We start from the raw sequence: 72,089 nt of genomic DNA on the forward strand, positions 1-72,089 counted from the left end.
CCATGAGATTTGCTATTCACAGTGAAACAAAGATTATCAAAATGTACAAAACCAAAACATCTCAATATAGTACAAAAACATCAGACATACAGCGTACTAAGTGAGGTGTATCAAATCAAAATTTACCTACTGTCCCGGTTTGCAAGTCACAGAGACTCATAGAACATCGAAATGTACAAAACTGAAATACCAAATGTTACCAAATACAAGCAGAGCAATATGAGGGAACATACCTCACATAACATGAAACACTACCTAACAGTTATGTAGAATGTGAGAAAAAATACGTAAAATAGCGAAATATAAGTGAATCATCAATGTCACACAATACTAAGTGTTACAAAATGGAAACATAGAAATATAAGGCAAAATACCTCAAAAAATATCAAAGTTTACCTAATAGTTACATCATTTAAACTTGAATGTTACCACATAGACGTATAGAAATATGAGGGAAAAATACCTCAAATCATATGCAAATTTACCTGATAGTTATATAGAATATGAGAAAAAATACATAAAATATGCAAAAAGATACTTTAATTAACAGTAGGCTTAACTATTACATTTTTGTCACGTTACGTGACAGCATAAACTGACCTTAAGTTAGCATTATTATCTTGGAGTAAACCTCAGATACATGTCGACTGTCTTTGATAATAGGGAATAAACAGCCTCGGGAGATTAGACACCCTGAGCCCTAAATTAGGTGAATTGTACAGGACAGGTCACATCAGGTGAGTGACCACACTGACTTATTATTGAGCTGCAGTGCAAGAAAATAGAAATATGTGGCCTCAGGCGATGGGACACACTGAGCAACCGATTAGGTCCATGTACACAGCATGTCACGTCAGGTGATGTAACACACTGATCCCAATAGTGAGCTGTAGTACAAGAAATGAGGATTCAGGTGATGGGACACACTGTACCGCCAATGATGTCTATGTACACATCACGTCACGTCAGGTGATGGAACACACTGACCCAAATAGTGAGCTGTAGTACAAGAAGTGCGAAGAATAAAAGGCATCAGGTGATGAGACACACTGAGCAACCGATTTCCTGCTAAATCAGGGGATAACTCGCCCTGTAACAGAGGTCTCAGGTGATTACAAACCCTGAGCCATGGTAGTATCGAGTGTGAATTATATGTCTAGTCAGATGACATTTGACATTCACTTACAATTATCAGTCATAGAAGGCATGTTTTGTCAGGTGGCAGTCCACACTGACGTACTCTTAACGTCGTTAATTTCAATTACTTATAGTAGACATTTGACATGAACAGGTAGCCCACACTGGCTTTTGTCACATTCTCTTAAACTTACATCTAGTACTCTTTCAGGTGACAATTCAGTCTCTGATATACTATTAAAAGCAATATACAATAGGCAGTCGACATTTACTGCAAACTGTGTTATTTATGTTTAAGTTAACAAGAAATTAATATTTAAAGTAATATATAGAAGAACTGTATGCAGTGGACATTTGCTGCATTAAGAATGTGTTATATATCTTTAAGGTAACAAGAAATTAATATTTAAAGTAACTTACAATAATTGACTGCAGTGCATTTACTGCATAAAAATGTGTTACATATCTATAAGATAACACTAATGTTACCAACTCTCTATCAAGAGTAGTCTTGAGTTGAATAAAATCTATGAACAAAAAAATTCCTTTAAAAGGTAGTAAAACATGCTTGCATACTATTTTTCGATAAAGTGCAGTAAAGTGATCCTGCACAAATATAGTGGGAATAAATTGTACGTAATCTTGTTACATACAGTGTCAATTGAAGTGCAAGAAAGTCACGCTGCTCAATTGCAGCAATGATTAACAAATCACAAACAATCTCCTTACATACTAGTTATGTCAAATTTAGAAAAGTCATGCTGCTCAACTGCAGCAGCAATCAATGTTCATGAAGAAATTCCTTACAAGATTCAACATTACAAGTTTAGGTAAAGTCCTACTCAGTAATTTGACTTCATAGTCACATCAGATAAATTAAACCTTCCATTTACATCATACAATATCAGCCTCTCGTTATGAAACAGTAAGATCAATTCTATCCCAAAAATTTGTATTCAAAAGCTTCCTTTGTTTTTACCATAAACGTACTTTATTAAATAGTCTTCACATAGATATTTCAATAAAATATTCACAGTGCAAACACTCCCAAACGTGTCACATTAGGAAACACCAATTTGATCCTACAAATTAGTATTGAAAAGCTTTCTTTCCTTTTTAACATAAACGTAATTCTCGAAGCCTTGCATATTAAATCCTTAGTACCATGAAATGGGGCATTACAAATAGTCCCCCTTTTTTTTGTTCATATAGTTGGTCCTCTAAGTCGTGCATTTTAAATCCTAAGTACAATGAAATGGGGCATTACAAACAGTGATTTTACTTAACAGGGAACTGGTACACAGATATCTGACAAAAACAACAGAAATAAATATTTAGAACAGAAAGAAGAGTAGACTGAGAACTCAGAAAGGAAGAATGAGTTCTACAGAGCTCAAGGATACGTGACACCAACGCCACATATTGTGTCAGTTAAAGAACAACCGACCCTCTACCCCATTTAGTCCTGTTGTGTAGAACAAATGCGTAATGCATTATCATGTGTTAATGTTAAAATCATGTCAATCATGGAAATCATGTATGAGAAATAAAGCAAAGTTAGTTATATAAATAAAACACAGAGACGATAAAGAGCTTACTAATTACTGTAGTTGAAAATAATGGTAGTTATTGTGCACCAAAAGACATTAGTATCATGAAAATCAAAACACAGTAATCTTATATTGATATAGCATGAAAATAACACACTTAGGGAACAGGCATTAGGAATGGACAACACACTAAGCTCAGTCAAGGAGAGGTACTGTCATGTGCAAGCAAGTAGCAGTGTGACAAAACAGAAGTGTGCATAAATAGAAGCATATATTCATAGTATGTGGCCACATAATCAACATCACAAAGTACAAAGGCAAAGGTATTGATTAAAAGATCCATAAGCAGTCTAGCACAAATACAAGTAATAATTATGTAAACAAAGTATGAAAATAGCTGTAATGAAATGCAAGAAGTTAATGTCAGATAATAAAGCAAATTAGCATGGAAACACAGAACAAAATTTCAGCAGAGAGCATATTGCAGATAATAAAGCAAAAATATCAGGCCAACACAGAACAAAATTGCAGCAGAAAGTATAAGGCAAAATTAGCAGGCCAACACATAACAAGATTTCAGCAGAAAGCATAAGACATAACATTACTCTAATCCTGAAATAGTTAATCTTTCAAAAAAATAAAAGTGTAGAAGCACAGAAAGTAACACATAACACATGTGATAAGCAATGAGATAGAAACAGCTGTTCATATCTTGGCATGCAAAACACATGATAAGAGAAGAAGCAACATATAAGGTAGTGCAGAGACTTCATAAAAGGCAATAAGTGTAATACTTTTGGTGCTGTAGGTATAAAAAACGGATTAATTAAAAAAATGCTGTAGCGCTGCATGACTTAAGTCCTCAGTAGATCCTCAATGACGAGTATAATAACAATTCCAATTGGCCTCTACTAATCCCAAGTTATCACATTATTGCATTAATGGCATCTGAAAAATAGTTGAGCATTAATAAGCAGTTTAAAATTGGAGACAGAAAATGTTAAGTTTTCAGAAACGCGAATGGTCTTATTCTCAAAGACAAGGGTTAAAATAAAAGTTACTGCCGTAAAGAGAAACTGGATAATATCATAAACCAAGTGTGAACATATTACTCATATTGTACTCATCATGAAAATACCTGAATATTCGATTGCCCATGGCAACGAGAATATTAATACACCAACAGTACTGGCAACGTAAAATGAAATTATTCTGACAGAGGTAAATCCTGGTAAACTTGGTACATCATAAAATCGTTGATACTTGTTCATAAAAGCTGTGAAAGAAATTAACTGTTAAATAGTATGAAAGTGAAACCTGAAACTCCACATATAACCATTTTTGACACTCCTAGTAAATGCAAAACCACATCGCTCACACTTCATATTTCTGTCGTCGTAACTTCAGCACACAGTATTTGCTAATCATCACTAGTAGCATCCAAGATCCGAAAGTCTCAAAAAAAAAATTGCAACTACAATCTAACAATACCTCATTCTCAACATAAATTTCCAATATCATCTTAAAAACTCTTATAAACCCTCATTTTCTTTAAATACATAAAATTCATCGAGAAAATTAGTCTCATCTTCATATCGTCATAGTCAATACTCATATTCAAGATACGTAATACAACCATAAGCACTAAGACCCTACGTAAACTTCATGAAGATTTTTACCACTAGCTCAACATCAACATACAAAGTAGCCTTCAAGACGACAAAATCTTCTTACAAACAGTATCATTATGTAATTATTCCATGTAATCATCGCAAAGTAACAGTGGTGAGCGACCAACAAAAAAAAAAAAAAATAATAATAAGAGCAAAATTATCACTTAGTAAGTTGTTGTTGTTGTTGTTGTGGTCTTCAGTCCTGAGACTGGTTTGATGCAGCTCTCCATGCTACTCTATCCTGTGTAATCTTCTTCATCTCCCAGTACCTACTGCAACCTACATCCTTCTGAATCTGCTTAGTGTATTTATCTCTTGGTCTCCCCCTATGATTTTTACCGTCCACGCTGCCCTCCAATACTAAATTGGTGATCCCTTGATGCCTCAGAACATGTCCTACCAACCGATCCCTTCTTCTGGTCAAGTTGTGCCACAAACTTCTCTTCTCCCCAATCCTATTCAATACTTCATCATTAGTTATGTGATCTACCCATCTAATCTTCAGCATTCTTCTGTAGCACCACATTTCAAAAGCTTCTATTCTCTTCTTGTCCAAACTATTTACCGTCAATGTTTCACTTCCATACATGGCTACACTCCATACAAATACTTTCAGAAATAACTTCCTGACACTTAAATCTATACTCGATGTTAAGAAATTTCTCTTCTTCAGAAACTCTTTCCTTGCCATTGCCAGTCTACATTTTATATCCTCTCTACTTCGTCCATCATCAGTTATTTTGCTCCCCAAATAGCAAAACTCCTTTACTACTTTAAGTGTCTCATTTCCTAATCTAATACCCTCAGCATCACCCGACTTAACTCGACTACATTCCATTATCCTCGTTTTGCTTTTGTTGATGTTCATCTTATATCCTCCCTTCAAGACACCATCCATTCCGTTCAACTGCTCTTCCAAGGCCTTTGCTGTCTCTGACAGAATTACAATGTCATCGGCGAACCTCAAAGTTTTTATTTCTTCTCCATGGATTTTAATACCTACTCCAAGTTTTTCTTTTGTTTCCTTTACTGCTTGCTCAATATAGAGATTGAATAACATCGGGGAGAGGCTACAACCCTGTCTTACTCCCTTCCCAACCACTGCTTCCCTTTCATGTCCCTCAACTCTTATAACTGCCATCTGGTTTCTGTACAAGTTGTAAATAGCCTTTCGCTCCCCGTATTTTACCCCTGCCACCTTTAGAATTTGAAAGAGAGTATTCCAGTCAACATTGTCAAAAGCTTTCTCTAAGTCTACAAATGCTAGAAACGTAGGTTTGCCTTTCCTTAATCTTTCTTCTAAGATAAGTCGTAAGGTCAGTATTGCCACACGTGTTCCAGTATTTCTGCGGAATCCAAACTGATCTACCCCGAGGTCAGCTTCTACTAGTTTTTCCATTCGTCTGTAAAGAATTCGTGTTAGTACTTTGCAGCTGTATCAACATCAAATTGATGATTGATGACCAAAATACTCCTCTGTAACATCAACTTCGAACGCCAGCATGAAATGAGTCCCACAGGAAACAATAATGTAGTTTATTAGTAATGTATAGAAAAAATCTCAGTTTATTACAATATGTAAGATATCTGTAAATCTCAGGGAAGAAAACAGGTAACATTAAAAAAGGTGTCTCCAGAAGAAGATGTCTCCGAACTCTTGTCTTCATCATATTGCCAGAACAAAACAGAGGTGGTGTTATTTGAAGTTTGTATACGGTCAGAATGTTCGCGTTCTGTAAAAGAAAAGCGCACAACGCAGGCCGATGGACGTGAGAAAGAAATAAGTTCTACACTCCTGAGGTAGTTGACTGAGGCTCCAGAAAAAAACCTAAGTGGCCGACCACCTGTCGCTAATGTGGTTCCCAGGCAACGGTTGCAGCGACGTGCTCGCTAACTGTTCTCGGGCCAGGGAGAAACAATGTGAACAAACTAGCTTGACATATATAGCTGGGACTACAGAAGTAAATGTAAGAAATAAGGTTTAAAAAGTTCCCAAAGGAAGCAGTACTGTGTATTCAATAAAATGTTTGCAGTTTGTGATATGATGTACACCACGTGATTTCTTTGTACGTAGGGTTTGTTTTTCAATTGCATTAGGATGTGCCAGTCCGCAGCTCGTGGTCGTGCGGTAGCGTTCTCGCTTCCCGCGCCCGGTTTCCCGGGTTCGATTCCCGGTGGGGTCAGGGATTTTCTCTGCCTAGTGATGACTGGGTGTTGTGTGATGTCTTTAGGTTAGTTAGGTTTAAGTAGTTCTAAGTTCTAGGGGACTGATGACCATAGATGTTAAGTCCCATAGTGCTCAGAGCCGTTTCAACCATATTTAGGATGTGCTATACGGACGACACGATATGGACCCTTATATAACAGAAACAATTTCTGACTGAGATTGCGGGCTTTATTGGATAGCATGTGGGAGCGGACCAGAACTTTATCTTCTTCTTGAAAAGAAACATTTCTCTTTGTTGACTTCAATTGGCACAGCCGTTGGTCAGCAGCTCGTTTAATATTCTGCAACGCTATTTGATTAACATCGTGATAACTTAGGCAGCAAGACTGTGGGAAATATATGAGTTCTGTAATCTTGTCAGGTGGATGTTGGTTCTTTAAAACCAGATGTGGGGACAATTTGGTAACGAATTTATTACATCTTGAAACAAGTGGTGGTATTTACCCCAGTCACTGTGTTTTGCATGACAAAAGATCTTAAATAATTTCACCATCTCCTTCATTAACCTTTCTGCTGGGTTGGAAGATGAGTGGTACCTGGATATGAAAATGGGGGAAATTTTGTGATTCTGAAGAGTATGTCGCCAAATGCGCGAATGGAACTGCGGCCCATTGTTGGATATTACGGATGTTACATGACCCACTTCTTTCAGGAAATGTTTCGTAAAAGCACGTGAAACAGTGCAGGCCGTAGCTTTACGTAATGGGGTGAAAGTGACGAATTTAGAAGTTAATTCCACACAGACAAAAACATAGGCGTAACCTCTATTTTTAGTAGGAATCGGGCCCAATAAATCAACGGCCGCCAGCTGACGAAGACGTAAAGTTATGATGGGGTATGTCTGAGCAGCAAAAGATACTGTAGGTGGTTTAGCTTTTTGACAAAGTCTGCACTTTGCAAGGACTTGGCGAGTACAATTTTCCATATTGAAAAAGTAAGGTGTAGGTTTAAGCAGCTGATAACATCTGCGCGGTCCATAATGCGCATAGCTAAGGTGGACCTACCAAATCAGTTTGTTAATTAAGTCTTCAGGGATACAAACTAGCCACTTTGTAGTATCTGGTTTGATACGGTGGAACATAATATTGTTGTGTATAAGGTAATACTGACGTAGAGCGGTATTATTAACATCGCGCCATTGGTGTTTCACGTCTTTCCAGATGGAATCTTTATCTTGTTCTGACGCAATATTGTGTAGGGCTTCGGAAACAAAATTCTCAAATGCGACCTGGCGCATATACAGTACACTGAAATTGTTATGGCAGAAGGTGTTGGCTGTACCGTTCTTGTCGGTTTCTAAAGTGCATGACAAAGCTTCAGCAACGACGTTATGAGGTCCTGGTACATACACAATTGAAAAGGAGGATTCTTGTAGCAAGAGAGCCCATCTCGCTAAACGACCATGGGATAGTTCAGCTGACATCAAAAGTTATAGTGTTCTATGATCTGTATATACTGTGGTGTGTCTACCGAAAAGAAAAGGTCTGAACTTGGAAAATGCCCATACAACAGCCAAAGCTTCTAATTCGGGTGATGGAATAGTTTCTTTCGGAAGAAGTTAATACTCGACTGGCAACGGCGATGTTTCTTTGTACTTCAGTATCACCTTCCATAAACTGTTGGAAGAGATGAACTCCAAGGGCTGTGTTTGAAGAATCTGTTGAAATGCAAAAGTCAGTTGTAAGATCAGGGAGAGATAACAAGGGTGCATCTACAAGCGACTGTTTTAATGTCTCAAATTCCTTCTGAGCAGAATTATCCCAAAGCCATATAGAATATTTTCCAGTTAATTTGCACAAGGTAGGCGTATCTAACGCTTTGCTGTCAATGAACCTGCGGAAAAAGTTTATCATTCCAAGAAAGCTGCGAAGTTGTTTCTTCGTATGGGGAACCTGTATGTCATGAATTGCTTTCAGCTTATCAGGGTCCGGTTGAATTCCGGATGATGAAATGAGATGGCCTAAAAATTTGATTTCAGCTTGTCCAAAGTGAGATTTTTCCAATTTTACTGTAACACCAAAGCTAGAGAACGAGTGAAGAAGTTGGGATAATATTTCATTATGCTCTTGCCAGGAAGAAATGGCAATAGTAATATCATCCACGTAGGTGGTAATCCTGTCTTTCAAAGGAGCTGGCAACACAGTATTTAATCCACGGATAAAGGCTGCAGATGACATTGTTTACCCGAAGGGCAGTTTGCGAAATTGGTAGCATGTACAGAAGCAAAGAAAAGCTGTGTATTTACGACAATTGGGGTGTAGTTCGATTTGCCAAAAACTATTTCGGAGGTCCAGCGAGGAAAAAATAGATACACCATGAAACTGTTGTAAGATATCATCCAATTTTAATGGCCTATTCGTTTCTGGTATGATGATCGTATTGATTTGCCTTGAATCCAAAACAATACGAATAGAACCATCCCGATTAGGCACAACATGTATTGGAGAACTGTATGGACTAGTAGCAGGTTCAATAATATTGTGAGCTAACATAGATGGATTTCCAGTTTGACTTGGTCACGGTGAACTAACGGTATCGAATAAGGTGGAACAGCAAAAGGGGTGTGTCGTTTTACTCCAAATTCATATAGCAAATGTTTGATTGTGCCTGGAGCTGTGACGAAAACATGGGAAAATTCAGTTAAGATGGCATGTAAACTTTCCTTTTCCTGAACTGAGGCTGAATTGACGACCTTGATTTTATCCTCGATAGTGTCGCTAATCTATGGAGTCGTTTCATTATTATTCAAATGTGGGTAAGGAACAAAGAAGGACGTCAGTCATACGTCCGACGGGGGCTGAGACTCAATGAAGTTGATTTTGTTAATATCTTGTTCTGCTTTCGACAACCCTTTGTGAAAGTCCATAAAGAAGCAAACTCCATCATCACAGAGACGAATGAAATTATCTTCATAATCTAAAATGGCTTTATATTTGTTCAAAAAATCTATCCCCAAAATGACGTCTGTAGTGAGGAGCGGAACTATTAAAAATGTTGCATAAAGAAGGTGTGTGTCAACTTGAAATTCCAGATAACATTGTTGTCTGATATCTATATTCTTGCCAGGAACTGCGCCTCTGATCTTGGTATGCGTAAGTGGAAGTGTTGGAATGGTAGAAATAGCAGCGCATATTTGAAAGGCGGCTTCACTGACAACAGATCGTGGAGAACCCGAATCAAGTACAGCAGAGAATTTTTGTGTGCTAATCGAAATATGAATGACCGGATAATGAACAATAGGTCGCAATTCAGTATTTTTCAGCAGAAGATCCTCTCGTATATCATCACAACGGATAACGTGTGACGTTAAATTTTCCGAAGAATCATGGCACCGCCCGCTCAGCGGAGAGCATTCAGTAGGCGGAGCAGTTAATCGCTATTGTTGGTATTCTGTCTCAGGCTGCGTATCTACATTATTACGTGGGTTTGGTGGACGAACCTCTACTAACTGTACCGTTCGACCAGATGAATTGTTGATATCTGGTATGGAGTGGAGCCGGGAATTTGGTTGATGGAATGGTACACGTCCGTCATTGCCGTAATTCTGTCTGCTGTCACTGGTTTGTCTCCGGTCCTGATTTGCATAATTATAATTACGATTTGGGAAATTCTGTTGACTGTGCTGATGAGTGGGTTGATGGTTAAGGGATTGTCGTCGTTGGTGGTCATTATTGTTTCCGTACGGTTGGTGGCTATTCTGGTGCCACATTTGGTTTCCTTGTATGAAAGCAGAGTTGGAATTATTCCGCTGATTATCCCAGGCTCTCTGACTATTACCGTACCGCCGATTATCTTGTGGGGTATCATTGCGGAATGACATTGAGGGAGAGGGGTGATAATTTTGATTCCTTGATGAATAGGCATTCACATCATTCTGCTGATACTGGGATTGTGGAAGAAACTGTCTTGTATTTCCATATTGGAGTCTGTTATTCGGAAACTGCCTACCGTTATTACGGAAATGATTGTCTCTATTCTGTAGCGTCTCCGCCAAAGAGCGTTGACTAGATCGTGAATTATGAGTTTCGTCTAGTTCAAGAAGCTGTAAGTCGTTACGGAAAGTGTTCATGTTTTCTATGCGACTCCCTGTCAGCAACGGAACTCGCAATGATCTTGATAATTTGGAAATACAGAGCTGAATGAGATCAGACGGACTCTAAGTTTCTGTGAGATGTTGGTTTTGTTGGATCATGTAATCAAAATATTGCGTCAAGAAGCGGAATTGTGAGTTATGGAAAGGTGGCATATTTAACAACTGATCTGTTACAGCACGCTGTGAAGTGGGATTCCAGTAAGCATCCAAAAATTGTTGTTGGAATGATTGGAAAGACAAGCATTGTCGTGCAACGTGTCGCATTCTCGTTGCAGGTTCACCCTCCAAGAAACTACAAACAAGTTCTAACTGATGCGCGACTGGCCAATTCGGAGGAAACGCAAAAGTAAATTGCTGAATCCAATCAAGCGAATGTAAATCGTTCGGGTTATTCCGGAAGGTTTTGAATTTCTTAATAGAAAGGAAGTGTTTATAATCGACATTGTCCTGGCGGGGAAAGGAAGAAACGTCATGGGGTAGGGAAAAACTGCCTGGGAAGGTACTACCTTGTTGAGGGTAATTCTGTGAAAATGGAGCCTGTAAAGATACGAAGGAGGGCTGTTGTTATAAGTAAGCACCATTATTTGCCTGGTGTTCTGGGACAAAATTACGAGGCGCACTGTCGTCCTGCAATTGTTGCTGAATATCAGAAAGTGTATTCCGAATTGTGTTGAGTTCTCTTTTTTGCTGTTCGCTAATATTGACTTGTTTGCTCTTAAGTTTGGCCAGGACTTGGTATTCAGTTGTTTCTGAAAAATGAACTGGGGTTGTATAGTCTGATTCATTGTCTGCGTGCGTTTCCAAAGCAGCTATTCTTTCTGTTATGTTTTCTAACTGTGATTGGAATTGTTCACCCTGTTCACTGACCTTAGTTTCAAGTTGAGTGACGTCAGATGTCAGGGATTCTGTACATGATTATAGGACCTGTATTTGCTCTGAATGAGTAGCAGAAGTTTTTTTGCAACTTGTCAATAACCTCTGTCGGGAGTACTGCATTGATACTGTTCGTAAGGTCGGTAATGTCACGGTTATGTGTTTCAATGATATCCTGTAATTTCCTGTCATTTGCTTCCTTGTATGTTTCAATAGTGTGTGTCAATTCCTGAGGATGCTTAGCATTGTCAGCACACAAGGCGTCTAATCGTCCCGTTAGTGTTTTGTTATGTTCCGCAATATCTGCACGGAATTGCGCAAATTGTTTGTCACACTTTGCGTTCTGTTCTTCACTCTTAGCGTCACGTTCCTGTAGTAGTCTAAAATAACGGTCAAATTTATCTTCATTTGTTACTGGGGGCGTCACCTCAGATTTGAGTGTGGCAACCGATACTGCTGGCTAGGGTTACTAAGGACTGTTTGAAAACTCTCAGATGAAACAATTTATCTATCTGTAGAAGGATTTTGCAAGAGAAATTGATTGTTGGAGCCAACTACATCGCTTTGTGCAGGTTGATTAAGCAAAAACGAATCATGGGAAACTGTTTCAACATGGCTTACTGTGTTTTGAGAATCCGAACTCAGAAGAGGAACCAATTCGGAAATTTGTGATTCTGTTGCATCATTACTAGCTGCAGTTTTATTCGCCACTTCCTGATCAGTTTGTGACGTAGGAAAATTAAGGGGCAAAACTGTGTCATTGTCCGGTTGTTGTAGCTTTCGCAATTATGAGGAACTGCGTAGTTTTAGTTTATCGCCCTGTCTATTTGTTTCAGACATCTTGAAATAGACAATATGGCTAACAACAATTTTAAAGTGGACGTAAGTCAAAAGACGGTATTTTACAGACAAAAAGAAGAATAATTGTGTAGGACGGACACACAAGATCTGTAAAAATGCAGAAAGCATACTGAAATGAATGTTGACAAGCGTATCAGCAAACACAATATTACGCAACTAGTAATTGTAGCACACAAGCATAGCCGCCAAAGCAATATTACGCAACTAGCAAGGCAGCGCACATCTGAAACAATGGTGGCAAAAAAGAATTCTCGAAAACAAAGTCCCCAGTCAAGGAAAAAATATGTCCAGGAACGTCACCACAGAGGATGTCGCCAACTGAAAGTGTTGTTAATAAAACTTCTCTATTTAAACTAGACTGAACTGCACGTGACTGCTTTAGTCTTTAATAAAACTTGCATCTGACTGCGTATTTAACTGAACTGAATTTTATCTGACTGCATGAAAATATTGTTGGAAAATTAATACTCAAAATACACATCTGACTGCATGAACGTTTAGTGGTAAAAGTAAATGAAAGTCACCAACCTGCATCTGACTGCGTCTGTGGACTTAGCTCGTGCACTCCTTCCCGTTCAGCCGATAATAAAACATATATTCAACTCAGCCGTAGTGCAATGGTATAAAATTGTCAGTCTAGATAACTTTACTCATTTTGGCCCTGTTTGTTAATTAATAAAAATTCTGTGCTGATCTGAATAATTTGCCAACTGTGCAATGGCATATAGATTATTTTACTCTAATAAATGAAATTATTAGCTTTACTCATGGGAACTTTAATGTACCTTTTGGTTCAATGCAATCACAGGATGCAGAGAACGACATAAGGTGTGTGATGAAACTCTAATTTTATTTAAAGTATATTTATTGTTCAAACTTTTAAGGCACATGTGAAAAACTAAAAAAAACTTCTATAGCATGGATTTACGGGAAGTTTGATAAAACACTTATTGCATAAACAATGGGATTTCTATCTAGCATTTTAGACATTATTTAACCAAAGAAAACCTATTTTATTAATTGTTCTTTCTAGTTTCTCCAGGTATGTTCCGAGTTTCGCTCAATATATAGCTTATTATGAGCGTAGCGCCAATTCTTACTTTGATGCTGTCACGACCCGGCTGCCTCCTGCAGGCATGTAGCTCCGACTCGAAACACGTCTGCTGTCCCTGCGCATCTCCTCACCACTACTCAAACTCTTACCGCGTGTACCTAGCTATGTTACCTGTCAAAGATCTTACTACTCGAAGATGTACTACTCGTCCAACTTTGCGGTTGGGAACTATCGACGTTTTTCACTGGCTCTATCCTGATTGAATCTCAGCACATACCTTTCAGTATACACGCCGCCAACGTGCACCGTTTTAAATTTCTTGTGTTCACCTCATACACTAAACTTACCCTAATTCTTCGTCGGGACCCAAGGGCAGAACCATGAAATCACTTCTCAGCCCTTGAATGACCACACGATGACCACCATCGGGACAACACCGGGCTTCCACATTACGACCTTCGAGACCACGGCATTCCGCCCCAAACTGACAGCTTCCACGGGTTCCATGGGCCAAGCGTTCTTGCCCTAGGACACCGACGTCACTTCTCACGCACAGTCTAGAGCTAACTCGTAGCAACCTTCTTCTTCCTCGTTCAGCCACATCTCGGTGCGAGGGAAGCCAACGCGCCAAAGATATGCGGCGACCAGACTTCAATCCGATCTCTATATTTACATCGCGGCGAGTACTGAGAGAGCGGTTGATTTCAAAACAAAAAAAAATATTTAAATAGCGAGCGAGCCGTACCGCCTCAGCATCCGATCACCATTTTTGAGCGTTCTTTGATACTCAATTTCACCCAGATTAATTCAAATTCGGGATCCGTGATAACCTCGCTACATATTAGCGAATAAACGCATCGCCACCATTGGCGACTTAACTATCCTTACGATAAACATTCCGATCTGAAGTTAGGATATCATTATCACATACGTCTGGTTTCAACCTGCTTTCTGTTCCCAATACTACCTGGGCATTGTATCCTTCAGTAAGCGATACTAATTCTGGGACCTTTCCTTAGATACTACTGCAGTTTATTAAAATCATATTAATTTTTTCGTTCTCTGATCTTGCAAGGACCAAGATCTTCTGAGGTCACTGTGGCTGATTTAACAGGCAAATCATCTTTGATCCCAAGGGAGGGATCCCTAACCTAAAAAAGCCCCATGTGCATGCCACAGGTACTCCGCTACCCTAGCAGCCGCTTCCAGCGTTTAGTGCACGCCTGACCTGTTAAGGGGAACCCTACAATTCCGCTCACCATGGTGGAGGTCGAGAAGTTCGCATCCGGTAACGTCGCAGAGTCGTCTGAACCTCTGCTTTAGATCTTTCACTCTGTCCCAAACCAGAGGACAGCGATCAAGCCCGGGTACGATGCCACAAATGGACAGCTTAGCCTGCAACCCGTGCGCGTTGCTAGTTGCATTCACCAAATCAGCCAGCCGCCGAAAGAAGCCGAGGATCGGTTCAGGACCCAAGCTGCAGGCGTCATTCGTACCGACATGTGCCACATGTGCACGCCACAGGTACTCCGCTACCATAGCCGCCGCTTCCTGCGTTTAGTGCACGCCTGTACTATTCAGGGGAACCCTAAAATTCCGCACACCATGTTCCTAATACTACCTGGGCATTGTATCCTTCAGTAAGCGATACTAGTTCTGGGACCTGCAGCTGGCTGCACCCATCACGGATGAGAACTCCCGGAAAACATACCGAATGTACATTGGAATTAATTTCCGTCTTGCTGGCTGTCGTCCTTGAGGGGCTCCATCACCCGCCTAACATTGGAGCTCCCAATGTTAACCATACGCATCCTCTGTACTTGCCGGCTGCAGTGGCCGAGCGGTTCTAGGCGCTACAGTCTGGAACTGCGCGACCGCCTCGGGCATGGATGTGTGTGACGTCCTTAGGTTAGTTAGGTTTAAGTAGTTCTAAGTTCTAGGGGACTGATGACCTCAGAGGTTAAGTCCCATAGTGCTCAGAGCCATTTGAACCATTTGAACCTCTGTACTTGTCCGGACTGGGCAGGAAAATCGACCGCTGGCCCAAGAGGAGAGCATCTTATGTAGTAAAATGTTGAGTTTCTACCTAAGTTATAAAACAAAGGTTGACATTTCATAAACATTCCGTAAGTTTAATGCAGTAAAATAAATCCTAATGTGCTATCTATCAATGCATGGTCTTCTCGAGGTTCAAGAGGTCAAATTCCCATGAGTTTTTGACTGAGCTCTACTCAGCCTTTGCAGGCGGTAAGTGACTGGCGTATTCCCTTTACCCCGCCTTTGAATAGCCGTGATGCTGGCTCTGTGACGTTACTGGTGTCCTCTTCATCGCCAACTGTGGTAATGATTTCGCCTCGTGTCCGTCGCGCCCAACCCGCAATCCTTGTTGATGATGTTTCCACATATTTTAATTTCTACTGCTTTAATTGTGAAGCTATCCCAAATTCCCCTAGTGCAGTTGAAGAGAGCACGAACGCCGGTGACGTCATAGAGCCAGCATCGCAGCCATATAACGGTGACACGACAGTCATTTACCCATTGACAATGGCAGATGAGAGATCGGGCGAATGCTCGTGGGAGTTTACCCACCTGAAGCAGCTGGAACCACGAGAGGATTTCTTAATATGTGGTTTGTACTGTATTGAGAAGTCACTTATTATAATAACCACGTAGGAGAGAAAAATATTTAGAGTGTAGCCTTTTTATTCATTGGATCCAACAACACATGTATCAAATCACAGCACCTAATTACAAACTATAAAGAACAAAAGCGTATGGAAAGGGAAAAGTGATCATCGTGACTTTCGTGACTACTGTGTGTGCACACCCTAAATACAAATATCATCATTGCGGAAAAGAAAAGTCTGTCATGAATCAGTCAACATGGTTTTAGCCCTATAGATAACTTAAACATAGTTTCACATTACGGTAAAGAGAAAAATTTTATGCCGCACACATATACTGATGAAAGAATTACTGACACAGTGTGGACTATGGCACATGAAATCTTACCTATTTCAAGACTTAACCCTAAATACTGTCCCAAATGGATATATGTTTCTACAATTTAAAATTGCGCTCAATTGTCTATGGCCATCTAGTTCTATAACTGATCTTTTCTGTAGCACAGAAATTCCAGGACGCCCTCTTCCATCTAACAGTCTGGGAAAGAAAGTGGTGTTCTCCTGGGTGCCAGGGCACATGGATACTGCGAGTAGCGAAAGGGCCGATGTAGCTGCCAGGGAGGGGTGTCGTGATCCTAAGTTCATTGTGCCATCCCCTTGGATGATATATGTCTCTGTTGAGGTAACTCGATGAGAAGAACAATGGCTAGGAGCGATAGTAAGTGCCCTCTAGTAAAGTCCACAACGCGGCCTCTGCGTACCTCCTTCCAGCCAAGCAGGCGGGGTATTACACTCCTTACTCGTCTTCTCATACAGCCCACTTCTAAACTGAAGTGCCAAAGAAACTTTTATAGGAATTCAAAATAAAATAGAGAGATATGTAAACAGGCAGAATACGGCGCTGCGGTTGGCTACGTCTATATAAGACGGCAAGTGCATATCGCAGTTGTTAGATCGGTTACTGCTGCTACAATGACAGGTTATGAAGATTTAGCTGAGTTTGAACTTGGTGTTATACTCGGCGCACGAGCGATGAGACACACTGTCTCCGACATAGAGATGAAGTGGGGATTTTCCCTTACGACCATTTCACGAGCGTACAAACGTATCAGGGATCCGGAAACACATCAAATAGCCGAAATCGCCGCCAGCCGGGTAAAGAGCCTGCAAGAACGGGACCAACCACGACTGAAGATAAACGTTCAACGCCATAGAGGTGCAACCCTTCCGCAATTTGCTACAGATTTCAGTGCTGGGCTATCAACAAGTGTCAGCGTGCGAACCATTAAACGAAACATTATCGATATGGGCTTTCGGAGCCGAAGGTCCACTCGTTTATTCTTGATGACTGCAGGACAAAGCTTTACCCACCGCCTGAGTCCATCAACACCGACAATGGTCTGTCGAAGACGAAAAATATTGCCTGCTCCGACGAGTCTCGTTCCAGACTGTACCGAGCGGATTGACGTGGACGGGTATGGAGACGATATCATGAACCCAGGGACCCTGCACGTCAGCAGGGGACTTTTGAAGCTGATTGGGGCTCTATAATGGTGTGAGGCGTGTGAAGTTCGTGCGATATTGGACCCCTGTTACGTACAGATACGATTTATGACAGATGACACGTACGTAAGCATCCTGTTTGGTCACCTGCATCCATTCATGTCCATTGTGCATTCCGACGATCTTGGGCAACTGCAACAGGACAATGCGACATCCCACACGTCCAGTATTTCTACAGAGTGGCTCCAGGAACACTCTTCTGGGTTTAAACACTTCCGCCGGCCACCAAATTCCCCAGACATGAACTTTATTGAGCATATCTAGGATGCCTTGCGACGTGTTGCTCAGAAGAGATCTCCACCCCCTCGCGCTCTTACGGAATTATTGACAGCCCTGCAGGATTCATGTTGTCAATTCCCTCAAGCATTAATTCAAACATTAGTCGAGTCCATGCTGCGTTATGTTGCGGCACTTCAGCGTGTTCGCGTGGGCTGTACAATGTATTAGGCAGGTGTACAAGTTTATATTCAGTGTATGGCGCAAGCCTTAATGGTCCAGCCAGAGGTCACTCCATTGAGTGGTGGAGTATAGACCACAATGCGCCACATTTTTGTAGATTGTGTGCTATTTTCGGACCAAAGAGGGCCGCTCGCACGGATTGCCCTTAAATGAAAATGCTCGCCATACTATTAAATTTATCAGTGTCTAAAGCATTTAAGTTTTCAGTCACCAATGTGTTCAACATGCCATGTGGAATTACTGTCTATTTTCATACACAAAATTACTTAAGAAATCCGTGCTTTCTAAAAAAAAAGAACGAATAAATATGCCTTCAGTTTAAAGTACTTTTGAGACATGTTGCACAACTAAGCTCGGCAAACTATATCTTCCTCCGGAGCTTATACTGCATACTACTGTATCAGTAAAAGTTTGGGCTCCGACTACTTAGACTGCCGTAAGCATTCTATATTTCCAAGAGAACAGACGCCAGAAGAATATTCCGTTCTGATTGGTCAGTTTTCACTTAGGCCTGTAGAAAAACATTAATCTCCCGCATTAACCGGCGCTTTTCATGACTTACCAATCAACAAATAACACACTTCCAAACTGTACTTTTTTCCGAAGTAAACATTCAACATTTTGATATTTTGTTTATACTTTACGTTATTAACTGCTTTAACCTGTACTCCAATTAGCTTTCCATTTACCATAAAATTACTTAACATATTATGATACAAAATTGCCCATCGTCTGCATTGACACTGTCTTAAAAATATCTCACGCTAATTAGTACATCGTTGATCCGTAGAACAATGTTCTACATACTTACTGTAGACCACATTCACACATCATTGACACTGCTAAAAGCATATACGAAACTGTACAAACAAAAATAAACGAAAAATCCTTCAAGAAATAAACAGAGCAATTCTGAAAAACATTCTCTTGATCTGTTTCTTAAATGTCTCTGAGCACTACTGTACTCTAGCAGAAGAAAATTAGAACTTCGTACTCGACTGAACCCACTTCAGGCCATCTGCCAGTGCGCATGCGTGAGTAGTTCTCCCGAAAAACGGTTCAAGTGGCTCTCAGCACTATGGGACTTAACAGCTGAGATCATCAGTCCCCTAGAACTTAGAACTACTTAAACCTTACTAACCTAAGGACATCACACACGTCCATGCCCGAGGCAGGATTCGAACCTGCGACCCTAGCAGTCGCGCGGTTCCGGACTCCGCACCTGGAACCGTTCGGCCACCGCGGCCGGCCGTTCTCCCGATACACAGGCTCTAGACAGGAACGATGTAAGGTGCCATGCCTCGCGTGTTTCTGGTATGTGACCAGGCCGCCACGTACTCATGTGAACTGGTTTACTTCCTAAGTTTTATTTAACAGTTTTAGAATATCTGAACAGTTTTAACGTTAACTTCCATGATGTGAGCTAGTGTGACTGCGCAGCTATCATGTGTGGGATTGTGTGAGAGTGAGCGTCATTTTAGCAGAGACGGTCTTTTATTTCTTCTATCGCATTTGATGCGTTTAAACCACATTTGTTACTATTAATTTCGTAAGAGTGCTGATAACCTCGATTTTGAGCGCCCCTAACGACAACCACACGGCACAGTACCTCCTAGGCGTTTTAAAGGCTTCTTCATGGTAACGTATACTGTACGTTAAGGTGACACCTGTTTAATTACGCCGTGTAGGGTAAAGCTATTGAGACTGCAGAAGTATCTCTTGGAGCGACAGTGAAATTGGGCAATAAGCTGCCTGGATTTAATAAACGATACAATTCCGTCCACCATTTTGAGTGTGCATGTGATCTTTCCTAAGCAGCGATATATTAGGTTTACAGTGAGGACGCATTACAAGAATTTAACTGAAGTATTAAATACTCTCTTTTCATGATTAACGGGAATGTACTGTTATTTTTTATTGGCTGAAGCGCCGGCACACAATCTGGCGTAGTCAGTAAACATCTGTTTACATGTACAAGTCCCGCATAGTTACGATTCAACTTCCTTCCTCATTATAAAAGCTAAGGTTGCTGAAGAAAAGAACTAGTTTAACGCTCCCTCGTTATTGAGGTCACTGGAGATGAAGCACAGTTTCGCATAGGGCCAGGATAGGGAAAAATGTAGGTCGCATCTTTTCAGTTGGTACAATTTGGAACTTTACCGGGAAAATAAAGGGAAACCTGAACCAGGTTCACAGATCTGGGATCTGAACCTAAATCTCCCCGAATACTAGTCCGGTGTGCAACATAAAAGTCAAGAACTCTCTCTCTGGAAGAGGTGGTGGTTGTCTGCACCCGAACATAACGCCTGAACGATTTATGAAGTATGGGAAACTTCATTACGAACTGTACTAGCTCCTTCTAAAGGTGCACCAAAAAGCTGCACCCGCAGTCCAAAATACGCAGTCCCTTTCTGCCATTGACTTGACTACACTTCAACTGTCATGGTGCCGTTGAGTGTAGAGTGAAACTCGCCATCCTACGAATTTTCCTCCTGAAAATTTTTTAAGCTTGTGGGAGGTATCTCTTATTGGATTGGCCACCAATTTACCATTGTTTGACTACGTATTTACCTTTGGACATTGAAAACTGATGGGTCTCATTTGATTTAGGTATTGTACTGAAAATGAAAATCGTTATATTCTCTGAACAATTATTTTTCGGAAGACGAAATATTTCTTCCCAAGACTCAACGATGACGGTCTTCAGATTGCAATACGTCATTAAATCAAGTATCTGAGACATTTTTTCTGATGTTGGGATTTAAAGAAACAGAAGTAATGACCTTTGAAGAGAATTATGTGTTACACCCTGTATTTATAACACATTAATAATAAGTAGAATGCTATCACAACTTCTGCTGTACGGCTGGACTATTAGTTACTTATGTTATAGCGGTCTTCAGTCCAAAGACTCTATATTCAGTCTATCCTGGGCAAGTTGCTTCATATCTGATTAAGTACTACCACTTGAATCAAATTTAACAAGCTTCCTGTACTCTCCCCTCTTTCCCTTGCACTTTCCACACTTCCCTTCTGTTACTAAATTGACTAATTTATAGTGCTTTTGGATGTGCGTCATTTACTGCATTCTTCTTCTGCTCAAACTGTCCAATAAATTTAATTTTTCCTCATTTTCATTCAGGACACTTTCATCAGTTATCCTGTCTGAAGTAATCGTCAACATTATTTCATAGCACCAAATTCAAAACCCTCTACTTACATCTTGTCTGGCCGTCGTATACATTTCACTTTCGTACAAAACTGCAGTCCAGACAGAAGCCGTCATAAATTGCTTCCAAATAATGTCCTGCGAAACTTCAAGATACCGAATAGTTATATACCTTACAGGAATGTGGCGGGGAACGTCAACGACACTCAAATTTATATTCGAAGTCACAAATTTTTCACCTTCAGAAACGCTTTTTGAGCTGCAGCAAATGTAAGGTTTACATTCGCTCTGCCTCTGGAATCGTTATTTTTTTTGTGCCCCAACTGTAAAACATACATTCCAGTTTTGACGTCTCATACACTTATGTCATAACTTCCACCACATCACCTGATGTCATTTGAGTATATTTCTTTCCAATGTTTTATTTTGTAAAATCCTTTGAGCACACTTTTTATACCCTTCAACTGAATTTTGCTGTATTTCAGAATAATAATGTCATCAGCTAACCACAACAGTTTTAATCTTAAATGTGAATTTGAAATGCACATCTGATATATGCTAATATTGAATGAGGTAAGTTTCAAACGATATGTGGCAGAATACACATAATCTTATATAAAAAGACAGGAAAGAATGCAAACGTAAAACCATATGCAGTTGCGTCTACGCACGTGCCAACATATAAAAGCTAATAACGACGTTAATAGACAATGGTACTAAATACAGCCGACAAGAATGAAATTTTTAATTTACGTAACAGGATCTACCGTCATACGTTAAATACGGAACAAGAGAAGAATGTAACAGATACTGTACGAATAATTTGGTGTGGGGAGCATGTATAAAATTTAAACAGAATAACAAAAGAGTGAAGAAAGGGCAAATAGTTACACAAATAATCCATTATAAACCATCTGAACTGCTGAAGGGAATACACAGAATACGTGAATCAGATTTGGGTTAAAGTGCAGACCATACAAGTGTATGGTAAAGTATAAAACTCTTATGACTATACACCAAACTATCCGGTCAACAACTGGAAATATTAAAATATTCTTCGCGATATGAAATAAACCCTTCCAAAACGGCAACTATGAAAACACAGAATGGCGATTCAGAGAGTTCAACATCCTACAACCACTAAAAATTGTCGTTGTGAAGCTACAGCTTAGTACTGTGAAGGAAATTTCTGAATTGTGCATTCGCAGTACAAGGCAAAGAAATAATGTACAGAGGAGGTTGGAATATCCCCAGCTTTGTGCTGCAAAAGATTTTTGACACTGAAAGCTCCTTTAGATTCAGGCTATGGTAGCTACGTGGATTATTCGAAAGACAAATAAGCGAGTATTCGTACTATTACGACTTATAAAGTGATGTGGTGTATCTGTAGGTGGAGTCAACATTTGTTTTCCTCCTAACATAAAGGAGCAGAACAGAGAAAAAGGAACTTATATATGGAAATAACAGGTAAACAAACTCTTCCCCGACGTTTTGAAAATGATGCTATCAGAATTGTTGCAGAGTGCTGCTGTATACTAACTCATTATTACTGTTTACCAATACAGAACATCATTAAAATACTGCATTACAAACATAGCGTTAAAATTCATTACCAGCGGAATTCAAGCGAGAAATATTAAAAACATATTTAAATATTTTAATTAGATATCAGATTTATTTATTTTCGTTTCTTATGATAATGAGGCACAGAAAAGAGCAGCACTTTAAGCTGCTAACAGTCTCCTGCCTCAAACAGGATAACGTTTTTGGAAGGATGATGGCAATATTTCTGGAATAAGAAAACCGCCGTCTTAGAATTACTATTATTTTTACGAATACAAGTTATTGTAATGATCGTTGATAGAAAATCATTTATGGAAAATATTTTTACCAACATTTCGTATATATCACACAGGCCAATACAGGAAAAGAAATTGTCGACTTCGAAAGATTGACTACGAAATGCTACTGTTATAACCATGAAATGTGAATAATTTAAACAGGGGTTCGTGGAATTATGCAAAACAAAAAATATTTTTAAATATTATAGTGTTAGTTATGAAAAATGAATTTTTTTCCATCACTCTTCTGAGTGGCTTTATGCTGCCCACCAGAAATTCTTCTCTTGTGTCAACGTCTTCAAAGTCTCAGAGTAGGACGTGCACTGTACGTCCTCATACATCTGTAGGACATATTCCGAACTCTTGACTTCTTCTACAGTTTTCGCACTCAACATCTTCCTCTGGCATCATGGCAGTTGTTCCCTGATGTCCTTTCATTCTTTCTATCTTTCGTATCAGTGTCTTCCACATGTTACTTTCCTCATCTAGCTTTCAGCATTCTTCTACGGCGCAACATCTGAAACGCTTCCAAATTCTTCTCTCTCGGTTTTCCTACAGTCCACGACCCACTACCATACAATGCTATACTCCAAACGCACCTTCTCACAAACTTTCTTCCTCAAATTGAGCCCTATCTCAACTGGTAGTTGGCTGCTTTTGGCCAGGAAATCTCTTCTTTCCTGTGACAGTTTGTTTTCTAAGTCCACCTCGCTTTGTTCGTCATTGTTTATTTTGCTTCAAACGTAACAGAACTTAATTTCACCTATTTCGTAATCACAAATTATTGTTTTCAGTTCCCCGCTGTTCTTATTTCTGCTGCTTACCATTACTTTCCCCTTTCTTCGGTTTACTCTCAGTCTATTACACTGTCCACTGCATTCAGAGCACCTCGTAAGTCTTCTTCATCTGCACTTAGATTAGCAATGTTATCAGCGAATCTCATCATTGATATTCTTTCACCTTCAATTTTAATTCCACTCTGGACACTTCTTTTTATTTCCGTCACTCCATCTTCTAGGAACAGACCGAAAAGTAGGGGCGGCATACTGTAGCCCCGTCTCACATCAGCTTTAATCTGAACACTTTGTTCCTACTCTTATAGTGTTATCGTTCCCTCATGATTCTTGTACTTATTGTATATTACCCGTCTTTCCCTATAGCTTATCCCCATTTTCGAACATCTTGCAAAATCTAATACTGTCGAACGCATTTCCCGGGCGATCAATCCTATATATGTGTCTTGTCTTGACTTTTCTTTAGTCTTCCTTCCATAATCAATCACAACGTCAGAACTACCTCTTTACTTTTACTAAGCCCAAACAGATTGAGACTGAACAGTGCTTTAATTTTCATTTTCATTTCTTTATACATTGTTGTAACAAATTTTGATGCATGACATTTAAGCTGAATGTTCGGTAGTTATCGTACTTACGTGCTCTTCCTCTCTGCGGAATAGAATGGATGACATTTTTCTGGAAGTCTGATGGCGTGGCACCGATCTCTTAGATTCAACACAAAAACCTGAATATTTGTTTCAGTGCCCCTTCCCCTAATAATATGAGTTATTCCGATGGAATGTTATCTACCGCTTCTGACTTATTTAATCTCGAGTCTTCCAAAAAACTTTTAAATTCCGACTCTAATAATCGAATCACTGTGTCTTTTGTATGGACTGTAATTTGTTCTTCTATCTCGTCATCTGACAATTACTGCCCCTCGTAGATGCCTTCAGAGTACTCATTCCACCTATCGGGGGTCTCCTCCGCTGCAGACCTTACATTTCCCACTGGACTCTTCATTTTGCCGCTCTTGCTTTAATTTCATTGAAGTTTGTCGTTTCTCTCCTACAACCTGAGTCAGTCGTTCACAGGATCATTTCTTTTTCGATTTCCCGGCACTTTCTATTTATTTCATGCCTGATTTATACTGCCGTACTCCCATCTTTCCTAGAATATTTGTATAGTTCTTTATAGTCGATCGGCTGAAGTGTTTCATCTGTTACCCATTGTTTTCTTGCAGTTACTTTCCTTGTACCTAAATTTTTGAAACATCTATGATTGTCCATTTTAGTCTTGGATTTTTACCCGCTGCTGAGTAGGTCGCTAAAATATCTTTTCACTTTGCTTTCTAGAGACGTCCACTCGCCTTTAACTGAACTGCCATCTGTGGTTTTCTTTGTCGAATTATCCACATTTTAACGAGCTTCAGGTGCGACTCAATCCTGCTCATTACTTCTGCATCCCATTTCCTTCCACACTGATATTCCGTAAGATTACCTTAACATCAGCCTACTCTTCGTCATTACTAAACTGTGATGTAAGTCTGTGCTTACTCGTAGGTATGCCTTACAAACCCAATATCTGATTCCGTAGTTTCTGTCCAACGATGATCCAGTATCTAACTTCGGAACCTCAGTGTGACCACGATATAACCCAACTGGAATCATCATACATCTCCAGGCGTATTTCAAGTATACCGCCTCCTGTGGTGATTCTTGAGCAGAGTATTCTTTATTACTTGCTAAGATATGTTGCAGAGCCCAATTAGTCTTTCTCCTCTCTAATTTCTACTACGAAGTCTATATTCCCCCTAACTGTTTATTCTGTTAAACTCCAATTTTCTTTATGCTGGCTCTCCAGCTTTGTGTGCTTACGAGTCGCTTGTCGTTGACTGTTGCAGGATGCATCATTATGATATCAGAGTCCTTCGCGCTGTCGGGAAGTAATCATGGCCACGTCAGTCTGTGTTTGCACCATAGATGAACGAACATCTTCTCGTAATTAGTTTTTCGAAGTCTGGACGTGTACCAGGAGTGGAAATTCACAAAACTTTCACCACAGTAAGGGCCAAATGTTTTTTCACAACAAAGTGTTTACGACTGGACTAAACAATTCAAAAGTGGTCGAACGAGCAAGAAGGATGAAGAAAGAGAACGGCTTCCAGCTACAGTCAGAACTGATGCCAGTACTGAGCAGGTTCCTGCCTTGATTCTCAGTAAGAGACGACTGACGCTGCCGCTATGGCAAACCGTGTGCAGATTAGTCATGGTTCTGCTTATGAAACCATGCATAACAGACTAAATCTTCACAGAGGCTGTGTAGAATGGTTTCCAAACAGCTTCTTGAAGAAAAAAACGTAACCGGGTGAAATTCTGTTACCACCTACTGTACCATCATGCCAACGATGGTGAGTTAGTCAGAAAGTTACATGCTCTACAGATCATTTGAACGGTTTATAGAATGACTTATGACTTTTTCCTAATAATATGAATATGTATATATGTGTTTGGAGAGAGTGAGAGAGTGAGAGAGAGAGAGAGAGAGAGAGAGAGAGAGGGAGAAAGAGAGAGAGAGAGAGAGAGAGAGAGAGACTGATTTTTGATTGAGATTTTTACTTTAAGTCGTAACTGGTACCTGAATTTTGGTTGCTGCCTCCTTGAATGACCATCTTCTGCACCAGTTGGTGACGTACTACAATTTGGAGGAAGTTATTGTTCTTTAAGGTTTAAAATACGACGATGTTAGTTACTTGGCGGTACTGCGGACAGCTTTGAGCCCAAGTTTTCGTAGCTTTTCATACCCAAGGGACCACTGTTGTAAGTAAATAAGATCAAACAGCAATGTGCTTTTCGTGAGAAAAGGAGATTGCTTATCACACAAACTTCCTTCAAACTACACGTCCTGTTACATCAAAATTGATCAGTGGAGTTCAGCACCGTACTATTGTACAAGAACATAATCCAAGTGCTGTAATTAAGTTATTGTGAGAAGTTGTTACTTATTGAATTAATGCTATAGAGAATGCATTTCTTTTCCTGTATTTTAGTGAACTTTGTAAACTTATAATTCTGTCGATTGATAGACGGCAACGACAATGAAGTTCACCTCCTTTTCCATTCTTCACTTCCCGAAAATTTGTATACATAAATGTTTGGCAACTCTTAACACACTTTGCTCGGTTTTATCACTAAAATATCAATTTTCATTAAATGTGACAATACGTACTGAGCGACGGCCTAGCAACACGTCCTCTTTCTACAAGATACAGATTAACATTCTCTTTTTTTCAATAAATCAATTGTATTTTTTAATTTTTTTTTTTGAGTCCATACTAAAAGATTCACAACTACGGTCTTTGCAAGGATTGCGCGCTAAAGAGTTTGTTGCTGTCCAACTGCGCATTAGTTCATTTCAAGTACTATTTGAATCAAATTTACATTTACGATATTTATATACATTACTGAGTTTCTCAGAATAAAATCAGACACATATTAGTTTTAATAAAAGGGCCAATGAGGCTCACATAACTTTACAGGTTCTTTTATCAGAATAATGCGGAACGTGTCAGTTTACACGATATGTATACATGAATTGAACACAGTAACATTTTATTCCGTCCTACTCAAGCAATTACACTTCACAAAATTACTTTTGTAATGGTTACTGGCTGCTGAGATAGCATGACCATCTATTTGGTTCACTTAAGGATGGTTGAGGAGACCGTCGATTCCTCTCCAAACAATAACTGAAGGAAGCAGTGAAAAAGTCCTACTGCGAAACAAAAGGCTCGATTTCTGAGGAAAGCTTGTGCAAAGATGGATAAACTGCGTTCAAAAGCAGGATCACTATGATGAGAAATATCATTGAAAATTTGGAACTCTTGTAATGAATTTTAAAAATTCATTGCTGATCCTTGGTGACTTACCCTCATACTTTTTCATCTACCTCCACATATTAAATTACACGTTCGAGATCTCCTTTCCTTTGTGTATATTTTCATCTTCTGCTTACGAAGTCGGCATGTATTGATGAACTATTTTTATCGACGCTGGTCAGCTGTCGACTCTGATGAAAACCACCCCCATTAACTTAACCGTTCACAGTAACTCACTGCCAGTCATACTTTTCTATTTATAACGAATCCTATCCCCTACATAGGCTTGACATCACTCATGTATGGGGGCGACCTACAGCAAAATGAGATAAGTAAAATCTTCAACAGTTAACACCGCTCATTACAGTTTTATTTGTGATAACCGGTCTTGGCGGTATAAGCAGCTATCATCGGAGCTGTAACATACAGATCGAAAGTCAGGGCAGATATAATAAGGAGGGGTTCACGATTTCGCAAACGGGTATATGCTACCCACCCTACACTGACCACCACAATAAATATCCATTGTACATATTGCATATCTGCACATTTTGTCAGGATGCAACACATAATACCAGGAACATGAAGAGAGAGTTACATTGTCATGTCACTAAAAAAATAAGATTTGCATAAAATATCATGTATGTTACACTGACTGCTCAAGGTCATATTTTGGGAATGGATGAGAGAATACTGAGATTCACAAGTCAAAAGCAATGACGTTATGAGCAACCGGAAGGTCTTACTGTGATAGTAAACAAACAGAAATACAATCGTAAAATACAAAGTATAAGGAATATGTTACACTCAAAGAGTACATAAGCGTTTGTTGTGGTTAATTACATAGACTGGCAATACAAACCAGAATATACTGGACAACGAAAATACCTTCATTTAAAACTTTTTAGGAAGTTTTTGTATGAAATTTTATGTATTTTATTTAAAAAAGTTGTAGAATTAAAATTCTTACAATAATATACAATACAGTATTGTATAGTAATTGAGCTAACATACTGTTATAAAATCAAAATAGTTGTAGGACAAGTGCAACGTGGAATGTAACATGCCCACTAACTAAGGTCACTGAATAATACTTGAGGTCAATGTGATAGAAATACAGAAACAATGAACGAAGTACAAATCATAATGTACACAACTAACGTAGTGGAGAAACTAAAGTATAGCATTTATAAAATAATATATGCAGATCACAACATTACAGACCAACAACAGTACTACAGAACGTCTAGGTGCTTATGTATCATAGTGATTAGAGTGTAAGTTTGCTGTAGCAAGGATCTAGTGAAAGATCCGACATTAAGTAATGAATAAGTTTGTCACAATAATTCGGAATTTAGAGATGTAAGTACAAACAAAGTAACTACAATCACATAGTACAGAAATATTAAAAAACCGAAAACAATCATAAATAATAGTATGATTTTGTTATCTCAAGGTACACACACACACACACACACACACACACACACACACACACATATATATATATATATATATATATATATATGTATATATATATATATATATATATATACAGAGAAAGTCATTAGCACATGAAAGAATATCGGTAATGGGTTTACAGTGTTCTCCTGAGATAATATCAAGAAAGAGAACACATAATTTTAACAAAAAGAACATAGTACACAATGTCAATGCTATCATAACATCGTGCATGAGCTCTGAGTTCGCTGTAATAAACAGCTAGTATGTGACCAGAAATACACATCGACTAAGTGTATGAAATCAGTTTGCATTATAGTGCTGCACACACAATATCAAAGTATGTGTGATTGAACTTTGCACAGATATTTCAAACTACGCCTCAAATATTCTGGCTGCTCTAGGTCAAGTTATAGAATACATGTAGAGCCATTAACACGAAGGTGGTTATCAGTAATGTGAAATACAGAGATAACACGTACATCATTACAGTGTTCAATTGACCGAAAATTGACAAATCTAGACCTCATTACGCTTAAACGTTAGATATGAAGCAAACACCACGTATAGGTGCTAAAGTGACATGGTATTTGACATCAGTTTCCTGTTCTATTAACAGGTCCTTTGCGTCTCCATGCGAACCGTTGCTTCCTTGTTTATGGCACTGCATGTGCTGCCATCAGTCACACTCAGGATCTGAAAACCTTCTCTGCCTTCCCTCAACTTTCATATACGCTTCTAATACAGTTTTCTTAGCCCTTCCATCTTTCTTAATCTATATCCAGTCCGAATTCCCTCTCATTATTATATCCGGTTATGGTCTTAGTTCCTCCACTCTTCTCAGTATCTTTTCATTTTTCTCTTTATGCATCCCATTTAATTATTCCATCCTCCACCATGTCCACATTTCAAAACGCTCCAGCCTTGTTGTATCTTCCTTCTGCAGGGTCCACATTTCAGTGCCATACAGGTAAGCTTTTTATTAGCCTTTTCCTCGAATCTTTGTCTGTACCGCCGTAGATAATTTTCCTTTTCTTATAAAATCCCGCTTTCGCCATTGCTATTCTGATTTTAATTACTGCCCTTTCCGTCGGATTCTGCGCACCTTCCAAGGTATTCAGAGCTCTGCCACCTGATCTGCACTCCACTTAGTGTTGTGTTTACCTTTATATACCCCCCCCCCCCCCCCCCCCCTGCGGCACAACTGTTTTCTTTGTACTGATTTCCACTCCATAACTTTTTCCTTTTACCACAGTGGCATTCACTACATTCTCTAAATTTTTTTCACCTGTTGCTAGCAGAACCACCTCGTGTCAAACCTCGTACTCCACAATGTTCTGCCTCCAATTTTTATCTCCATAACATCTAGTGAGTAGTGGTATAGCATCTAATATGAAACCAGAAAGTAAGTAATGAATAAGTATATGCAGATATAATTGCAGTATTGGTGATACTTCAGTAGGGTATCATAAGAAACAAACATAATTAGATGTACCCCCATTTTGCAATGTGTAATCCGCTTTCTAAGTGAACGAAGTTATAACTAGACGTTTACGTGACTAGTAACCGTAATCCAAGGTCTAAGCAATTGCAATGTGCATCGGAAACGACACTTAAGTATAAGAGCAGTAAAATGCAGTAAATTGAAAACAAGGAATTTTTTTTATGACATCATTAGAAACCAGAAAACGTAAATGTGGTACCACACATCAGTAAAATCCCATGGGTGACATAGCAACAGAACTGCAGGTTTCATGAGACGCTAATAGCGGTCGTGTGGTATCCAATGGAACCAATGGATCATGCCCACTGAGGCATGCCTCTAGCAGCTCCGTAGCTCGAGTGCCATAAAACTTGTCGGTGTTTTTTTAGAACGCGCTGGATAGTCATTACCGCAGAGACTGATATCACTGAGGTTAAGTACATCACAATTAGTACGACACCCGTGATCTATGGACTGTGGATTCGACCAGTATTCAAAACGTGCAGGGTCCTGCGTTCACACTACGCCGTTTCTAACATTTTGAATAAAAATCATCAGTGATGGTGGCCGGAAACTTAGAGAACAAGAAGTCACCCTCGTTCTGCCAATGGCATTGTGAAAGAGAGCAGAGGAACGGACAGAGTTTCAGGGCACTATCTTTCCCTTGGGACGGGAAACTGCCCATAAAAGGTGGAAGAATCAGCAAGAATTCTGAAGACAATGGAAGCCAGTGCATTAAAGACACATAACGTGCATTCATAGGATATGTGGCCTGTAATTGTAGAGTGTCATGATGATCTCTTCATTGGCAAAGGATTCCAGATTAGTCCCACATTTGAATCTCCCGTAGGGGACTGCCAAGAGTGAGATGACTGTGCGAAAAATATTGCACAATGACATGGAAGGGCAACGTTCCAAGAATCTGGGCGTGAAATGTCAGAATTCCGAATGTGTAAGGGAAGTCAGAAACTCAGAAAAGGAAAATGCTAAGGCTTATTCTAGATTCAGGTAAGGCCAGTTAAGTGAAATGGAAAGAAAAGGAGGATTTCTGGACAGCCGAGAACAGGGTAATATCAATAGCCGCAGAAAACACTATAACAGGTGTAGGATTCGTTATGAATAGGAAGGTAGAACAGACAGTGAATTACTGTGGAACGTTCAGTGATAGGGTTGTTCTCATCAGTGTCGACAGAAAACCAAAACCGGCAACGACACATGAAGAATATACATGCCGACATCCTAAGCAGAAAGTGATGAGGTATGGAAAGTATACGAAATACTGAACGGGTATTTCAGTGTGAATATGAGAGAGGAGAGAGACTAATTAAGTTCTACAATAAATTTCAGCTAGTGGTAGCGAATACGACATTGAAACGTCCCAAGAAGGAGAAGTATACCCAGAAGAAAATGAGGGATAAAGGAAGATTCCTGATAGATTGCAAGAAGGTTAGGAAGACAGTCCGAAATCAGGTACTGGAGTGTAAGGCGTACCTAGGAGCAAATATAGATTGAATTAAAAATTAGTAATTATGAAGATTCGGCTAAAGTTTAAGAGACTAGCAAAGAAAAATCAGTGAACACAAAAGTAAGATACCGAAGTACAAAGTAATGCAGAGATACGCTTGTAGTTCTTGGGGGTTACAGGCATTTCGTTAATGAATAACTCAGTAGGAAGTTCAGTTGAAGAGGGATAGACATCTCTATAAAGACAGTTACAGAAGTTGTAAAGAAAAAGGTAGGTACAAGAAAGGTAATTGCAAGAAAAACATAGGTAATAGACGAAACACTTTAACTGATCGATTCTAGAAGGAAGTACAAAAATGTTCGTCATAATTATGGAATAGGAGTCAACGAAGAATAAAACGAATGGAAAGTGTAGGGAAGTTATGGCGAAATGTCTACTTGAAAAGTGTGAAGAAAACGAAAAAGAAATAATTGTCGGAAGGACTGAATCCGCATACTGAAAAGGTGGGAATAGCCTTCGTTTATATTAAAAGTAAAGGTAGTAAATTTAAGAGCACAATGAGAAGTCAATTGTTAGACGCTATGGAGAGTGCGGTTGGGTGGAAAAATTTCATGAAAGCCTCTATGAGGTAGAGGACTTGCCTGATAAACTGATAGAAGAGGAAACAGGAGTCGACAGGGAATAGAGAGTGGATAAAGTATAAGAATCGGAATTTGAAATACCTTTTGGGCACATAAGATAAGGTACAAGAGACAGGCAAGAATCCATCAGAATTGGGAGAAGTGGTAACAAAACGACTGTTGACATTAGTGTGTGAAATGTGTAAGACTGGAGTTATGCCACCAGACTTTCGCGAAAAGTCATCTACACAATTCCGAAGATAGCAAGAGCCGGCAACTGTGAGAATTATCGCACGATCAGCATAACAGCTGATGCATCCAAGTTGCTGACGAGAATAATATACAGAAGAATGGAAAAGAGGAATTGAGAATTTGTTAGATGGCGATTAAATTGGCTATAGAATAGATAAAGGAATGAGAGAGGAAGTTCTTACGTTGTAGTTGATAACTAGTGCAACACTGAAAAAATTCTTGTCATGTTCATAGAATTTGTATACTAGGAAAAAGTGTTGGACAGAGTCAAATGTTGGACGGTTTTAGAAATTCTAAGAGTAAAAGGGTTTAGTTACTCGAAAAGACGGAAAGATCACAAGACGTACAAGAAGCAAGAGTGAATACTAACACTGAAGGACCAAGAAGAAAATCCACGAATTAAAAAGGTTGTAACATAGGGGTGCAGTTTTTCGCCCTTACTTTTCAATCTATATTTCGAAGAAGAAATTAAGGAAATAGAAGAAAGTCATCTTTAATAATAACTGCTCAACTGCTCTTGTAAATAATTTTGGTAACGACCAATTTTGTAGTCAAGAAACCATCGGGCGTCAAATAAATTATTTGTCAGGTCTGCCAAGCGGTTATTATTCAAGATGTGTACTTACTGTTGCGGTTGTCCCTCAAGCAACAAAAGTTCAAGAGCGAGATTAAAATACAAGCAGAAACGATATCAGTGATGGGATTCACTGGTGACACTGCTATCCTCAGTGTAGATGAGGAAGGTATACGACACATGTTGAATGGAATGAACATTGTAATAAAAACAGAATATGAACTGAGAGCAATTCGAAGAAAGATGAAAGGATTGAGAAGTAGCACAAATGAGAACAGCAAGAAACTGAACGGCAGAATTGGGGTTTACTAAAAAGACGAAGCTAAGGGACACTGCTCCCTCGATAGCAAAATAACTCATGACTGGTGGAACAAGTAGGACGTAAAATGTAGACAAGGACTTGCAAACAGGATATTCCTGGCCAAGACAAGTCCACTAATATCAAATATCGGCCCTAATTTGAGGAAGAAATTTCTGAGAATGTACATGTGAGGGCCAGCATTTTATGGTACTGGAACATGGACCGCGGAATAATCGGAACTTGCCGGCCGGGCTGGCACAGCGGTTCTAGGCGATTCAGTCTGGAACCGCACGACCGCTACGGCCGCAGGTTCGAATCCTGCCTCGGGCATGGATGTGTGTCTGTGTCTCATGTCTTTAAGTTAGTTAGGTTTAAGTAGTTCTATGTTCTAGGGGACTGATGACCTCAGATGATAAGTCCCATAGTGCTCAGAGCCATTTGACCCAATAATCGGAACCGATGAGAATGGAAACATTTGAGATGTGGTCCAACAGACAAATTTGTAAATGGGTTAACAGAGAAGGGAAGATATGAGAAGTATGTAGAAAACAATTACAACAACAAACAACACGATAGAACATCTTTTTCACCAAGGAGTAAGTTTCATGGAAACAGAGGGAGCTGTAGAGGGTCAACGCGTAGAGTAAGACAGAGATTGGAAGACATGCAGCAAATGACTGTGGTCGTAGGTAGCTAGAGGTGATCTCTGGTGAAAAAGTCTGCAGAGGGCAAGAATATGTGGCGGGCCGTATCAAACGAGCTGCAAAACTGACGACGAAGTAAAAGAAACCACTAGTCATTGCCCGTTAGGTCCTGATTTTTCTACCCGAAGAGATCAATACGTTTGAAGCGCTGTGAAAGACTAATAGTGGAGTAATGAAGGAAAAGATAACTGTGTAATCTAGCAGAAGTGAAGTGAATTACGAGACGTTCCTTCTCTGATTTGCTTTTCTCAAATCACTTTATTTGTTGTGCTAGGAACTACACTGTAATTCTGTTATTGTATCAGATAAATCTTGTATCAAAACGAGTCAGTGGAAGTTACGTGTTCATAATTGCACTTAAAATCTTTACAAAGGCATTCGATCCACTCGTTTGGAATCCTGCGTCTGAGGTATTAAGGGACAGGAAACAACAATCAAATTTACTACCCCTCCCCCCTTTCTCCAGTTTTCTAAATAAGCGTGCGGTCCTTAAATCCTGACAAACGAAACTATTTTTGAAAGCAATCTTATAAGGACAAAATAAAAATGAAAATGGAACACCTTTTTACATATAAGTAGTGGTAGCTTTTAGAAGTAACATTACTCGATGTAAGCCCCCTTCTGGAGCAATGACAGCCTCCAATTTTGAGATGCGATATTAGTGTTCCTCGTGTTATTGGTAACTCTTTCGACTATGCTCCACAATAGTAGTCGAGAAGATAAAAATCCGGGAAATTCCTGGGCCAGTGCTCTTTCGACCAGAACATATCAACGTGATCCGAGAGCCAGTTTTGGACGAATGGTTTAGGAGTAAATGGCTCGTATGAGCTGGTGCACCGTCGTGTTGATATACATATTGTCTCCCCGAGGCCACAGTTACCATCCATGATTTAACGACATTCGTCAAAACTTGCAGATAAAATTCTTTTGTGACAGTTTGTCGCTTTCAAAAGAAATATGGAGGCATAATGTCATCCTCAATTGACGCGACACCTACGACGAGAACCCCAGAGTTCTCCGAAGCATTATACTTGTCCACAGTGTCTTAAACAGTTAATCTCGGGTACACGGCGACGCGAACTACGAGGGTCACTCCAAACGAAATGCACACTTCATTTTTTAAATCCATCTTTTATTCTACATGTTTGAAAGTCTTACAGTGCGTATATACATCCTGTAGGAATAATATTTTCATTTCTCCACATAATTTCCAACCCTCTCAACTGCCTTGCGCCATCTTGGAACCAGCGCCTTTATACCTGCACTGTAAAATTCTGGACCAACCTGTTAAAGCCACTGTTTGGCAGCGTGCACAAGGGAGTCATCATCTTCAAACCTTGTTCCACGAAGAGAGTCTTTTAGTGAGATGATAATCACATGGAGCCAGGTCAGGACTGTAAGGCGGGTATTTCAGTGTTGTCCATCCGAGTTTTGTGATCGCTTCCAAGGTTTTTTGACTGACATGTGGCCGTGCATTGTCGTGCAACAGCAAAACATCCTGCTTTTGCCGATGTGGTCGAGCACAACGCAGTCGAGCTTGAAGTTTCTTCAGTGTCGTCACACATGCATCACAATTTAAGGTGGTTGCATTTGGCATGATGTCCACAAGCAAGAATCCTTCGGAATCGAAAAACACCGTAGCCTTAACTTTTCGAGCAGAAGGTGTGGTTTTGAATTATTTTCTCTTGGGTGAATTTGCATGATGCCACTCCACTGATCGCCTCTTCGTCTCTAGTGAAAAATGATGGACCCATGTTTCATCACCTGTCACAATTCTTCCAAGATGTTCATCTCCACCGTTCTCGTACAGTTCCAAAGGTTCGCTGCATGCCGTTATTCTTGTTTCTTTGTGAGCCACTGTCCACATCCAGGGAATCCACCTGGTACAAACCTTTTTTAACGGCAACACTTTCACTATTCTGCGAACACTTCCTTCCCCTGTCCCAACGTAGCAAGACAATTCGTTCGCTGTGATGCGTCTGTCAGCAGTCACCAATTCGTTAACCCTCTGCACATTGTCTGGAGTGTGTGCAGTACGAGGCCTGCCCACTGCGAGGACAATCCTCAATATTGCTGTGCCCGCTTTCATCACGTAACCTGCTTGCCCACCGACTAACTGTACTGCGATCGACAGCAGCATCTCCATACACCATTTTCAACCTCTTTTGGATGTTTCCCACTGTCTCGTTTTCGCAGCACAGGAATTCTATGACAGCACGTTGCTTCTGACGAACGTCAAGTGTAGCAGCCATCTTGAAGTCATGCTGTGACGGCGCTACTCACGGAAACAGGTTGAACCAAGTTTGAAAACAAGCGGGAAGGATGTACCTACACACTGTAAACGTTTCACACATGCAGAATGTAAACTGTAATTTTTACAATATTAGTGTGCATTTCATTTGGAGTGGCCCTCGTATTTCGATAATTGCGACTCTTCGGTAGAGCTCCGCACTTGTCAGCAACATCTGGGCCTTTTTGAGGCTCCGTCTGTTCACGAGATGCCTATGGCCTTCAAGTACGCCAATCGTGATCTAGAGCACAACTACGATACCGTGGGAAGTTGAAATTGAAATTTGTCTGGATTTAAGCACCGCAGCCTGTAGATGCGTTCTTTTCACGCACAAGAACCAGAAAGCAGCCCTATCTCGCCATGCTGCGCTGCTACAGCTACTCCGTGTATTAGTTAACAGCGACATCTAATTCAGGCTCGCCGTAAAGCGAGCTTATAACCTACGGTGAGTATTGCAACGTTCTGCTAATGAGTAAAGGATGTAAACTCCTTTAGATATTCATAACAAGTGTCTAGAGTGTAGTTAAAGTGCGGGAAATTAGTAGTATAAGAATTTAAATTTCTTCTTGTTAATAGTGCGCAGCAACGACTGGAATGAAGCAGTGCCCGCTTCTCACGGGCCATCTGGGTCACGCTTTTTTCCTCCTCGGCGGCGGCCCCGTGTGTGACCAGATAGCGGTAATTAAGTTAACAAATGCTCGCCGGCCCTCATTACGGGCTGAAAGACGCGGCGCGCGCTATCTGGCGCCGTCGCGCCACTGCCCCTGCGGCCAGAAGCCGGCAGGCAGCCGGGCTGACCCGCCGCTGCCGTGGTGTTTCCAGCCGTGCCGTGTCGCTCCGTGTCGTGCTGGGATCCCGCGAGCCGTTATCTCGCCGCCGCGACAGAACGGAACGGCGCGCCGCTATCAGCCGCCAGCTGCGCGTCGCATCGCCCCTGGGAGCGCGTTACGTGCCGTGCTGCGCTGCTGCCAACGTGCAGCACGCCAGATACTCGCGCGGGTCGCAGCTGACACCTCTAACTGCCTGCGGTTGCATCCCTCCCTCCGTCCTCTGTGGTCACAACGATCGATGGCTGTATTACTACAGGCGTGCTCTTTTGGTACAATTTCGTAAACGATTACCGACTGCTCAAGACGATCGCAGCACCTGGCGACAAGCTCTCTTAACAAAAATTACACTCTGGCGACGTAGGTTCAGGTTCATTGCACCACCTATCGACAAACTCTCTGAACCTAAATTAAGCTCACATGGGGAGGTCCCCAGGAGTGCGATCGACTTTTTGAAACTATCTCTACGGTGATGTAGGTTTAGATCCCTGGTATCACACACTGCAGCCATTCACCCTATCAGGCACTCGTTTGCGAGTAATTGACGAGAAAAAAATTCGGAGTTTTGTATGATATGCAACAGCGCTATAACAGTTACTTCACACCGATAGAGTTTCTGGTGCAGTTTGTAAGGTCACAGCTTCGCATGTCGGAGAATGTGGATTCGAATCCTGTCATGTGTAATTTTTATTATTTTCAGGTCTTTAATTAAATGACTTTGACCATCATTGTAATCAGTTAATTGGCTTAAAAGTAATTTCTTATTTCTATTCCTTTGTCGCATCGATTTAATCACCGTATGAACTTTTTTATTTCTTTCGTTTTTTTTTTGTATCTTTCTTTCTCCCATAAATATTTTTGTGAATATGAATTTAATGGCCGCCCGCGGTGGCCGAGCTGTTCTAGGGGCTTCAGTCCGGAATCACGGGACTGCTACGGTCGCAGGTTCGAATCAAGCCTCGGGCATCGATGTGTGTGTTGTATCTAGGTTAGTTGTGTTTAGGTAGTTATAAGTTCTAGGGGAGTGATGACCTCAGATGTTAAGTCCCATAGTGCTCAGAGCCATAGGAACAATTTTTTTTTAAATTTTAGTTGTATTTATCAGTTATAATATTCAATTATTTGAAATTTCCAGTCTATCACTTCAAAAACAAAATACGAAATACTCAATTTATATTTGTGCAAAGGTGTGAAAAACGTATTTTTGTTACCAGAGGTGCCACTTTTTTTAATCGGTAATGATCATACAAACATTTCAAACATAACCTAAGTACCTACTGCACTACCAAAAAATAATACAGATGAAAATTGAAATGAAAGACCGATTTATAATTAACACTAAATTCAAGAAAATTGAGAGGTAGATACAATGAATGCAATAATGTGGACGGAAAAAACAGGGAGATAAAACAATAGAAATGAAATCGAAATTAATCCATAAAATTAATTAACAAGACATGAATAAAGATTTGAGGTAAGAGAAAGAATGTTGGGAAGAAAAATGAGAGCAAATGAGTAAGTTGATATCACGATTAAAATTCTGTGACAAAGGAATGGAATTAAAATATTATATATTTAAATCCAGTAAGTGAATGATGATGATTATCAAAGTCATTTAGATAAAGATTTAAAAATTTGAAAAGGACTTTACACTTGAGAAGTTTCGAATATACACCCTTTTATACGCGACGTTGTGATTGTATGCATTACACGATGCAAATAAACTGTTTAAATCAACTATTTTAACGCTGTTAAGTGTTCACACAAAATACCAATTTGTTTTTGTCTGTTACTCGTAAATGACAGCAGTGTGTCATAATCGTACATGGCTCTTAACCTACATGACCGTATAGATAGTTTCAAGAAGTCCATCGCACCGCTGGCGTCCTCTCCGTGTCAGGCGACAAGCGACGTGCACACATACAGATGACTGTAGCATCACGTACTCGACGTATAAGGGGGTTACGGGGGGGGGGGGGGTGTCATTTCCACTCAGGTGATTCAAGTGTAAAGACGTTTCTGACATTACGACTGCAGCACGACGGGATTAACGCTCTTTGAACGCAGAATGATACTTGGAGCTAGAATCACGGCACATTCCGTTTCGGAAATCGTTGGGCAATTTAATATTCGATATCCACAGTGTTAAGAATGTGCGGAGAATAACATACACTCCTGGAAATTGAAATAAGAACACCGTGAATTCATTGTCCCAGGAAGGGAAAACTTTATTGACACATTCCTGGGGTCGGATACATCACATGATCACACTGACAGAACCACAGGCACATAGACACAGGCAACAGAGCATGCACAATGTCGGCACTAGTACAGTGTATATCAACCTTTCGCAGCAATGCAGGCTGCTATTCTCCCATGGAGACGATCGTAGAGATGCTGGATGTAGTCCTGTGGAACTGCTTGCCATGCCATTTCCACCTGGCGCCTCAGTTGGACCAGCGTTCGTGCTGGACGTGCAGACCGCGTGAGACGACGCTTCATCCAGTCCCAAACATGCTCAATGGGGGACAGATCCGGAGATCTTGCTGGCCAGGGTAGTTGACTTACACCTTCTAGAGCACGTTGGGTGGCACGGGATACATGCGGACGTGCATTGTCCTGTTGGAACAGCAAGTTCCCTTGCCGGTCTAGGAATGGTAGAACGATGGGTTCGATGACGGTTTGGATGTACCGTGCACTATTCAGTGTCCCCTCGACGATCACCAGTGGTGTACGGCCAGTGTAGGAGATCGCTCCCCACACCATGATGCCGGGTGTTGGCCCTGTGTGCCTCGGTCGTATGCAGTCCTGATTGTGGCGCTCACCTGCACGGCGCCAAACACGCATACGACCATCATTGGCACCAAGGCAGAAGCGACTCTCATCGCTGAAGACGACACGTCTCCATTCGTCCCTCCATTCACGCCTGTCGCGACACCACTGGAGGCGGGCTGCACGATGTTGGGGCGTGAGCGGAAGACGGCCTAACGGTGTGCGGGACCGTAGCCCAGCTTCATGGAGACGGTTGCGAATGGTCCTCGCCGATACCCCAGGAGCAACAGTGTCCCTAATTTGCTGGGAAGTGGCGGTGCGGTCCCGTACGGCACTGCGTAGGATCCTACGGTCTTGGCGTGCATCCGTGCGTCGCTGCGGTCCGGTCCCAGGTCGACGGGCACGTGCACCTTCCGCCGACCACTGGCGACAACATCGATGTACTGTGGAGACCTCACGCCCCACGTGTTGAGCAATTCGGCGGTACGTCCACTCGACCTCCCGCATGCCCACTATACGCCCTCGCTCAAAGTCCGTCAACTGCACATACGGTTCACGTCCACGCTGTCGCGGCATGCTACCAGTGTTAAAGACGGCGATGGAGCTCCGTATGCCACGGCAAACTGGCTGACACTGACGGCGGCGGTGCACAAATGCTGCGCAGCTAGCGCCATTCGACGGCCAACACCGCGGTCCCTGGTGTGTCCGCTGTGCCGTGCGTGTGATCATTGCTTGTACAGCCCTCTCGCAGTGTCCGGAGCAAGTATGGTGGGTCTGACACACCGGTGTCAATGTGTTCTTTTTTCCATTTCCAGGAGTGTATTTCAGGCGTTACCACGAGCCACGCAATGGCCGACGGAGCCGTCATGTGACGACCGAAGGCAGTGGCGTTTGCATAGAGTAGGCAGAACTAAAACACAAGCAACAATTATTGAAATAAAAGCAGAAGTCCATGTGGGACGTACGACGAACGTATTCTTTAGGACAGTGGGGCAGAAATGGGCGTTAATGGGCTATCGCAACAGACGACTGACGAAAGTGCCTTTACCAACAGCACGAAATCGCCTGCAGCGCTTCTCCTGGGGTCATGAGACCACACCAGCTGGAGGGTGACTGGAAAACCGTGCGCTGATCAGATAAGTTCCGATCGCAGACGGTAAGAGCTGTTGCGAAGCCAGGGATCAAACTTGAAACGCCAGCTAACTCACGCAGGGCTAACAGGTAATTAGCATTGCGGAAACGGCCAAGGGAGTTGAGGTCGGATTCATTTCACAATTGTAATTTATTATCATTTAGTTCACAAATACACTTTTGAAAGAATTAAATTTGCTTCGCGGCTGAAGACCTCCAAACAGATGTTTTAGAATAAGTTCAAATTTGAAAAGACATGACACACAATTAAACTTACGAATAAGATAAATCGTATACATATATGAGATGAGCATGCGGAGCGGTTGAAGGCAGCCGGATAAAATCTTCATAATTCCAAATACACTATGATGATTACTGAAGGCAGAAGGCCACAATGTTTTAAGATTCTAAAAGAGCTGATGGCCCGCAAGGTGCACAGAAGGAGATAAACAAACGCGTTAAGATGACAGAAGGCCGCAAGGTTAAATTATGAAAATCCAGGAAATACATATATTGCAACTATCGGTAAAACATACATTACGTTTACAAATTTCCTTTTGCAACACCAACGGCGGAAGGCCCACAATAACTTGTAAAATCTTTGAGAGGAAATTACAAGAACCTTTCAAGAGCAAAAGGCGATAATGTTTGGACTTGAAGGAAACTCAGAGAACGTGTTTCCAGAGCTGAAGGCCCACAACTAGTCTTACCAAATTAAAAATATAAAATACAGTTAAATTAAAACAACATTAACACTGCAAAACGGATAATAAAGAGAACGGCACTCAGGGTCTCCAGTGGATCGGTCTGCCCTCTTTCACTTAGGCGAGACAGGTGGTGAGCCTAATTACACTTAATTCCACGGACCAGCCGACCAACCGCTTGCTTGCCACGACGCAGTGCATCAGAACTCAAACACAAGAGTTTAAGAAGGTGATAATCCACAATGATGTATGTATTAGCTGTCAAAATTACACACCAAGTTGGACAGCGACAACAGGTGAGGAAAGGACGCTGCCTGAAATTACGTTACTGGCCAGGACAGGTAAACGGAACACTAACGGCCACAAGGCAGAAAATTTCGCTCGAATGTCCTTATTATTGTATTGGGGTACTTTCTCCACCTCATATTAAGAAACATGGACACTGGTGCATGTTTTGTGCAAACACACCATTATTTTGAAGTGTACGTTGTGGTGCTGCCCTCATTATTGTAGATGATTCAGAAGATGAAGATGGTAAATTTGATGAAAATTTGCTTGCAGATTGGTAATGGAGAACGTTATCGAAGTGATGCAGTTGCTTACACTCTTCTGGAAGCTCAAGTTTCAATACCATCCCTGAAAGCACGAACGTACATGGTGACGAGGTCACACTCCAACACGGCCACATCAAATGGACTCTTAGGGCAATACACAACCTTAATTTTGAGTTATTTGATTCAATTAATTTCTTTGCAACCACCAACTGCCTTTGGTTTAACGACCTTATTAGAATTTCTTAAATCTCAGAGCGATGGTATTTCACTGACGTCATTGTCATCAGAGGACTGGATGATGTTAATGAATTGTGTAGACGAATTAATATTATCTCACAAAACTACCCTGGAGAAATTATCATGTACAAACAAGACCGGGACCACTTCCACGTTATCCATGACTGTATCTATTCCTCCAGACTATGCCGATGCCGTTTCCGCACTGACTCATTTATTGCCACCAGGATTGAAAAAACCAACCGACGTACCAGAGCAATTGCGGCCACGTCCTACATCGACTGGCTCAATATATTGTTATATATCTACTTGCAAAAACGGCCAAGTTGCGGACAAGTATGGCTTAAAGGATCAAGTAAGCGATTACCAATTGAGCATGAAATCATACAATGGCAAATTTTCATCGAAGGATCCCTCCACGTATTGGAAGGGGAAAACTTTGGAACTATTGATCAGCGCGGAACAGGGGTCGACAGACATGGAACACGTAAATGGCCTCATAGCAAGCGGCAGCCAATCATTACAAGCAAAGGGTGCAACGCTGAAACCACAACGAAAAAGGTACTTTCCCTTTTATTATCTTATAATTGCATTCCTCCAGAAAACATCGTCAATGTAATACCATCTGCTCATTCGTATTTTATTAATTTAATTGATCCAAAGGTCCAAAGGTAATTGGACATGGGAATGGAGTTGTACAAGAAAAGTGTTAAAGAATTGGATTTAAAAGGTTTGGAAAATTTACTTGGCTGCGGTTCAGAAGATAATTTTTTCTTTTCTCATGCTACAGTCGTCAGGGAATATTACTACACTTTACAGGATTCTTTATGTTGGTTAAATAAATTACTTTTATTTCAATGTAATGATAATACCGATGAAGGTACGAAATTTTTGACAAATTTGGTATAGTGGTTTAACCGTCAGGGTATGTTTCACTGGCAAGATGTGAATGGTACAGAATATTATGTTCCCAATAAAAAATTGTACACTTTATGTGTTGTTGGACCCCCTAATTCTGGTAAAAATTGGTTTTTCGATAGTTTTGTTTCTCTCGCATTAAATGTTGGCCACATTGGATGATGCAACAATAAGACTAATCAGTTTGCCCTTCAAGATGCTGTAAATAGGCGTGTTATTTTTGGTAATGAAATTTCTTTCGAAGAAGGTGCTATTGAAGATTTAAAAAAAAATTGTGAAGGAATAGCATGTAATATTCGTGTAAAATATAAAGAAGGGGCCATTTTAAGGCGTACTCCATTGTTATTAATATCAAATTCTCAACCTGCAATATGTTCTCATCCTGATATCAATAATGTACGTATGAGAACTGTTTGTTGGAAAAAATTTTATGAACTGAAAAGTGCATCTAAAAAACCTTATCCACTTGCTTTCTTTAATTTATTAAAAATGTATAATGTCAAATATTAAATAAAAGTAACACTTTTTTGTACTAGATATTTTTTTTTGAAATTCAATTATTACAAAATTAATGTAACATTGTACTATACAATTATGTTTACAATATATATACGAAAAGTATAACGATTGTTTCATTTCATATTGTTCCTTATAAATTGACGATTCCTCATTCCTTGTTACGTTAGACATATAAATCATATCAGAACTTTGAACATTTGCTACATTCGCACAAGGATAATGTGTTTCTAAACCATCTGAATATACAGACCATTCAGCAATAACTTTAAATAACATTTGGGTATCTGTGTATTTTGCAACATCAGAATTTAAGCTACTTGTACTTAAAGCATATGAAGGATTTATCCCAACATGAAGACTGGGTTGAACATTAGTGTCAAGAAGTCTAATATTGTATCCTGCAGAAGCAATGTCAGCCTTCCCTATTAAACTGTTGTATCCAGAGTTATCCCAATTCGTCACTAAACTAACAGCTCCTACTAGTTGCTCTTGAAATTGTGTTGGTTATAATGGCGTTTTAGAAAAAATTATCACAAGTCATGGAAGGATTACGAAGCTTGTCACCATTCGATCTGTATCGATGGGGTACACCGGACGAATTAGCAGTAATGGTAAAAATATCAACATTACATGGCTTTGGTATTTTAAAAAACCCTAATGTAGAGGTATATTCATAATTAACCACAACACATCCTGTACATGCAATGGCATCTACTACAAGATTGTACCCCAGTTATGTCAGCCTTCCTCTTTTGTGCTCGACACACATGCATAATTGTATTTCAAATTAATAGGTACCCCAAATTGATGTGCAGGAACTGTAGTTAAAAAAGCGTCTTCATTATTTTGATATTCACACCATGACTTTCAAATTAAGGATAAATCTCGTTTATGGTCAGTACTAGTTGTTTCCATAGGAGCCACAGAACCAAATGCAGTAGGCTTTACATCAACACCAGGAATTTTCATATTAATGCCAATACTAGTAGTCATATCTCTACTTTGATTTAAAGTTGCAAGTTCTGAATCCGATGAATTAGTTGGAAAAGCAATCCTAGCGTTACGGGCAATTACTTTTGCAGAGCAATGAATAATTCTACTACCATCGGGAAGTAAATGAACTTCAGATGGTGTCATGTACAAAAATGATCTATCGACAGGTATTTCAGCTTAAGGTGTTATCATAAAAACAATATTTTGATGAATTATTACTTTGTATGCTAAACCATAAGTAAAATATCTATGTACTTTCCTATATCGCGTTAAGTTTCCCTTGTCTAAAATGGATGCTGGAGGCAAAGTTCCATCACGTGTATTTGCAGAATCACCCATTCCACTTTATGTTGCTACAGTGTATGGTAATGATTTCGTTTTTTTTTCTTGGCGTCGTTTGCCTTTTGCGATTTTGCTGTACGTTTTCCTGAATCTACATCCATAGCACTCATATTTGTGTCAGAGTCAGAATATGGAACCAATGGTGTACCTGCGTTGTGGTCCCCTGATTCGTCTTCGGAATGCTCTACCTTGTCTTCAGAGAAATTTTGTTCGTGATGAGGGGCAGTTTCTCCAGTTGATGCTAATGATGTACGTCCAGAAGTTGATGGTCTCTCGTGATCTATAGGCAAACCACGACGTACACGAGACATTAGCCATTGTTCATATGCATAACGTTTCTGGCCTTCATGCATTCGTTTCCAATTTGGATGTTCCCAAGATGGCCAATCATAATTCTGAAGGCAAAAAACGTTAATGTTGTATTCGTTATATAATACAATAATTATAAGCAAAACCATAAGAAAAAGGAATTTACATACCTTGTAGTTCGGCATCGGGTTTTTTCGGATATAATACTTTCTCAAGTTTCTTTTCAACAAATGTTTTCAATTTCAATCCGTACTTTTCTGCAAAGGAATGCCAATTTCTTGTATGACTCCAATCAATGGCAAAGTCAATAACTGCTTTAGCGTCCAACTGCTGTACTCGTTGCCCAAATTCTTCTTCCGTTAAAACACGTTCTCGAGCTTCCTTTAGTAAGCGATCGTAGCCAACGTCGTGTTCTTTAACAATGGCATCAGCTCCACTTCGTGGTGTATCTATATTTATAGGGTTTCCAGGACCAACATAATCGCTACCTGGTAACGTTAATCCTTTATTTTTCACTCTTTAAATTAATTTAGTTGTTTCGTATGCTACTCCAGCACCTGATAAACCTGTTACACCAGCAGCGGCAGCTATTTGCCCTTTTGATAACGAGGTGCTTAAGGTCGCGCCGTCAACTGCTGCTCAGCCGCTCCAGATTACAGCGGAGTAGTTTCAGCTGTATCCATTTCTATTGCTGTGTGACCTTCCTCACCGTTTTGATAAGAATGGCGCTGGTGTAAACCACTATTAACTTCTTCAGCCGCGCCTTTGACTCCAATTTAAATTCAACAGCTTCTTCGTCTAAGTCATCATATGCTGGATTTTGACCAAATCTAATTTCCGCTCAAATTGTAGTCAACCAGTACAGCTAATTGCACAGCATGGCAGCTAAATTTCATTAATGGAAGCACTCGGTGTTGCTCACAGGAAAACCTCCCCATCAGCGAACTACCAAAACGAACCACCACTACATGAATAGACGTGGCTTGGGTAGTTGAAACCACAACTCAGCTTTAACGCCCTGGATCGGTGAACCACGAAGCTCGTAGCTATCGGACAGCTCCACACACGCTCCGACACTGCGCAGGGCCCCGTAGCGGACGCAGCCGACTGCACCGCTCGGAGATATTTCCCTAGCCCGCAGCAACCGACCGACCACATCAGAATGCTGACAACATCTAAAATAGTCGTCAGTGGACATAACGCCACACACACACACACACACACACACACACACACACACACACAACCTGACAAACACTGCACGAAGACCTGAACGATACTCAAAACCACGCACGAAGACACATCGGGAGTCGGTGCACACACACACAGCCGACTCATGAACGATCGGCGAGCTAAAACGCGTCGTCCGGTAGGACGACCGACCGACGATCCACCAAGACCGTGACCCGCTGAAGTGATGCTTGGTGGCAATGGTTGGGCGAGCCATGTCGATGCAGACCGCACTGCTCCTCCAACCCAACTGCACTAGTGCCGCATTGCAACTCCCCGACTAGCAGGCCCGGACTGCGGTCCAGACTCGTCCCCAGTGACTGGCAACCCGAAGTCGCGACCCGAACTCGCAACCCGAACTGTCTTACGACAGACAACGACCGGGAAGTAATAGCAGTCGAGCAAAGATACTACGAGAGGGGATATATCGATACGCGCTGCTAACGCCCCTTACGATCAGGCAAAGCAGCGACTAAGTGACAGTACTAATTTAAATTAACGTAGTGAGGTGGAAGTACGTTCAAAAGAGGGTGTAAATATTAGACGGCGGGAACACGACCCACGCAGGTTAAAAACTTGTCTACAGGGCATTGTGCAAGCTGGCGTTATCTCCATACGGGCGTGGACCAACAGAACCGGTCATCGACTGGAAATGGTTATATACGGCTACTTCGACATCATTTTCAACCATTCATGGACTTCACGTGGCAACCAAGGATGCAGTTGTTACGGGTGACATGTCACTGGGCCGCTAATGTTCGCGATTGGTTTGAAGAACATTCTGCACAATTCGAAGGAATTGTTTGGGAATCCAGAGCACCAGACATGAATCACATTTATGTGACGTAAGCGAGAAAAATCATGCCCCGGTGACAGTTTCAAAATCATAGACGGCTGAAGAAAAAGCGTGGATCAGTATTTCTAAAGGGGACTTCTAACAAGTTGTTGAGTCCATGCCACACAGAGCTGCTGCTCTTCACTGGGCAGAAGTATATCCGACACGATGTAAGGAGATCCCCCACGACTTTTGTAACCTCAGTGTGAGTTACTAAAAGGGGAATAACTCTTCAAAAATGGGTAGATGGATCGACTGGAGCTAAAACAGGATACAGCCATTACCTTGCCGCGTTTAGAGACTGTATTTAGATCTTATTTGTTACTGAAAGGGGACATCCCCAGAAGTAAAATTGTGACACACCTGGTATCATATGAGCCTCTTCGCTATTTTTGCTGTAAACTTTGATGAACCATTGCTCATAAAAAGTTAAATATGAGCAGCTCAGAATTGGAGGTGACAAATTATGATGGAAAAACAAGAAATGAAAGGTGAAGCAGAAAAAAAACAAAGTAGCTGATTTCATATCATCTTGAATTCTCATTTACATAATGGTTGTCGTATCAGATTTAACAAAAGGCACTAGAAAAGAAGACAAAGCATCAGTTTCTGTACTACAAGTATAGCTTAGTACATTAAAGATAAGTACTTGCTAAGCCCTGAATCGGAAGTCTCAAAGTCTATACATTTACGTTTGTGAAAGCCAGGACATACTTTCCCAGCAAGGACATTGGGCTTCCTCAGACAGAAGCATGTGACGAGAAGGTTCCCATAAACTACGGATCCGTAGAATCTAGTGCTTTTTTATAATCAATTTAAGACGTGGCCTACCATTAAAGTGGACGAAGCAGGCTGTTTATTGACTAGAACCAAGCACTCTTGTAATGTGTTTTGTATTTACTTCTTTAGAGACACAAGACAGTGTTGTGGACGGAGGCCATTTATCTTTTGTTATTTGTTTTGTATTAATATTCAGGCAGTGTTCTGAACAACTCAGAGCTATAACCTTAATACTGAACATATTCGATGGTTTATGTTCAAAACTATAGGAAAACAATACATTATTTGGTAATTATTTAAACGAACTTTATTACGTGATTATCTATGGTAGTAACGCCTTATTCTGTGTGATAGGACGCCAGAGACAGACATACTTTCTATTATGTTTGCTACACTAGAAATACTGTAATTATAATTACAAGTTCTTACTTTCATGCGATTTAAAAAAGTGTGGCAGAACAGACCTGCTCACTCTTTTAATGCTACAAGGGGTGAGGGATGCCAGGTGATAAATATCACCACTGCAGCTACAAATAATTTTTATACAAGGTAACATTAGTCTTACACAGACCAAAATTGAGTGTTTCACATAGAAGAAACAATTTTGTCACTAAATTATTAAACAAATAGTTATGAACTCTTCTTTCGTTTCTCCTGCGTAAAGTATCGAATGTGAGTTGTCTTATTTCAGAAATAAGCTTCCGACTGACATTACATAATTTTATTATGTTATACATAAGACGTAACACTAGCAAAACAGTTATAAATGAAACGGCTTCTGGTGCCAGGATGATTTTTTGAAGTCTGAAATATATGATCGATTTCGGGACTGCCATTCCCATCTTCAAATGCAGCTTAAGTACACATCTAGTCCATTCTAGATAATATTTTTCCCTAATACAGAAGGCTGTCGTCACCGAATGATGAACCTCACTGGTGAGATGTCATCTTGTTTGATATTGTGGACTTGGCACACGTCTATTTGTTAAATCCAATTAGCTGTAATCGGGAAAATGTTACCAGATATTCATTACATGTATGCATAAGGTGCATTGAGGCTGGGACTGACAGTCCCGAAATTGGTCATGTACTAAAGATTTTATACAACCATCCACGCAACCAGAGGCTACTTTATTTATAACTAACGATCATAAATATCTGCGTGCCCACCGTACACTAATATCGATTTTCAGGATAACAGCAAGACACTGTGGATTGCTAACTGATTCCACAGCTACCAAAACCCGATTTGAAAATGTTTATTTAGTGTTTCTGAAAGAAATCCATACTTCTAAGGTCGAAACCACCTACATTGATGACTACATATTTTGCTACAATGAATTGAGCATGATGAGATTCATGGAGGACCTATTCGTTTAGCTAATTCCTTAGTAGTGTTACGTATTAACGGAAGACTTCAGATGCAGTACTGAAATGCTATAGAACGACTGTTTTCAAATGTAACGTTCATTAAAATAATGCTAGAGACCAGAAATTTCGTTTCACACATGTGACTGTCATTTAAATGCTTCATGTGAGTTAGTAAAATATTCATCATAGTAATAAATTCTTCATAATTCCGGAAATATTACAAACTAGCTATATCTGAAATCAGCTTGGATATCAGCACAAAAGTTCCTGTAAAATGAGACGTTTTTAATTCTCAGTCGTTTAAACTTTTGTAAAAATTGCATTTATTTAATTATGATAAGATTATAGAAAGGATTGTGGAAGGAATTGTTAACCCATATATGGTTGCTGCCACCTTTGTATACATTACGATTAACTTAACACACAACGGAATATCCATTTTAAGTTAAAATTGATATAAATTTAAATACTGCTCGTCATCAGGCAGTTTCATTCTACCATGAAGTGCATCATTATACTCTTGTGACCTCAAATCCCTGAAACTTGTGTAGAGGCGCATGTCAATATGAAAACTTTTGAGAGGTGCTACAAAGATACTTCAGTATTTATGGACATTGAGCACTGTGGTAGGTGGGTGAGACCGACATTACCTGTATTTCTGTCAATACCTTCCGAAAGTAGATTGCCTAGAGTGCAAATACGGGGCCGATAGTCTTGTTGTTGTGAACTTCACATGTGAACCGTGTTTACGGAATAATCACTGTATTATCAATGGTTCTGACTTACTAAAATTTACCTAGCACAAATGAACTCTCGAAGTAAACTCCTGTAATGCACTGGAGCAAGTTTAAATCGTCAGGTTAATTATATAACCCAACAACTGCATTTGTAGCATCTGTTAATTAGCGGCTCAGAATTTAGTTTTTTATTGACACTTAGTTTGAGGAACGTCACACTCTGTAGACCACTGTGTGGTGTATGGTAGAGGGTACTTTTCGTTATACCACTCATTAACGATTCTTGCCGTATGCAAGGAAGTACAAACAAGAGAAAAGTTTTACCACTTGCTTATTTTTTATGAAAAGCTTGATTACTTTTAAGCAGCAATCGCTATAATTCTTTTGTACTAGGAAGTTACTGTAAGCAGTTTTAACTGTTACTATATATTGTTCTTTCATTAAGAATAACGACACATAAACTATAGAGTACTGCGACCAGACTACTATATCTCTCTCTCCGCTGCTACGCGGTTCGTATCTACAAAATATCTCAGTCCAAGCATGTTTTTTGGACGTTGCCTGTTCCCGAATTTGCGTAATAGATGTCTTTAAGTCTGTGAAAACGAAAGAATACATACTACTGCCAATTAGATCAGGAAAGAATTTAGAAGGCAATTGCTAACAGTATTTTAGTTACATGGCTCGTTACAAAATATCGTAATGTATGCAGTGTGTGGTGAGCAAGACTGTACATTCAGACTTTCGACGAGTATGTGTGCTTGTAACGACGTTAAGCAGTTAATCATTTTTGTTTTGTTTGTATTGTTATTAGAGGCTTTTGAAAATTTGTCTTCACTCTAATGTTTTACGTAATGTGATAAAGACATCTTGAACCAATAATTTCACAACCTATGGTAGGATGCTGACAATCGTTTTATCATTTATGAAATATTTGCAATAATGTGTAAAGTCTTTTGGAAGCTAGTTGCTCACAGACACAGTATGAATAAATTATAAATTAGGCTGCCACATATTCTGTAGATAAGGTAGCATTTTTTTTAGAATACAGAGATAGCACATGAAACAGCGAAAATCATCATTTTCTACCCGTGGAAGCCCTTACATAGGCAACCTTCAACGGAGAATCGGAAGACTGGGTGATCGTTTGAGCTTTCTTGTGACATAGATAATGAAATGAGTAAGTGCTAACTAAATGTTAGAATTAACAAAGAAAAGTTCTGCTTCTTCTAGTTTTACACTAGATCCTTGACTGACTTCTCAACAATCTGTTTCCAAAAGCATCTGTTCTCTGATTATCTCCTCCAAACTCAGATCTCCGTGTTGGCAAGGTAACCGATCACAGCATCTATCCGTTTTGTTCTAGGTCTACTCTTTTCTGTGATGGAATACCGTCTTCATCCCATTACGGTTCTGTGCATCACGTCACTTGCTTTCCTGTCCTAACGAAAATTTTCTGAGTCTAGCAATTCACAGCGAAAGAGGGTGTTTTTAACCATGGTACCCTTTTTTCTTTTAATCTTGATAACGTGAATGTGTAACTCAGAGTACAATACGATGTCTAGGGGTATCATTGATTACTATAAATTTACGTGATACATGTGGATAAGCATAATATTAGAACCTGGTTTACTTTGACCTGAAGGCTGATGTCACTAGCTTCGATTTTATGCAACGTAGTATTGGTTATTACCACACGAGCTCAGGAATAGGAAATAGTCAGGAAGGACGTTTTATTGACTGTCTCAGTAATTTATTTCATTTACGGTTCAAGCATTCATTACGTCAAAAAAACACGTTAGTTTACGCAGAGACATATAGTTAGGATTCACATCGTTTTTTTTCGGAAGATAGTAATTAAATAATGAAAAAATAGACATTTGTTGTATGTAAGCACAAACTATGGTTATTGATTTTCAGAAGAAACTACAAGAGGCTTCGGCCAATGAAACACGGACAACGAGAAAAACCTTATAATTATATGGTATCTTATAATCGTTTGCATTGTAAACCAAACAATATACGGATAAGTTTGCAGACGTGGCTTGTTTTGTTTGCATGGTGGGTAGGGGTAAGGGTATTAAAAGATAGTAATAGAAACCAATCATTGAAACATACGAAATCTACCATGCATGTATTCAGGGAAAGACACTACTAAGTATTTACAGATGCTAAATACTGCAATTTTAATAGACCATGAATGAAAGAGGGTGAGTGCTGGTATGTCACTGGTCACTTACTGAACTAACGAGAAACACGTTAAGCTCTAAAAATGTCAAACAAATAACAAGTAATTCCTCATATGATTACCCATTCTGTTCGTAATTTTATATACAACCATACGGAGCACGGTATCGTTTGTTTGATGCCAACTAAAGGTGGTAAGTTCGGTCTAAGACTGCTACGTGAAACGTCGAACGAAAATTCCTTAACTCGGGTTAAAATATTCCTAGGAAAAATGGACACCGAATGACTAAATGCAAGACGATGATCCACACACTTAAACACTTCAGAAGGAACATTAATAGAATAACATGCCACGTGGGTGATCCTCAACAAAGGATCGGTACTAAGATAAGGCCATACAAATTTAAATCACTGGAATTGTCATAGAACAGATTTTGACGTTTTTCCCGAACAGACACGTATTTGAATTTAGAAATAAGCTAGAACACGAAACACGAAGTTCGCGAAGTTCACCAATTTTCAAGTGCACGTTGGAACATTTCCGTACAGATTATGACGTGGACGCCTTCTACACCAAGAAAATCGATCAATTTAACGGAATATACAACAGCGAAAATAACTACTAAATTGAAACAGAAAAGTGAATATCGATGGAAGGAATTGCAAGATGAAATCGTTACTCGATTCCTTACTACGAACTTCTTGAGTAATGTCGACTCGAAAACCATTGCATATCATAAGACAAGTACCTAGAAAGTGGTGGATAGTGTTCCAGTTTTAGCGGACCTTTTTTCGGAGAGAAGAGGTGACAGTTAGTTCGTTACCTGCTATACCAGCTGCAGGACAGTGTGCTTCCAGGAAACGGTACATCACCGCCACTCACTGTCTTATCCATTGCCTCTACCGCTTCCAAACCAAATTATTGTAGTGGTGGTGTAGCTCGTTCTGGGTCGATTAATAGACACTGACCCCCTCGAAACTTTTAAAACACACCGATTCATATGTCAACTTATTGAGGATGGGATGTAGGATGGTAAATGTTAAGTGAATTAAGAGGTATCAGTGGGTGATAACTACTCTGATGTTCTCATCCATCTTCCAGAGAAACCTCATAGCAATAAGAGATTGAGGCTGAATGTTACTCATATATCTGCAAATCATGTAAGGTGAAACCGATAAACTATTCGTACATCTACGCTTATGTACTCATATAGATGACGTTAATACCGTCTACACAAGGTATAAAAGGGCCTGATGGTTCCTAATAAAAGGTTTCCGACATGATTATGGCCGCACGACAGGAGTTAACAGACTCTGAATCAGGAGTGGTAATTGGTGCCAGACGCATGGGACATCCCATTTCACAAATCGTTACTGAATTCAATATTCCGAGATCCATAGTGGCAAGAGCGTGCTGAGGATACTAAATTTCACGCATTAAGTGTCAGCACGGACAACGCAGTGGCAGTCGGCCTTCCTTTAACGACGCAAAGCAGTGAGTTTTGTGCACAGTTGTCAGTGGTAACAGACAAGAAACACTGCGGGAAATAACAGCAGACATCAATTTCGGTCGTACGACGAAGGTGTCCGTTAGAGCAGTGAAGCGGAAGTGGATATTATTGTGCTATGGCAGCAGACGACGAAGCGTGTGCCTTTGCTAACAGCACGACGCGACCTGCAGAGCTCTTAAGGGCTCCTCACCCCGTCGGGTGGATCCTAGATCTGTCGACTTCCGATATCACTTCTTAAGAGCTGACGGTAGGGTTCGAATCCAGCGAAGATCCCGCGGAGCCGTGGACCCAGGCTGTCTACAAGGCACTGTGCAAGCTGGTGGCGGCTCCGTAATGGTGGGGGTCAACAGAACCGACCAGCCGGCCGTTGTGGCCGAGCGGTTCTAGGCGCTTCAGTCTGGAACCGCGCGCCCGTTACGGTAGCAGGTTCGAATCCTGCCTCGGGCATGGATGTGTGTGATGCCCTTAGGTCAGTTAGGTTTAAGTAGTTCTAAGTTCTAGGGGACTGATGACGTCAGGTGTTAAGTCCGCTAGTGCTCAGAGCCATTTGAACCAAGAACCGATCATTAATTGGAAGTAGCTATGCGCCGCTACTTGGACATCACTTGCAACCTCTCTGCACATCATTTCCCCAAACAACGATGGCTATTCGCTCTGTCACCGGACCACAAATGTTAGCGCTTGGTTCGTAGAACATTCTGATCATTTCGAGGAAGTGGTTTATTCATACAGATCGCCCTACATGAATCGCATCTAATATTTATGGGACATAACCGAGGGTTCAAAAGACAAAAAGATGATTTTTGCAGATGAAATGGTAAAATGTTTCGAGTCCGATGTTTTCCTTTTCCACATGAAACAAATAACGAATCGTATAGCATCGTGATTACCAAATTCAGACGTATATGATGCGGTAGTATTCGAAAGACACAAATGTAGAAATGGAAAACAAATAAATGCTGGAGAGGGGAGTTCGAAAAGAATGACTTTTTCGAGAAATGTTAACGCTCCACTGCAAGGTTCATTAAAAGCAATAAAGCTTTTACTGAACATTTTCTTCATATGCTTCACCGTTTGAAAGGAATTAATTCAGGAACATTAAACACTATTTTTTTCTAAGTGGGTGTTTCACTCCCTTAATTACCGTAAGGTCGCGTATAAAAAAAATTGTATCTCTTAATTTGCTCTACACTACAACATTTTCAAAGTCAATCAAAATCGAAGTGTATTCCTCGGGGTAACTTTACATATTAGTTCAAAATTGGAATCATAAGTATTCTAGACAATCATTCCAACACGAAATCTAAAAGCTGTCTACAAGTACAGCCTTGAGTTTCGTCTTCAACTCATCGGTAAGCTCGTCTATTGAGGAGTCGCATCGTATCTTACAATTTACACTAAACCACAATGACGGCTACACCAGCACTTGGTGTCCGCTTTGTTACTGTAGGAGCCCTCTCATTTTGTGCTGTAACCTACTCTGCTTCTGCTGTGGCTTGGGTTATGGATTGGTCTACCATTTATCATGGCTATAGAAACGGCAGTATTTGGGAACGGGACGTCAAATTTCAGCGAATATATCACATGACTCCGCTTAATCATTTCTACTGTTTCTCCGATATACACCATGAAGCAATCTGCGACACTTAATTGTTGGACCTCTCACTTAGGCTACATATAATGTGCTCCGAGCAAACTGATCGTAAGTAAATCTGCCCTGCTCGTTCACGGAAACTTTCATCGATATAGCTACACTAACTACTCTAAAGTATTTCGGCACCAATTAGTGGACATTAATATGGGATGTGTCCAACCTTCGCCTTTAGGACAGAGGACCTTGCTTGTAGACAGGCCAACCAAAGCAGGGGCTGTTCATCTTGGGGATCAACTGCTTCAACTGTGTTTGATCTTTTTATTATCAGATCACAAAAGGGTTTCGTGCCACTGAAAACCACTTATTCAAGTGGCATCTGCATAACGATGAATTGTGATGAGTAACAGACTCTAATATTCGGACTAACACGAAAACCAAGTAAATAACTTTACGGGAAGTAGAGATCCTTTTACTCGCCTAGCTATACTCTGTTCATCATAAGAATAAAGCTAATATAAGCAATACGCCATATATTCTTCTGCGTTTGTTTGAGTCTCATTGGATTTCGTTTTACGTGCAACGGAAGCAAAGTTATGACAAGTAGAGTCAAATACGCTCATGAGAGTACGTTTTATGCTTTGTTACACACGCACACAGACTGAGAGATAACATGCGGGACAACAGCTGTACAGGCGCATCGAACTTGGACACCTCTGGCCAGCCAGCGGTCCAACTAGCCTGCAGTGATGTGAGCAGTTGCAATTCCGACGTAAAAACAGGCGGGCAAAAAAAAAAATATATCTTCGAATGTCACTTAATTTTTAAAGAGAATGAAACAATATGCGACAAAACTCTGGCACTACTGTTCGCTTCTTAGCTGACCAGACGGAAAGCGTAAAATTTTCTCGTTCTCACCTGACGTAGTATTCTAATTACAAACAAGAGAGACGAAAATTCCTGACCTAAACACAGGGCAACGGTCGTGTTGAATACTGGAGCTACTGAACATATTAAAACACATTAATTACAGTCACTCATCCGGTAATCTCTTAGCGCTTCCCTTACCCGAATCCGAGAAATACAGTTCAGTTCTGGAACTGTCACCTGCTACGTTGTTAACAAGTCGATGAACAACAGAATCCACGAAGCTACCCAGGCGCCGCATTTCTCCTCTTCTTTTATGAAGTGCCGTTCAATATCCCGTGGCAGTGACATGTGAAAAAGCTGTGCGCATTAGTTACAGTACGTCTGCCAGCTTAATAGTCTTGTTATTTCTCGGATCAAATCCCTTAACTTGGCTCCAGGTCGGTGCTGCTGGGTCTATATTTTAAAGTTACACAGGCAAATGTAAATGTGCAACATTTTTATGGCGTGCTTGGTGCAGTGAAAATGATGGTTTTTCATGGTTCTACGACAAATATCTACATCTGCGGTATAAAACTATGGACATAGTCTAAATAAAGAGTATTTAGCTTTTCATTTAAGCCTTAAAAAACAAATAATGTTTTCTTAATTTCAGCTACCTTTATTAACAATCTCTCATGAAATATTGATAATTGAGTATTTATATTTGAAATTGAAACAGGAATGTCGGGTGCAAGATATAATTAAAAACAAGAAGACTTGCATTATTCATAAAAAACCTTGATGAATTTTACAATTACAGGATGTAGGTAATTCAAATTGAAGAAGAAAGAAAATTACTTGGACATGACTTGAACCAGCGATCCATTCACTGCATTGAATTATCAACCTATTGCGCAACCCATTCCCCTATAAACAAATGTGCAGTTGTGTTGACTTTATCTAATAGAACCTCTCGGAAAACTTCAGAGCGGATTATCTCCGTAAATTTATGACAAACGTTAAGAACAATCTATTCCTCGGCACTTTCTAACAGTGTTCAACACGCGTGTTACACTACCGAACTGGAAGCAACCTCATCCATTTTATACAGCATATTAACAGCGCGACAATGAGAGAACAAAAGTGCAGAGGCTGTGACTATACATGATTTTTGAAATGAAAACTACGTAACTAAAACGTGATTAAGAAAAACGTTGATGGGTACTAATATATTTGAACATCTTAAATTTTTATTTAACGTAATTTTCATTTAGTGATAATATGTCTAATACATAAGTAGGATCTACTTCCAAGAGCGCAACGTCACCAGAGGCTTCTAACCAATCATCACGTTTGTGGTTGTTTACATCAGGTTCATTCTTATGATGGACGGAGTTATAGGTCGTAGGAGCTGTCACCTGGAGCACGGAACCCGACATTCGCGGTCGGACGAAAGTAATGATCTGCTAAATGCCCAAACGTCAATGAGTAAGAATCAGCCGGGCTTAGGGATCCTAGCTCAAAATTGATATTTAAGGAGCCCTTGAATAAAGAAATTCCTCATTAATCGAATGGTAACGCGATGATACATAGAAAACCATATTAAAGTGTGATGAGTGGCTAGTTTAAACAACAGAGGGGGATCTTGCAGAGAAGTGGCACAATAAAAACAAGTTGCCGATGTGTGTCAAGAAAGTGGCTTATTGACTAGAAAGGAGATATAAATAAGAAAAGCACATACCTCGACTCTTGTGTACGCACATTTCCAGAAGATCGAACGCGACCACTTACTGTTAAATATGGGCACCACGAAAGGGAACCTCCAGCTGCAACATGGCCTGATCTCATTTAATTATTCTCGCATTATCCAGAAATGTCACCGAAAAATGTCACCGATTCTTCGGTTGTAATCAAGCATAATATGCAGATGCGCGAGCCCGCTTGGGGCTATCTGTTTACTTTCGCGGGGTCAGTATTACACAACTCGCGGCCGCTTTCTGTGTTCCAGTTATATGCGTAGACTGGAGAGGAAGTACGTGTTTATTTTATTTATATTTCCATTCCAGTTAATAACACATTGCATAGTTTTCTTGGATTACTACGCCACTTCGCTGCTAGCTCCTCTAAAGTAGCCTTCCATCAGGTCTTTACGTGGTTATTTATGTATCTTCGTGTTACCAACGGATTATCGGGATTCATTTTGGAGTAGGATCCCTACGTTCGGTGCATTCATTGATATACCGCCATTCAGTAGTTTATTAGTTTAATGTGACAACGAACGTTGGTCTCCATGCTCCGGCTACTTAGTTCTTATGACTTAGTTACGTGAATACAGTTTCCTATAATTCACTTGTTTTTAGAAAGATCTCAAAATTTTTTTGGTGTTAATAGATATTTTGAGGTCAGTTTTTCATGGTCATCATTATGGAGATGTCGCCTGAGGATTGGTTTCCAGCGCCGCGGAAACTGCTTATGATCTGATTATAAAAAGATTGAATGTAGCTGAAGTGCCTTCTTAATCCGCAAGAGACTTCTCTTTTATGTCTACACTACGGACACTTTCAATGGGGTATCTGAATGTCTGTGGAGGAATGGCAGCCCTTTCTTCCTCAAGAGCCGAAACCGGAGAAGCTGGTGTTGTTGGACGCTGAGCTTTGGAACAAAGTTGATGTTCTAACCGTACCATGAAAGTTCCCCTTCCCGCCAGCACAGCTGGTTGCACTTGTGCAGGTGTGACACTCGGAAGTCTCGTGAGAGGGCAGCTGTGGTGGTGTGTGGCCAGCAGCAACTCCACTGCGAGCTTTGCTGCATCAGCGTGATTCATAGGTGGGCAGCATGCTGCTTAAACAAATAATACCGGCAAAATCTGGAAGTCAGTGCTGTGGCCACTGTGGAAGAGGCATACAATCCTATGACGCATTGCTTGGGGTCAGCAGCCCTATTCTCTATTGTCCATATCGTTCAGTTCCGTACAGTAGTGTCGGTAGTGACGTAATTTTCGGTTTGATAGCCGAAGTTGCTATTCTGTGCGGTACTGAGACCTGTTAGCGATGGATCCGTCTGCCGATTATTCGTCTACTGTACCAAGAGGTGGTGACATATCGGTATGGCTGTTCGTTGGGTTGTGTGCTTTGATTGCGGAGATAATATAACATTTAGAAATGTGCAGTGAGTTTTAGTTTTTCGTTAACTGATTAGGTTATATTGAAGAATAGCTGGTAGGCATCTGAGTGGAAAGTGAATTGGTAAATGTTATTATGTATGCATTCATCATGGAAGTGGACATGGTTTGCAATGGGGAAGGAAAGCTTGACGAAGGCGGACAAGGCGATTGAAGGAGAAACAGTGCTGTGTGATTTGGCAACGTAATCTGCGGCAAAAGGCGAACTACTCTGAAACGACCGAGAGCAACTTCATGGCGACGTACAGATTAATCAGGCTGGTGGCGCACAATTCGGTTGAGGATTTGCAGCCATGCCCAAGAGTTACATAACCTCAAGTACTGGTTACCACTGACTCTAGAAATGTGTGGCTAACCCGAAGTTACTCTACCATTGTAACCTATTATCAAGCAATTTTTTGTAGTATACCTCTGGAAAATCCGATTGTTCCTGTCAGGATGTCTATCTGGTCTTCGTTTATCTTTAGTCCTTCCTTCGTGTTTCCAGTTCTCAAACACATTATCAACAGTCGAATTTCTGAGCCTTCGAAGATTGATTTGTTACGCTGGTGATATGGAATGTTCCAATTTACTGAGCTCCGCTGACGCTGCCATATTGCTGTTACGACTTCTGTACCACAACGCAGCACTCCCCGCCTCTTTTTATACTAGATGGTCTGCCTCGTGACAGGAATAGGAGGGTGTCGAGGTCCATATACATGACACTGATTAGACATCTGATTACGTACGCAGCTCCCGTCTGGGGATATGCAGCTCCTACACGACTGAGCCGCCAGCAGATCATACAGAACAAAGTGCTACGAATCATTAGCAACGATCCACGCTACACACGCAACGTGGATCTTCACCAAGAATACTGCCTTTAAACCCTCAAGGAAGTATTAAAAAAACACGCCACACGACTATACAGCAACTCGAGACACTCGAACAATCATTCCATCCTTACTCTGGGAAACTATGATCACAACCATAGGTGGAAGCATAAGCAGCCAAAGACATTATTAGCTAGGGCTTAACCACTTATGGCAAGCTAACATACACCAAATGCCAAAAGTCACAAGCCCCTGCATATCAGCAACGTTGACTGGAAATTACCAGCTGCTATTAGAGCCGAGCAACAGGCCACAGCAGGGACACCGACGAGCTCGCTCACCGACGCACAAACAATTCGCCAACATTACCTTACACTGTGCTTCCGACATATGACCTATCGGAGACAAATAGGATAATAAACCTAACTGTTGCAGGTTGCTTACGCTGAACGAGAGCTCTACACCGGCACCCAGCTGCAGCCGCCGAGCAACACCACCGCACAACGTCAAAGGTATCGACATGCATGATACCCACTACTGTCAAAGCCTACCCTTGCATGACCTCTCTCAGGAAGCGAGACATCCGCTACTGCTCTTACCACCCGACCTAACTATCGTAGATGGGTTTTTTTTCCCTTGGCTCTGGCCTTGGTACTTTTCGTCCTCTGCCCTTCAAACCGCTACCCTTTATTCGATTTCGACCCAATCTATCTCCAGATGAGCGCGTATTAATAGTTAACCTTAACCAGACTTACGCAAACATCGTAGTACCCACATCCTGTGAACCTCACTTTAGTGAAAACTAACCCTTATGCAGAGATGTCAGTAGATCTTTTGAGTTGGACATCATACCGGTGTGGGCGTGGAGGCGCTCCACCTCTATTTAAATTGTGACACACAGCTTCAATTTCGGGTAACACATGAGGTCCGGATACTTTTGATATGACAATTTATGCGAAAATAACTGTACCTCGCCATTATTGACCTCTTCCTGCTAACAGTCATGTAGCACAGGACATATACTTCTGATCAGGACACACAGCTTAATACGGCTCAACGCATCGAATGTCTTTTATGAGCGACTGATAGCAGGGTGACACAGCATAGTAACGTCTGTCGTGAAAAGTAAATCTCCCAACCCAGATATTGCTCTTTAGCGGTGTATTTATTCCATAGTTATAAAGTGTGCATGTAAAAAACTGAATTTCGTCAGAAACAAGCACCTATCTTCCAACATCAGAAAGCATCCTTCCTGCACACTCAGTAAGCTATAACGGTATGTATAATGAATGGAGAAGATGATATTATGAGAAACCTTAGGATTTATTAATGACTTACGTTCTATCGGCATACCCATTCAGCTCTTCATTTACCTCCGATATATTCCAAGTACACAGTGAGCTGCTATAATCTGAGCTATTACTGCGGGTGAATCGCAGCCGCGGATCGGTGGCGCTTAACGATCGGTAAAGGTTCAGACGTTAATGGCCGGCGCACCCGGCCCGGCGCACGTTGGAGGCTGTAGGCGGCCGTGGTGACGCCCGTGATGAACGGCCAGATATAAATCCGAGGAGCGGCCGCCTTGATTAACTGGAGTTTCTGGGCGCACCGCGCAGAGGTCACGCTTTATCCAGCTACCCGCAACCCCACCCCTGCTCCGCTGCCCTCCCACCTTCCGCGCCCTTGTCCTTCACTGTGCACTGCGAGGCAACCACATGCCCTCGTCCAGCCTCCACAGTTCAGGCTCCACAGCCTAAAGCTCTTCAGTTACGTCTCACCAGTAAACGGAAGCTGCTAAATAAATGAACGAGCGGTGTAATGTGTTATTAATTGAAACAAAATATTCACAGTATTGATATTCCACAATAATGTTTGTTTTACCTTTGACTGTAAGCCAGATTTTGGCTTTTAGGCCTTCCTCAGGTAAATTAAGAGCAAACAGATAGTCCCCATAAAATCGACGACATTTTATAAGCTACTGGCCATTAAAATTGCTACACCAAGGTGAAATGCAAATGATAAACGGTTATTCATAGAACAAATATAATAGAACTGGTATCTGATTACATTTTCACCCAATTTGGGTGCATAGATCCTGAGAAATCAGTAAATAGAACAACCACATCTGGCCGTAATAACGGCCTTGATACACCTGGGCATTGAGTCAAACAGAGCTTAGATGGCGTGTACAGGTACTGCTGCCCATGCAGCTTCAATACGGTACCACAGTTCATGAAGAGGACCTGCAACATGCGGTTGTGCATTATCCTGCTGAAATGTAGGGTTTCGCAGGGATCGTCGACGGGACGTTAAACACTAATCTCCTCCTCCTCCTCGTAGGGATCGAATGAAGGGTAGAGCCACGGATCTTAACACATCTGAAATGTAACGTCCACTGTTCAAAGTGCCGTCAATGCGAACAAGAGGTGACCGAGACGTGTTACCAATGGCACCCCATACCATCACGCCGGGTGATACGCCAGTATGGCGATGACGAATACAAGCTTCCAAAGTGCGTTCACCACGATGTCGCCAAACAGGGATGCGACCATCATGATGCTGTAAACATAACCTGGATTTATCCGAAAAAATGACGTTTTGCCATTCGTGCACCCAGCTTCGTCGTTGAGTACACCGTCGCAGGCGCTCCTGTCTGTTGATGCAGCGTCAACGGTAACCTCCGCCATGGTCTCCGAGCTGATAGTCAATGCTGCTGCAAACATCGTCGAACTGTTCGTGCAGATGGTTGTTGACTTGGAAACGTCCCCATCAGTTGATTCAGGGATCGAGACGTAGCTGCACGATCCGTTACAGCCATGCGGGTAAGATGCCTGTAATCTCGACGGTTAGCGATACGAGGCCGTTAGGATACAGCACGGCGTTCCGTATTACCCTCCTGAACCCACCGATTCCATATTCTGCTAACAGTCCTTGGATCTCGACCAACGCGAACAGCAATGTCGCGATACGATAAACCGCAATCGCGATAGGCTGCAGTCCGACCTTTATCAAAGTCGGAAACGTGATGGTGCGCCATTCTCCTTCTTACACGAGGCAACACAACAACGTTTCACCAGGCAACGTCGGTCAACTGCTGTTTGTGTATGAGAAATCGGTTGGAAACTTTCCTCATGTCAGCACGTTGTAGGTGTCGGCACCGGCACCAACCTTGTGTGAATGCTCTGAAAAGCTAATCATTTGCGTATCAGAGCATCTTCTTCCTGTCGGTTAAATTTCGCGTCTGTAGCACTTCATCTTCATGGTGTAGGAATTTTAATGGCCAGTAGTGTAGCTGTAGAAAGATTTTCTTTGATAGCTAAATGTGTATTCGAAAATCACAAACGTAATTAAATAGATCAATAATCTAGAACAAATAAATGTTACATTACATTATGGAAATTTTAAACATTTTCATTGACTGAGCTCCATACATTATTTTGTTACATAATGTATATATAGCAACATCGGTTGCAAAATTTTTTTTCAAATTGACAATGGTTTCGACGGTACTAGTGCAATTTTCATCAGAATAAAAAAAGTACAGAATATCTTAGCAAAAATGCTGTCGTCGAATAAAATTTTAGTGTATTCCCGTGACAACCATGGTCAATATGACAAAAATTTTGTGCAACCAATGTGGCTATATATACATCGTTTAACAATATTACATTATTTTATTTTAAAAGTTTAAGAATTTTCAGACCAAACCAGTATAAAGATACTACCGGCACAGACTGCTATATTTTATTTTGACAAAGTAAGTGGTGACTGATGAACAAGCGAGAGAGGGTGGAGCAGAGAGTAAGTCAGTGAAGTGTGGGTGGAAACAGCTATACTACTTACAACAACCCCATTAGGGGGTATCTTGAAATGAGTCAATAGTCAGTGCCTGCTGCTACTTTAGCAATGGTGAATAATGACACTGTATTTCATTATTGACGTGTAACTGAAGCTTCTGTGATTGTTGTTTACTGATAGAATATCGAGTAATGTTTGTTTTCTGCTTGATTTTCTCTGCCGAGATCACCATATTTCAAATAATTACTGTGGTACGTTGTAAACAATGAAAATGAATAATACAGAAAATAAATAGAAATGTACCTTGAAAGTGTTCTATCTCGGAAACCATTTAGAATAGGGCATATGTCCACATCAAGTTTTTTTTCAGAACCAGTAATGCTATCATCCGTCAAAACATGTAACTTTCGTCCTGGCTCACCCTGTATAATTTGCCATACAAATTTTGCACTCTGATGCAAAGCTGGGCTCTTGTCTTTTCTATTCAACAGAATGTGCACAACAGTACTACTTGTAAAGAAATCATGTGTATATTACTCGGGTGTTAGTTTGCTGGTGGGTACCCTTGTTGTCTTAGCTAAATGTAACAGTGGACCCATTTGTTTACAGTGTGGTTTAGTGCTTCCTGAAGAGAAAGCGAAAGTGCTGTTCTCCTCTGTCGTTTCTGTCTGCTATGGTAGTTACATATTAGGGTGGGGCTATAACCATTACTACAACTGTTTCTTAAATTACTTTTAATCCATTTGGAAAATCTCATTTCATTTGTGTGGTAGGTAACAGGCGATGCACTCGGAAGGCTGCATGTTTGTGTTACAGATTGATGGGTGTTGGCAGGTATTACTGTGTCTGTAGAAGAAACTTCCTTTGAGATTTTAGTAAGTCTATGAGTCTCCAAGTATCGTCACCGTATTTTGTAAAGGATATATGTTTTTTATTGATTTATTTAAATATACTAACAAAGGTTATTTCATCATGAAGAACTAAACTGATACCCTGATTCTGAAATCAGGAATATAGTCTTTGACATCCAAGGGTGGTGTACCAATAATTTAGAGACCATTGCACACTACATTGAAACCTGGAAATACTCCTTTCCATTAAGTTATCAGTCTTCTGACTGGTTTGATACGGGGCATCACAAATATTTCTTCCTGTGCAAACCTCTTCAACTCAAAGTAGCACGCAGTCTATATCCTCAATTATTTTTTGGATAAATTCTAGTCTCTGTCTTTCCGTACCGCTTTCACCTTCTATAGGTCCCTTGTGTATTAGAACATGTCCTGTCATCCTTCCCCATCTTTATATCAACGTTTTCTTCAGCCTAGTTAACTTTCAGCACCTTTATATGTCACGATATCTCAAACGCTTCGAGTTTCGTCCTGTCCGGTTTCATTACAGTCCATGACTCATTTCTATCCAATGCTCTGTGCCCTACGCACGTTTTCAGACACATACCCTCAAACTAAGGCCAATGTTTGATGACAACAGACCTCGTTTGAGAAAGTATGCTATTTTTGCCTGTGCTAGTTCGCGTTTATGTCTACCTTGCTTCTCTGTCATGTGATATTTTGCTCCCTGGGTAGTAGTAATTCTTCATAGTAGAATTGCTTCACTTCATATTCTTCATGGTGACAAGTAATGTCATCACAGAATCTTATAACTGATGTTTTTTCATCAAAAATTTTAATTCCTTCGTTGAACTTTTATTTTATTTCGGTTACACTTCTTCGATATTAAACTGTGGGGCAACAGGCTACACTTTTGTCTTACATCGGTTTGTACTCTAGAAAGGAGCTAAGCCTTTTGTTTATACTGGCCTTCTTAGAGAGAATTAGTCCAACAAGATAGGCTCGAGAGTAGTTGTGGTATCTAGAGACTGGGAGAGAGAATTGACAGTATTCATGCACTGTGGGCGAGTAGTGTTTGGTCCCGTGACAGCTGTACAGACAAAATTATTGCATTCATAAGTCACAAAATTGTAATCTGTTATTTAAGTTCAATTAAAAGGAAATCAAAAAATGAAGTTCGCCTACCGATCGAAAAAATCGAAAATTTACCCTGTAACATTACGGCGAATGCTGACAGCAGCGGAAAGAGATGTTTCATTATAGCAAATGCGTATTTGTTGATACAGAGTGACAATTTTTGAACTATATGAAACAAAATCGTCGTAACTTCTTCACGGTTTGCCTTAGGAAGTTAAAACTGCATTAGCGGTAGGACGTTCGTACTTCACGGTTGGCCGTGGTGCATGTTGACACTTAGTATAGGCCTGCATGGTTTCGTTTAGTCCACTTTCATTTAGATAGGTCCGTCAGTAAGCAAAATTGGCGCATTTCGGGAACCACTGATACACTTTTCGGGATCTAGAAGTCTCTTCGGCTTCAACGGGTGACTGTGTGGTGTTCAGTGTCCAGTCACGGAGTATTCGGTGCGATATTTCTTGATGGAACGGTGGCTAATGAACGGTACGTGAAGGTTTTGGAAGATTATTTCGTCCCCATCATCCATAGCTGCCCTGATTTCGACAAGATGTAGTTCACACAATATGAAGTTCGACCCCATAGAAGCAGGAGAGCGTTTGATTTCGTGGAGGAGCACTCTGGGGATCGCATTCTAGCTCTAGGGTATCCAGAGGATACTGGCATGGGCCTCGAGTGGCCACCATATTCTCCGCATCTGAACACATGTGACCACTTTTTGTGGGGCTATATTAAAGACAAGGTGTACAGGAATAACCGTAAAAACCATTGCTTAGCTGAAAACAGTCATTCAGGATGTCATCGACAGCATCAGCGTTCCCACACTCTTCAGCGGGTCATGCAACATTACGTGATTCGTCTGCGCCACATGATCGCCAGAGATGCCAGGCACATCGAACATGTCATAGCCTAAATCTGAATACCAGTAGTGACGTTTACAAGCTTAACAAAGTGTGTGCACACCGTAGTTTGTAACTAATTTACGTTTCTTCCTTCAAATGGTTCACTCTTTATCTGGCAAGGACGGCAGCATTAGCCGGCCGTTGTGGCCGTGCGCTTCTAGGCGCTTCAGTCTGGAACCGCGTGACCGCTACGGTCGCAGGTTCGAATCCTTCCTCGGGCATGGATGTGTTTGATGTCCTTAGGTTAGTTAGGTTTAAGTAGTTCTAAGTTCTAAGGGACCGATGACCACAGATGTTAAGTCCCATAGTGCTCAGAGCCATTTGAACCATTTGAACGGCAGCATCAAATTCGTTAGTGTTAATGTACGATGGATATCAACACAAGGGCAGCACGTGCAAACTGGAAAGGTAGAAATTAAATTTCGTAGGTAGGTGAGTGGGTGATACACGCTACAGGTTAGGAGGAAAAATTAACTGAATATGTGCTGAACAAAGAAATAACGAATAACAGTCACCACTGAAATACAAACATTAATATTGAGGAAAGCGGACCAAATGGGTAACGCATTGCTATATTCAAAGGCCCCAGGACTATGTCTAGCCTCTTTTGTGCACAATTACATCATTCCTCTCGATGTTTGACATTTTAATCTAACGTGCATCTACTGTGTGTGGGAGACAGTAACGGAAGCGTGTCTGCTATGTAGGGCCATGTTTGTGTCCCATGTATCTAGATGAGTGAAAGACAAGGTGAAAACTGATACCACCACATTGCTACTCCTCCGTACTTGCACCACGGGAGCAACCGAATTCAGCGTCCCCAATCGACTGAAGTACCTCCATAGTCACGTGCTCTCACTCACTGAGACACTTTGGAAGGATTCTGGACAGTAGCACAAAGTCTATTGACTATGAGCCTTAGGCCACAACCCCCACCCCCCACCCCCAACTCCCCATCTCTTCTTGTCTTTCGAGAAAACGTTTCTTCCAAGTTGGATTCGAACAAGCACCTCGATGTCGTCTGCCAACGGACGTGTCTGCGTTCGCTCTCTCGGCAACGCATGCATTTGGCAGAAAAACTGTACGATACTCGTTCTAAATCCTTTCTCTACTAACGTTCTAAAGAAGGTGAGAAAGGTTTTACCACTATCTGTAATCTAAGAGGATACCACTTCGACTAATCTTTAGTTTTGCATATCATTATTACGGAGAATACTTCGGTTACACGATTAATCTAAAAGCCGTAAATTGAACTAAATACCTAGGTATTACAGTTACGAACAACTTAAACAGGAAAGAACACATGCAAAATGTTGTGGAGAAGGCTAACCAAAGGCTCCGTTTTATTGGCAGGAAACTTAGAAAACGTAGCTAACCTACTAAGGAGACTGCTTACGCTACGCTTGTCCGTCCTATTTTAGAATACTGCTGTGCGGTGTGGGATCCTTACCAGATAGGACTGACGGAGTACATCGAAAAAGTTCAAAGGCAGGAAACACGTTTTTTATTATCGAGAAATATGGGAGAGAGTGTCACAGAAATGATACAGGATTTGTGCTGGAAATCATTAAAAGAAAGGCGCTTTTCGTTGTGACGGAATCTTCTCAAGAAATTCCGATCACCAACTTTCTCCTCCGAATGTGAGAATATTTTGTTGACACGGACCTACATAGGGCGGAATGATCACCACGATAAAATAAGGGAAATTAGAGCTCGGACGGAAAGATAAGCGTACATTCTTTCCGCGCGCTATACGAGATTGGAGTTATAGAGAATTGTAAAGGTGGTTCAATGAATCCTCTGCCAGGCACTTAAATGTGATTTGCAGAGTATCCATGTAGATGTAGATGAAACTGCTTTAGAGCACTGTTACACTGAATTTTGAGGCGCTCTTATCTTCCCTCCGGCTCAACAGGTAGGGCCTGGATGGGTGAGGCGCTGAACTCACACCAGGCGAATTTGATGACATGCAGGCAACAGCACTAATTCAGAATTAACTAGAAAGAATGTCTACGGTGTGGGATGTCAATGGTGACATCGACTGAGAGCAAAGCCGGAGTACTCTGGGCGGTATCGGGCAAGCGGTGGAGTGGCTGGTGTCTGTGGCTGTTGGACGCGCTGGCTGCACATGTTCCCTCTGGCATTACTGGGCGAAGCAGTTTCGGCGGTCCATAGTCTGTTGACGTAGCTAGTCGGTAGCTCGGTATGGAGGGGGTCACATCTACCTTTGCCAGCGCCGAGATCCACTAGTGACGGCGGTGGACATGCGCGGTGGACATGCAATGACTAGGGCGCTGGGTCTGGATGAGGCGTCGGTCGTGCTTGTCTTCATATTCAGCGTGGCTGTGCATGACATGATCACAATGACAGCAAAGAGTTTTATGAGCGCCAGTAAGGAAGACACACTGGAGAGGAAAGCGCTTTGGAGCTGAGCCGCGTAATTTGCAGCAGTACCAACGCACGCTGGAGGTCATGGCCATCTATATATCGTTGAGCTGGTAACGGACAGTGTCTTTTTCTGTTGCGAAGAAGAAGATGTCAGCTCACAGCCAGAGATGAGAAACTGCAAAGATGTCAGTAAACGCAAAACAGTGCTTAGTTCTGTGCCAGTTAGATTCTCTACGGCACTTCTGAATTCATGCAATAGCTATCGATTGAAATAGTTCATCTGCCTGTTTTGCTGTCTGTCCATCGGTGGTGTTTCGTGGGTTGGTATTAGGTGGCGCTGTCGACATACTGATGAGGTGCCCCTAGGTGGGCCTGAGTGGCTTGTCGGTGGTGAATAGGATAACAGCGTTGTCTGTGTGTTCTGCAGTGACAATATTGAGTTTGGCTTTGCCGTAGATCTGCAGTCCGTCCGGCGCCACAAGACGGGTTTGTAGCTCTTAGAAGAGTTCTGTGTACCACTCAATCGCTGTCGCTTGAAGATCTGTTACAAGGTTTCAGTGATTCTAAGGACCAGAGCAATTTGTGGCTGATTGGTGCTGCTGCTGCTGTGAGCATCCAACGGCGTGTTTTGCAGCACGTCACACCGTAGTTTGTGGTTTTGTGAGTGGCGTGTGTAATTTGCTCGCGTCAGGGCCAATTACCTTTTACACCCAAATGCTACAAGACAATAGTGGGACGGGACACCGCCGTGAAGTATAATTAACGTTGCCTCGCTGCTATGTGTTGCACTAAGATCTCATTGGAATAATGAAGTTTGTGGCGTTCAACTGGTTCCCTTTGTGATCGAGTGTGGATCAACGCATTGTTCCCATTGGTGATATGGGACCGAGTGTTAAGGCGTTGTAAGCACGTACTAGCTAAAAGGCTTGGTTGTTTCCATATCCTCGATCCTATTGTTCAGTATTTGCTTGTTTGTGTGTAAAGTGCGGAATCACTTGACTCGGGTTGTATTAGGAACCAGTGGAACTTTTAATGTGGAAGGTTTGATATCAGTCTGAATTATCTTGTCGGATGAGCAGACGATTCCAGGGATGGACTCGTTTGTTGATGGGAGGTACGTTTGGTCGTTTGTTACGCGGCGTCCGCCTTATTTGTTTAACTTAAAAAACTACTGTTGTATCATTGTTCCGTCTTCTACTGAGGATAATCTTTGTGGCAGCTGCCTAATTAGTTGCAGTGTACCACTGTATTCAGATGTTTAACCTAAGTTACAGGTTGACCGTAATTTGTATTTATTTTGTACGGTCGCTTTCAAAGTGTTTGAATTACAGACCACCCTTCTTTCCATTGAACTACGGCACACAACAACTAACGAAAACTTCCGCAGACAATCTGACTACTCTGTGAAGTAGTACGTTAAGGCTCATTGCGTCCTGTTATTCTAATTTACAGCTTCGTGTGCGTAACTGTATTGCGCTGGCGTGGTGGTTGCAAATTTAATTTGTGAGACCCAGACTTCAAAGCATTACTTAATGCTAAGTATAGCTATTTCAGATAGCGAGGCCGAGGTGTTATTTTAAGGAAACTTGTTGCTTCGGGTGTGACTGTATTGCACCGGCGTTTTGGTGTGTATATGTTACAGTCCTGTGCGGCCCAGTCTTATGGTCGTTACTTGAAAAAAGTTACATTACTATTGCTGATA

The sequence above is a fragment of the Schistocerca americana genome, chromosome 5, assembly GCF_021461395.2.
Source record: "Schistocerca americana isolate TAMUIC-IGC-003095 chromosome 5, iqSchAmer2.1, whole genome shotgun sequence".
NCBI classification, from domain to species: Eukaryota; Metazoa; Arthropoda; class Insecta; order Orthoptera; family Acrididae; genus Schistocerca; species Schistocerca americana.